The sequence below is a fragment of the Lynx canadensis genome, chromosome D1, assembly GCF_007474595.2.
Source record: "Lynx canadensis isolate LIC74 chromosome D1, mLynCan4.pri.v2, whole genome shotgun sequence".
NCBI lineage: Eukaryota > Metazoa > Chordata > Mammalia > Carnivora > Felidae > Lynx > Lynx canadensis.
The window spans coordinates 101,936,038-102,008,126 of NC_044312.2; the positions used below are offsets into that span (position 1 = coordinate 101,936,038).

Here is a 72,089-nt window from a genome sequence, read left to right on the forward strand (position 1 = left end):
AGCAAAGGTATGATGTGATCGGGACTCTTTCCAGCCTTAAACTAATGCAATTCAAGAGCAACCATTTCCTTCCCCTCAAAAAATTTTTAGGAAACACTTCAAGGATGGAATCCAGAAAGCTATGTAGATAATCTTTTTTCCCTTCTCTTTTCTTGGTTCCCAGTTTCAGAGACCTTGGTTTTAAAAAACATGAGAAGATGAAAGACAAGCAGCTAAGGAGAAGTAGTTAGATGAAGAATTTTAAGTAGTAAATGGGAGTGGTCAAAGGAAATATACGAGAGTTCTCTCCACGAATCTTCATCAGCCTTATGCAGTATTACGTGCTGGGCACCATGGCCTCTGACAGGTACATGGCCATCTGCCATCCCCTACAATACAACAGCAGAATGTCCAGGCCCCTTTGCATCTGCCTTGTCACTGCCCCCTACCTCTGGGTACCATGGTGGGCACAATGCAGGTACTATTGACCTACCGCTTATCCTTTTATGGACACAACATCATCAACCATTTCTACTGTGCTGACCCACCCCTCCTGATGCTGACAGGATCAGACACTTACAGAAAGCAGGCTGCTCTGTTTGTGTGTGGGGATTAACCTCACCGTTCCATCCTTATATCCTACTCATCATCCTTATCTCCTACATTTTCATTTTCACCACCATCATGAGGATCCCTTCCAGCAAAGGCCAATGCAAAGCCTTCTCCACCGGTGGCTCCCACCTGATCGCTGTCGCCATGTTTTTGGGGTCCCTATTCTGTATGTATCTGAGACCAGCCCCTGAGCAGTCTGTTGAACAGGGAAAATTGTGGCAGTGGTTTGTATCTTTGTGAGTCTCATGCTGAATCTATTTATCTACAGCCTGAGGAACAAAGATGTGAAGCAGGCTTTGAGAACAGGGTGTCGGAGGAACTTTGGCACAATGGAGAAAAGGTGTATTTTGACAGTCTCCCAATGAAAAAAAACAAAAACGTGTCAAAAACAATGAAAAAGCAACCCCTGTTGGTTGTACCTGAATGCAATTCTCTGGAGTAACACTAACATTGATTATATATGCACAGCTTCTGGCCAGGTGAGAATCCTAATGGCAGCCATGAAAAGGACAGTTGTTTGTAGATGATGACAGGTGGGAAACACAAGAGCAGAAGTCAGCTGCTTATAATTAAGCAGGGTCCCCTAGTCTCATTCAAGAACTCCCTTCCCCTTGATCAGTCTGCAGACAAGTCCTTCCTTTCAGCTCATAGGTCCACAATATTGACCATCACTGAGCTATTCTTATGAGCAAAGTGCAGGGCTTTGCAGTATGTTTCCTGAATATGAAAACAATTTACATTCACTTGATACACTACATAGTTTCCTTTAATGAAAGCTGATTATCTTCTCTAAAAAGGCTGAAAACTCTAATTCTGCATATTTGTTTCAATACGTTCGTTTTTGGTACATTCTTATGTCTACTTATCCAGAGTAGAAAACCATCTGTGCTTTATTATTTTCACAAAGAATCTGATAGTTGACGTCTTAATTAACCAACACATTTGTTTCGATAGTTTTCCTTAATCAAAGCAGATACCTATAGGAATGGGCGAAACCCATTCTGGATATAGAAATTTCATGGCCTCCATTAGAGGCTTTTATGATTCTGTTCCGACCTTATTGACAATTACTTGCTCTGTGATTCTGCATATTACCTTGCTGTTCCGTTCATGTGTACCCATAAACTATTTTTAAAATAGCAGCTATTCTAAGCATGGAAATTTGGGTTTTACTAAACCCAACTAACTCGTAGCACAGCCATATTCCAGATTGCTTGATACTTTTTGAACTTGGCTTTACTTAAGTGAATTAATATAGCTTACCATTGATATGACATATTTAGTACATCTTTTCCTTTTAATATTTCAGCAGTTTTTATTTTTCTCTCTTTAGGAAAATCTTTCTCCATGTAAGTTTCAGCTTCTGATCAGTTATTACATGAAGATAAGTTTCTACAGTTTTAATCTTCTTTCTTTCTTTCCTTTTGGACGTAGCGACGTGTACCGTCGCCACCACCAAATGGGTGCTCAAGTTTTCCTTTCTCCTCAAAAGCGTTGTGAGTGTTATTTCATTGTGTGTATGTGTGAATACAGTAGATATAAAACCATCACAGAGGACATTAGTGCATCAGATACAATTTATTGGAACCAAAATTTGTTTTACTTCATCTCCATGACACGGTACTTCTAGCTATTGTGATGATGATGTTACAGCACAAGAAGAATTCTTCATTTGGTGGAACTTTCTTTGGGTTGATAGAGTTTTGAGCGTCAAAGAAAAAATTGTTTTCCTGGGGCGCCTGGGTGGCGCAGTCGGTTAAGCGTCCGACTTCAGCCAGGTCACGATCTCTCGGTCCGTGAGTTCGAGCCCCGCATCAGGCTCTGGGCTGATGGCTCAGAGCCTGGAGCCTGTTTCTGATTCTGTGTCTCCCTCTCTCTCTGCCCCTCCCCCGTTCATGCTCTGTCTCTCTCTGTCCCAAAAATAAATAAACGTTGAAAAAAAAATTAAAAAAAAAAATAAAGAAAAGAAAAAATTGTTTTCCTGATTAAAAGTATGCAGATAAAGATACTGATATTTACTTTCCCCAAACCTCACCCCTACAATATACATAAGCATAGTCTGTTTCCTCAAATTAATTGGAAGAACAGTGTATTTTTTTATTTAGGTACAGTGGGAATTCAACGTTACATTCGTGTCAGGTGTACAACATAGTGATTCGCCATCTGTATATGTCATGTTGTGCTGACCATCGAGGTAGCTACCATCTGTCACCATGCTATGCTAGTACAATATCACTGATGATACTCCCTGTGTTGTGCCTTTTATTCCAAAGACTTATTCATTCCATAACTAAAAGCCTCTGTATCCCAGTCCCCTTCATCAATTTTTCCATCTCCCCACCAACATCTCCTCAGACAACCATGACTGTGTTCTTTCTGTCTACAGGTCTTTTTGTTCGTTTGTTTATTCATTTGTTTTATTTTTGAGATGCCACATAAATCTTTCTCAGTCTAAATGACTTCACTTAGCATAATGCCTTCTACCTCATTGATGTTGTCACTAAGAACATGAGCTTTTCCCACTTTATGGCTGCATAGCATTCCATTATGTGTGTGTGTGTGTGTGTGTGTGTGTATACCATATCTTCCTTATCTGTTTGTCTATTGATGGACACTTAGATTTCTGAAACACAGTATTTTTAAGGGGAAAAATAAGGGGAACTTGGATTGAAAGGAATCTGCATTACCATCAACTTCCATTACTATTAGGGAACTGTTTGGAGCCCTTGTTTTTCCCACTTTCCTATTTGAAATCTAACAGTAATAAAGATCTTTCAGTTTATATCTTAAGATCAGGACTGTACTGGTAACATACCTTTTTTTTGCCTTTTTTTTTGTACATATACAAGAAATTGTTGTTTCTTTTCGAAAATTAGTATATGCATATAAACAACAAATTTTACTTTTCCTTAATCTTAGTGTTTAACAAAGTTATATTGTAAACATCATTGTACCCTATTTCCTTCTAAAATTCTCTGTAAAATCTTTTGGCCTTTATTTAATTGGGTCCTTCTGTCATTTTAACGTCTAGAATCTGCCCATGCCTAAGGGTTACAAAAGGCAGGCAATCTTCACCTGGCACAGTGCTGAGGTGACTGTGACTGTTAGGAAGCAGGGCACATTTGCATTCTGCATAAGTTTCAGTGAACAGGGTAACCTGCAATGTGAGGGTGGCCTGTATTTCATAAGCCTTTGTTGCCTTTTTCTCAATTCCAAAGCAAACATTCTTATGAAAACACTCCCCTATGTCTTATTATGCCTTCACCATATTCTTAAATTGGAAGAGTTGAATAACAGTGGACATTTTTCTAAGTTTATTTATTTTGAAAGAGAGAGAGAAAGACGGAGACAGAGAGCATCAGTGGGGGAGGGCTAGCGAGTGGGGGAGAAAGAGAATCCCAAGCATTCTCTGCACCTTCAGAGCAGAGCCCAACGTAGAGCTGGATCTCATGAAGCATGAGATCATGACCGGAGCCAAAATTAAATGTCGGATGTTTAACCAACAGGGGCACCCGGGTGCCCCAAAGTGGACCAACATTTTTTAAGACTCTTAAAAACTTAATGGTAAATTGATTTACAGAAAAAGTGTATATTATTATTTTCCTTGACTCAACAATATGTGAACGTACCAGTCCTTTCGAACTCTTTTCAACATACGTACAAAAAAGTGTCTTATTTCAAGGTTTTTTTACCAACTTGTCACTCATCCATTTTTAGCATTTTAAATTTTTAGCAAATTTATATTCACAACTTGCAACATTTCTTTACATGTTGGGGATCAGTGCTCCAACTGATTTCTAGGAACTTATCAGACCTTAATGCTTTTGCCACTTTATTGTGTTTGTGGCAAAATCGTTGCTCAATTGTTGAGTGCTGCTTATTTTAAACATTTTATCATCAAAATAGAGTAACTTTTTATCTTGAATTTCTTACACTGCTACTAATCTCAGAGATATTGTCTTCTGCTTGTTGAATTGTCGATATGTATTATAATTGTAATCAACAAGAATTTTTTTCAGTGATTCAATGGCTCACCGTTGAGGAGTAGGTGTGGGCATGTCAGTCGTTGGGGGAACAGTTGTTGGCAAAAGGAAAATTCATCTAAGGATAAGGTTCTGTGTTTATGGATCTGTTGAAAAATATGCAGCATTTTGGACACTGGTACAGTACAAAAATTAAGGTTCATGTAAAAGTGTTAGTTAATGGGGATACCTGGGTAGCTCAGTTGGTTAAATATCTGACTTCAGCTCAGGTCACGATTTCGTGGTTGTGGATTCTCGTGCCTCTTGGGGCTCTGTGCTGACAGCTGGGAGCCTAGAGCCTGCTTCAGATTCTGGGTCGTTCTCCCTCTCTGCCCCCCACCCCTCATGCTCTCTCTTTCTCTCTGTCTCTCTCTCTCTGTCTTTCACAAATAAACATTTAAAAGTCATATTAATTAACGCACAGTGTTTATATATAAAACCACATTCTCGCTCCTCATTTATAGGCCACCAGCACCTCTCTGCCTTTCTGGCAAAAAAAACTTAACTCACCTTTTTACACCTCAGCAGACCTCTCTATGCTATAATTCCCTACATCTTCCGATCAGACACGGGGATCAGACTTTAACAAGGCTACTCACACCAACGTGTTTCCACATTATTCAAACAATTTAAAAAGGATATGTATTATATGTATAGCCACATTTGATTTTTATTTATATGTTCTCATATATTTCATAAATTAAATCAGCATATGCATAAATGCTAGGTTAAAAATATTGGCTATCTATGGGGACCTGGGTGGCTCAGTCGGTTAAGCACCCAGCTCTTGATTTTGGCTCATGTCATGGTCTCAGAGTTGATGGGATCCAGCACCACATCGGCTCTGCACTGACAACACTGAGCCTGCTTAGGATGCTCTCTCTCTCTCTCTCTCTTTGCCCTTCCCTTGCTCGCAGACATGCTCGCACTCTATATCTCAAATAAATAAATTATCTTTTAAAATATATATTGGATAACTAGAAGCATCTGATTTTCATTTCCTGTAATAATTTTTGAAGGGAAAAATAAAGATGGAATTTTATTTTATCAGGAATTAAAACATTTTAAACCTACATTAATTGTAAGAAGTTAAAATACATATACAGGTATGTCAAAGAAGAAATAGAAACAGATGCATCTAATTATATAAGGAAGATAAAATCACAAATTTCCTGGAAAATGAAGGGTTTCTTGGGGCGCCTGGGTGGCTCAGTCGGTTAAGCAACCGACTTCAGCTCAGGTCATGATCTCGCGGTCCATGAGTTCGAGCCCAGCGTCGGGCTCTGTGCTGACAGCTCAGAGCCTGGAGCCTGTTTCAGATTCTGTGTCTCCTTCTCTCTCTGACCCTCCCCCGTTCATGCTCTGTCTCTCTCTGTCTCAAAAAAATAAATAAACGTTAAAAAATAAAAAAAAAATAAAATAAATGAAGGGTTTCTTAAAAGTATTAAGAGGAAATGGGTTAAAATATGAAGGAAAAGGTTATACAATAGTACAGCATGCAACAAAATTGTATTTAGAATAATTTAAGATATTCCTATAATATATGGCCATGAAATACTATTAATAACACACAAGAGATGCTAACATTTAATATTAGGATGCAAAAAGCCACAAAGCAAAATAAAATTCAAAACTTTTTCTAAATAAAAAGGTAAATAATCTTCATTTAAGGAATCATCAGAAATAACACCAACAGCAATCATGTCCTTTTTTATTAGTTAAATGTGTATTTCAATTCTTCTTCTGTTCCAATTAAAACAGATCCTTTCCTAAGAGTTTCAGTTGCAACAATGAAGGAGCAAGGAATTTTAAATGATATACTCTAAGATTGTTTGGTGCATTTCATGCAGCAATTCTCCATTCTAAGAAAAAATCAGGTATGTTCGTAGAGATATGAGTCAGTCTTAACAATAATAGGATACAACAATATGATGGAATAATGGCTTGCAAAGCAAACTATATACAGATAAAGTGCACCAAATACATTTTTAGTAAGAGTTTATAAGTAAATTTTGCTTTTATTTCAAAATTGAAATTGAATTTTATTCCAAAATGGAAAAATCCTTTTGTATTTTTCAACTTTCTTTTCTACAATCGGTATGTAATATTTTTGTAACGAAGCTCAAGTATGATAGAACTTCGTGATTTATACTACTTTAAAAGTGATGTTCATTGAGAATCTTCAGTGTATATGAAAATACAAACGTTATACTATCAAGTGAAAATCAGTGTTCAAACTTGTATGTGGAACTATAAGAACATGTATGAATATCAATTCTTTGAGAAAAATATAACAAAATACAAACAGATGTCACCCATTGGCTTAGGACATCTCACCAATAAACGTTGCTCCCTAATATCTGTCTATATTTTTATTTAGGTACAGCAACCATGTTTGGTAATACCAGCCTTATTCACTCCAATGAGATGGAAGAAATGGAGTCTAACTTACTAAAACTGCAGGTCATTTAAATATGGTTCTGGAAAACCATTTGAGTACATTACCGTAAATACAGCAATTGTTTTATATAAACGTTTAGTGCGGTGGTCTTAGTTAAAACGAGAGTGCACAATATTAGAATACCAAACATTTAAGACAATTAATAACGCATAGGTTCATGTGTTAATCTGGATGAATTAGGTACCTCTTCATATAATCTCCTTTACTATTAATTTTCACAAGAGAAATTTTGAGAACCAGTGTAAAGAGGCTTCTCTGCCAAATAATCGGTCACAGACACTTTTACGAAGCAAAGTAAACATCAGGTGTTTTCCTCCAGAAATATATAGACATGCCACTCATCTTTAGACTGTTCCAAGGCATTCTGAGGTCTATAAAAGCCAATTGATAGATTCTATTAACTCTGAATAAATTATACCTAAGTCAGAATTACTACATGAAAAAATATACCTACATTGCTATTATACTATGATAGATTTGGATCCATAATTATGGAAACTTACAAGCAAGTATTCACAGTTTATTTTCAAGATTAAGGAGCATAAACAGTATTTACAATAAGACAAAAAGTTTCTCAGGATGTCTACAAAATTGGTTAGGAAAAATACATACAAAGCATAATACAATGAAGGATCCATATATTTAAAATTTCCCCAAGGTCAGTCCAGTGATTCCTCAGGCCTCAGAACCATTGCTCTATATCACTCATTGAAGAATAGATTATTTCACATTTTTTATTCTTTATTTCTTTATTTATTTATTTATTTAAGAGAGAGCTAGAACAAGAGTAGTGGAGGGACAGGGGGAGAGAGGGAGAGAGAAAATCTTAAGCAGGTTCCACACCCAGCACAGAGCCAGACACAGGTCTCAGCCTCACAACCATGAGATCATGACCTGGCCCAAATTCAAGAGTCAGACATTTAATGGACTGAGCCACCCAGACACCTCTCATATTCTTTTTAAGTATAAACCTAAACACTCCAGTTTGAACCTTACTATGCCTCTGTAGACCATATGATCAAAGAAGATGGATTTCCAGTGTTTCTATCAGACTGAATTAATTCTAATACTTACCCTAAAATAAGTAAAGACGTTGAAATATTTTATGTAATTATTGGAATAACACCAAATTATATTCTGATATTTTTTGCTAAGGAAAATGGTGTTTAATTTCAACATTACAGTTTCTATGAAAACAATTTGTCCTGAAGCTATTAATTTTGAGGAGAAATTTGCTAATGCCATTGACAGTTTATGAAGCTACATTATGACTGTAGAGTAGTAGGTTTGTACTGTGAAGGGACCACTATGTTATTATAGACACTCAGTAATTACAATGAAGAGATGCTACATTGCAGTTTTATGAAAGAGACTTCCCTGAATGATTTGCTGCATAGCATGAACCACATCCTTGTTTCGTAGACTATAAATCAATGGGTTCAACATTGGGCTCAAGAAAGTATAAAAGACTGCAATTATTTTGGACTCCTCCACAGACTTCTCAGATGGGGTCCTTAAGTACATGCAGAAGAGGGTTCCATAAAATAGGGTGACTGTTGTCAAGTGGGAACCACAAGTAGAAAAGGCCTTGTGCCTGCCTTCAGCAGAACGGATCCTCAAGATGGCTGCAATAATGAGAAGGTAGGAAAGGACAATGATGAAGAGAGAGCTTGACAGGGTCAAGCCAGCGACTACCAACATCGCCATCTTTTTGACATAAGTGTCAGAGCAGGCCAACATTAACAGAGGAGGATCTGCACAGTAGAAATGATTGATTTCAAGGGAGCCACAGAAGGACAAGTGAAAAGTCAGCAGTGTCTGGGAGAGACCATTAAGGAAGCCACAAGTATAAGACACCATGACTAGAGAGATACAAACGTTCTTAGACATTCTGCTAGTGTAATGGAGAGGGCTACAAATGGCTACATAGCGATCCAATGCCATCGAAGCAAGGATATAAAACTCAGTGATCACCAGGGCAATGAAGAGAAGACACTGTGTGAAGCATCCAGCATAGGAGATGGTCTTCTGGTCGGAGAGGAAGTTGTGCAGCATGTTTGGAGTGATATTGGAGGAATAGCCAATGTCCACGAAGGAGAGGTGGCTAAGGAAGAAGTACATGGGTGTTTGGAGGTGAGAATTGGTCCTGATCAGCATAATCATGCAGAGATTGCCTGCCAGCGTGATCAGGTAGATCACCAGAAACACCCCAAACAGGATCTTCTCCAGGACAGGGTCGTCTGTGAGTCCCAAGAGAATGAATTCTGTCACTGTAGTGTGGTTTGGGGAAGACATTCTCTTATCCCTTTAAACTGATAGTCTTAGAGAAAGTGAGGAGTTCCATCTGATCCAGATTCTGCATTTATTCCACCCATTTTATCATTTAGGCATTGGTATATTCATCTACTTGGAATTTTCCCTATTTAAAAAATACATTACATTATCTACATAAATATTTTTATTCTGTGTCTCTTGTTATCTCTTTGTCTTTGTAACTCAAACACACATGTACACACACACTGTCACCTTTGTTTGTGTGTGTGTATATATGTATATTCATATTTCATACTAATTAATACATAATAATGTAATAATATTACATATTTTTTGTATACATATTCATAAATTTATACCTGTTTTCTTGAAGAACTGCATATTTGATTTTTACATACTAAGAAAAAAACCCAAAGGAATGAAATTCAGATATGAAAAGCCACAGGCAATTGACATCATTCAAATGGACAAAAAGGGAATTTGGATATGTAGAGTCCCACCAACTCTCATACACTATTGTTTCAGATATATTCTAGAAGATAAATCTTTAGTATGGCACTTTACTTGAAAGTCGTTGCTATCTAGCTTAATTCCATTCAGAAAATTTATTGAGTGAAATAAATATTGTGTATTGATATTTAGCTAAGAGTTGGCGGAATAAAGAATGCTTCTTGCTGCTTTGAAAATTCACACATTCATTTATTCATTTACACTGTAAAGACTGGGTTTTTTTCTTTCTGTTCTAGGTTCTGGGATTATAGCAGTGACCAAACATCCCAACCTCATGGAGCATATATAGTAAGAGAATGGACAGATTTAAGTACATAGACAAAGATATCTGTCATTATGTTAGTTACAACCAAATGCTATGAAGAAAAATTAATATGGAATGCGTGTAGATGCAATTTTTTCCATATTGTTGGGATACTAATATCCATACAAAAGGACATAACATATTTTTAGTAAACAATGTATAAAACGATTTACCTGTAACAAGCTGATTTGCCACGTTTTGTAAAACAAGGTGGGAAGATTTATAATATATTTCTTAAGTATATTCTATAGAGTATTTAAAAAATAATTCCAAAAAGCCAATTAAAAGAGTCTTTGTTCCTCATGGGCATAACCTTAATTTAATGCTCTGGGAACTGAATTCTCCTTTGGGGTTAATATCCCTACATAACATATACATACACTGCTTAGTTCTGTGCATGAGATCTTTAGCACAATTAGAAAAATTAGCTATCTGTTTTAATACTGTGGAAGGTATAAAATAAGGATAGGTTAGTTTTGCTTTTTTAATATAGTAAAGTGAGAATTCCTATTAGAAAGCCTGTTTTCCCCTGTAAACACTGAGGTGTTACACATGAGGCATCATCTAACGAGAGTGAGGAAGAGGACGTTAAGATATATGAGAGATTTGAGGAGCACAAAGACCAGGGAAACCACAGACTAGGAAAAATGTTCACATCGAGTAATCCTGACAAATGACCTACATTCAGAACACATACACATCCTCTACAACTCAGGGAGAAAATATAACCGGCCCCATTTTCAAAAATATCCTGAAGTGAATAGGCACGTCATGGAAGATACATGAATGGCCAATAATGACAGAAAAAGAATGTCAACATCTATAATTGTCAAGACAATACAAGTTAATACTATAGCTGGATACCACTTCCCAGCCACCTCAATGGCAGGAATTAAAAAGATGACAGTGAGTCTCTGGGAAGACAGTGCATAGTAGGGTCCTAGGCTCTCCTCAACCCATGATACACCTAGATTATAGCCTCATCAGTGAAATAACCCAGAAAATGACCCAAAGACTGGCAGAATAAACTCTCCACAGCCAAATGTAGAGAAGAAGCCACATCAGAGAGGATAGGAAGGGTGGAAAATACAGTCCAGAGTCAAATGGACCAGTGGGACTGTCCACAGGATGGAGGGATGTGGCAGAAAGGGAGAGGTGAGAGGAACAGACCGCCCACACCAGACCCCTCAGACATGGGAAATCCACATGAGGAAGATGAATCCCCATAATATTTGGCTTTGAAAATCCAAAGGGCCTCACTTAGTGAGTTCTTATAATCAGGGGTGCTTAACATCTACAACTTTAAAAATCAGGGGACTCAGCTCTGGGTGGGGGGGTTGGAGGGAAGGAAAAAACTGAGTTTCTGCCTTTAAAAAGATATCATAACAAACATCCCTACTGAGAGACAGCATAGAAGCTGCAATCTGAAAAATGCATGGGGTATAAGGGAAGATTTATCTACTGATCTCAGCATGTGTTGGAGGAACAGCGATATTTGGGAGACTGCTCCAAAAACATAAGAGCTGGTGGAGATCACTGCCCTCCCCCCTCCCCCAACCCGAGTCTAGATACATGGGCACCTGTGGGAACCAGTACAGCAGGAACACTTGCCACCCAGCTTGCTAACAGTGTTCCACCCCCATGCTCTGCCACAGATGAGCACCTCCATTCTGGCCTGGGAAGAAGTTTTCCCAGGTGGCTTCAGGACTCCTCCTGCAGTGGACTGGCTCAGATATTGCTGGCTCTGGGCACCCTGCTCCCATGAACCTGCCCATTTCCAAAAAAAAATTTCTAAGGCTTTATTTTTGAGATAGAGACAGAGCGTGAGCAGGGGAGGGGCAGAGAGAGAGCAAGACACAGAATCCGAAGCAGGCTCCAGGCTCTGAGCTGTCAGCACAGAGCCCGACGCAGGGCTCGAACTCACAAACAGTGAGATCACGATCTGAGCCGAAGAAGGGGGCTTAACCGACTGAGCCACCCAGGAGCCCCTGAACCTGCCCACTTCACTATGCTCTAGGCCACAGTCCATCCAAAGCGGTGCCACAAGTCTAATAGTGTGCACGCAGCCTGATGGGAACCAGCCCCACACCAAAGTGACTCCTGCTCTGGGGAGAGGCCGAGATAAGCACACACACCAGTCTTACTGCAGCCCCAGCAGTGAGCTGGGGGCAGATATTGGGTCTAACCATAGGCCCTGCCTACCACCCAAAGCTTTTCAGGGAACAACCCAGAGAAAGTGCTGAGCAATTCGGTGCTACCCAAATACATAAAGCAGCTAATAACAAACATAAAGAAAGTATCAATAGTAACACAATAATAGCAGAGGACCTTAACACCCCACTTACGTCAATGGATAGATCATCCAAAGAGAAAATCAGCAGGGAAATGGCTTTGAATGACAGATGGGTTTAACAGATACATTCAGAACATTCCACCCCAGAACAGCAGAATACACATTCTTTCCAAGTGCACATGGAAAATTCTCCAGAATAGATCACATGTTAAGCCACAAAAGAAGCTTCAATTCAAAATTCAAAAATATTGAAGTTATACCACGCATATTTTCTGGTCACAACTCTATGAAGCTAGACATCAATCACAAGAAAAAATCTAGAGAAAACACAAACACGTGAAGATTAAATAACACGCTACTAAACAGTGAACGGACCAACCAAGAAATAGGAGAGGAAATAAAAATGACAATCAATCAATCAATAAATAAATAAATAAATAAATAAATAAAACAAATCACAGTGAGAACACGACAGTCCAGGGGTGCCTGAGTAGCTCAGTCAGTTGAACATCCAACTCTTGGTTTTGGCTCAGGTCATGATCTCACAGTCTGTGAGTTCAAGCCCTGCATTGGCCTCTGTTCTGACAGTGTAGAGTCTGCTTAGAATTCTTTCTCTCCCTCTCTCTCTCTCTGCCCCTCCCACATTCACTCTCTCTGTCAAAATAAGTAAATAAACTTAAAAAAAAAAAAACACAACAATCCAAAATCTCTGAGATGCGACAAATGTTGTTCTAAGGGAATTTTATAGTGATACAGGCTTATTGCAAGAAGGAAGAAAAATCTCAAATAAACAACCTAACCTTACACTTAAAGAAGCTAGAAAAAGAAGAACAAACAAAACCCAAAAACAGAGTTAGGAAGGAAATAATAAGGATTAAAGCAAAAATAAATGAAATAGAACCTAAAACAACAACAACAAAACAATAGAACAGATCACAATGAAACCAGGAGCTGATTCTTTGAAAAGATCAACAAAATTGAAAAACCTTTATTCAAACTCATCAAAAAAAAAAAAAAAAAAAGCAGGAGGGGATTCAAATAAACAAAATCATAAATGAAAGAGGAAAATAACAACTAATACAGAAATACAAAGGATTTTTAGAGAATATTATGAAAAACTATAGGCCAGTAAATTGGACATCTAGAAGAAATGGCTAAATTCCTAGAAACATGTAATCTCCCAAAACTGAATCAGGAGGAGATAGAAAATTTGAAAAGATCAATTACTAGCAATGATTTTGAGTTGATAATCAAAAACTCCCAACAAACAAAAGTCCAGGACAAGATGGTTTCACAGATGAGTTCTACTAAACAATTGAAGAAGAGTTTATACCTATTCTTTACAAAAACTATTCCAAAAAATAGAAGAGGAAGGAAAGCTTCCACATTCATTCTATGAGGTTAGTATTACTTTGATACCAAAACCTGATAAAGACACTGCAAAAAAAGACAGAACTACAGAATATCTCTGATAAACATAGATGCAAAAATACAATACATTAAAAAATTATTCACAGTGGTCATGTGGGATTTATTTCTGGATGCAAAGATTGTTCAATATTTGCAAGTCAATCAATGTAATATATCACATCAACAAGAGAAAGGATAAAAACCATATAATCATGTCAATATATGCAGAAAAAGCATTTAACAAAGTACAACATCCATTCATAATAAAAATCCTGAACAAAAAGGTTTAGAGGGAATACACATCAACATAATAAAGGCCATATATGAAAAACGCATAGCTAATATCATATTTAATGCTGAAAAATTGAGAGCTTTCCCCCTGAGATCAGGAATAAGACAAGGATGTCCACTCTCAGCACTGTTATTCAACATAATATTGGAAGTCTTAACCACAGCAATCAGACATGCAAAAGAAATAAAAGACATCCAAATTGGTAAGGAAGAACTGTCACCATTTGACAATGACATGATAGTGTATGTAGAAAACCCTAACGACTCCACCAAAAACTATTGGAACTGACAAATGAATTCAGTAAGGTCACAAGATACAAAATCAATATGCAGAAATGCATTGTATTTCTATGTACTAAGAATAAAGTAGCAGAAAGGGACTAAGTGAGTTCTAACGGAAACAACACCCATTTCCTGATTTAGAATTTTTATTGCTTACATAAGACACTTTTATCATTTTGTCCCTTCATTATTGACAGCAATTTGTTCTATAATTCTACATATTACCTTTCGGCTCTTGTCTAGCCACAAACTACTGTAAAATAACAGCTACCCTAATAAGCATGGTTTTAGTATTTTACAACTAAATTGTAGCATAGGATTATTCCAGATTATTTGATACTCTTTGAAATTGGTCTTTACTGAAGTGCATAATGTAGCGTGATATTAGTGTGACACATTTATTATCTCTTCCTTTTAATATTTTGGCAGTTTGTATTCTTCCTCTTACAGAAAGTTATTAGGGTAGAATTTCAGTTTTATTCCAACTTTTTTTTCCTTTTCTTTTAGATGTCTTGATGTGTACAGTAACTCTCAGCGAATGGGTACCCAAGTTTTCCTTCATCCCCAATAGCATTGGGAGTGTTCATTTCATTGTCTGTGTGTATAAATAAAGAAGGTATAAAAACATCAGAAAACACTGATCCATCAGTTACAATTTATTGGAACAGAAATGTGTTTCACTTAATCTCAATGTCACAGTATGTTATGATGATAACGTTACAGCTCAAGAAGAAAAAAAATCCTTTATTTCAAGAAATTGTCTTTTAAGAAGCAAACTTCAGAATTAAATACAAATTTTGTTTTGTTTCCACATTAAAACTCTGTAGACAGAGATTGATATTGACTTGCTTGCATCCCACTCCTAACAAATCAGCCTGGTTCTATTTACCCCTGAAGAATCTCAATATATTCAAAAGCACAATATTTTTAAGGAGAAAAATAATAAAATTTGAATTAAAAAGAACCTAGATGAACTTCCAATTCAATAAGTGATAGAACAGTCCGACTCGTACTTTTCCTACTTTTATTTCTAAATTCTGACATTAATAAATACAGGTCTTTTAATCTTATAAACTGAGATCTGAATCATACTGGAAATCTGTAGTTTTTTTTTGTTTGCTTGTTTTCTTATAAAAAAGATAGTTGTTCATCAAGGAAAACTGGTACATAGATACAAGGAACAAGATTTACTTTTCCTTAATTCTATGATAAAAAAGTCATCATAATGTATATATTAATGCACCCTTCTTTTCTCATAAAAAACTATAAAAAATCATTTTCCCCGTCCTTAACTGGTAATTTCTTTATTTTAATGTCTGTAGAACATTATAATTTAAAAATCAGTCACATGATACTCAAATTCTCCTTTATGATATAGCCAACACTCATGGAGTCTATGGTTACTTACAGCCAGTTTTCTCTCTGGCAACTGCTTATGCCTAACTGTTACAAAACGCAGGGCAGCTGTGATAACAGATTTTTTTGAGAACTGTGCAAAGCAGGTCGCATTTGAATTCAGCACGTTTTAGTTCACACAGTGCCACACAAAGTGAGGGCTGCCTGTATTTAATAGGCCATTCATTTCTTTTTCCTCAATTATAAAACAAACATTACCATCAAATTCTCCACCCAAGTGTTTTAGTATGCTTTTTGCACATTCCTAAAATTGGAATAGCTGAGTAAATGTATACATTTTTAAGACTCCTGAAAACATAATGTTCAATTGATTTTCAGAAAAACTGTATTATCGTTCTCTTGACACCCATAATGTAGAACGTGCCAGTCTTTTTTGAAATCAAAGATAAATCCACAAAAGTATCTTATTTCAATTATTTTGTTTGAAATTATCATCATTTCTTTATCGATGATTGATTAGTGCCTTAGGTTTATCTATAGACACAGTTAGGACCATGATCCCTTAAGCTACAAACTACATAAGATTAATCTGATAAATACTGAAAGCATAACCATTGGTATAATGATAAGGTGGGGGGTGGGGAGTCCTGATCGGTAGCATTAGCCAATTTTTTCATTGTTGTAAATACTCCCACTCCCCTGCCAATTCCAAGAGGATCCATTTAACAACTGGCTTTCAAATCTGAATATTTAAGAATTGGCTCTCTGGGGTCAGCTCCAACTCATCTGTAAAGAAAACCCCGTCTAAACTAAACTGATAAGTTCTCCAGTTCTGACATGTGATTTGAATGGGGGTGTGGGAGTTCCCACCAACGAAGGTGAACCCCAGTTCCAATATCTTAACATATTATTGTATTTTGGGTTTGAAGTTGGCAAATTGGCACTGGAGCATTTGTTTCATATTTTTAGTTACTAGTATTTTTACTCATTAATTTTTTAGCATTTTTGTATTTTTATCTATTTTCTGCATATAGCCTTCAACATTTATTTATATGATGATGTTTTAGTACTTTGAATCATGTGTTAATACCTTTACCACTTTATCTTACTTGGGGCAAATACTTCCCGAAATATAATATGCCTCTTGATTTTAGATAGTTCTACGGTCTTCCATTGTGAATTTCTCCACTGCAATTTGCCTCAGAAATGTTTTCTTCTGATTATTTAAAAGCTTAATGTTTATTTTTTTAAGGTTATTTATTTTAAGAGAGAGAGCAGGCGGGGGAGGGGCAGAGAGAAAGGGAGAGAGGATTCTAAGCAGGCTCCATGCTGTCAGCACAGAGCTCAAGGCAGAGCTTGAACTCACAAACTGTGAGATCATGACCAGACCTGAAGCCTGATGCTTCACTGACTGAGCCACCCAGGCTTCCCTAATACTTTAATTAAAATCAACGTAGGCTTTTTTTTTTTCCGCCGTGTTTGAAATGATGCACTGTTGAGAAGTATGTGTGGGCACATCAGTCTTTCAGGGGACAGTTACTGACAAAGGACAACCTAATTGTGAATAAGATTCTGTGTTTAGATATCTTTACTGAAAAATAATGTTGCATTATGGACACTGGTATGGTACAAAAATAAACGTTTGTGTAAAAATGTTAACAAATACACAATATTAATATGCCAAAGTTAAATGTTTTGCTTTTCATTTATAATCTCTTTGCTTTTCTGGCAAAAACAAAACAAAACAAAACAACAATCTTAACCAGTAACCTTTCATCCCAAAGTAGACCTCTCTACTGCTGAGATTCCATACATTTCCCCATCAGATGTGGGGACCAAACTATAACAATACTATGAAGACTAAAATATTTTTCCATGGTTTCCAATAATTTACAAGGAATATGTGTTGCATATATCACTATATTTGAAATCATGTGTATGGGTGCACCTGCTATCCAGATTGAGCCATCATATGCATAATTTCTTGGTTACAAAATGTTAGATAGGTAGAAGCATTTGATTTGCATTATCCTACCATGAATTTGAAAGACATGCATATAATGAAGATGAAATTTGTCTACCAGAAATTAACACTTTCTTAAATCTACATTAATTATATGAATTTAGTTCAAAATGTATGTACCAATTGATCAAAGGAATAGAATAGGGCAGAAATAGATTCACTTAGTGTGCAATAAATGTGATGTCACAAATCAATGGAAAAACAAAGGCTGCTTAATAGCTAGTAGGAGGAAATGGTTTTAAAATGTGAGGAAAAGAGGTACATATGATATTACAACATACAACAGAATTGTATCAAGAATAATTCGGGGCGCCTGGGTGGCGCAGTCGGTTAAGCGTCCGACTTCAGCCAGGTCACGATCTCGCGGTCCGTGAGTTCGAGCCCCGCGTCGGGCTCTGGGCTGATGGCTCAGAGCCTGGAGCCTGTTTCCGATTCTGTGTCTCCCTCTCTCTCTGCCCCTCCCCCGTTCATGCTCTGTCTCTCTCTGTCCCAAAAATAAATAAACGTTGAAAAAAAAAATTAAAAAAAAAAAAAAAAAAAAAAGAATAATTCAAAATAGTCCTATAAAATATGGCAACGAAAAATATAATAGAGATATAACCTTATTTAAATTTAGGGTGGAGAACAGTACAAAGCAAAAAAATATATATTTTTTCCAAATAATAATGCAAATATTCTTCATGTGAGGAATCATCAGAAGTAAAAGGGGAGCTGATGTAGTCTCTTTATTTGTTAAATATATACTTTACATTGAAGAGGGTACTTGCTGGAATGAGCACTGGGTGTTGTAGGTAAGTGATGAATCACTGAATTCTACTCCTGAAACGAATGCTGCACTATATATTAACTAACATGTATTTAAATTAAAAAAAAAAAAAGAAAGGGAAAGAAAAAATAATAATAATAAATGCATGCATATATGTGCTAAATTTATACTTATAGGACATAATTTGATAAAATTTTAATCATTTGGATTTTTTCCCAAGGTCCTAAAATGACATTATAGCAAGTTATAAGATTACGTGCCTATAAACATGCTGTGTGTAGATAACAACTCCATAACTCAACCAATGCTATCATTTTGATGTATTTCTATGTGGAGCTAGGTTTTATAGACTTAGCCCATCTCGGAAATCTGCATTTATTCCATCACTCAGAAAGATTATTCATGGATGTAATAATAGTTGTGTCTATAGCATTTATGTTTTAGAGAAATGAAGGTAAAAGTAAAGTAGAATATTTGGAAATATATATATATATATATATATATATATATATATATAATATTCTGTTAAAATAAAACAGACTTTCTTCCCAAGAATTGCTATGGAGACAACAAAGAAGTAAATACCCTCAGAGGATATTCCCTAATATTAATAACAATATAGTGAAATATTTACTCTCAAACATGACTACTCATAAGTATAAATGGTTGATGCTTTCTGGAGGAAAATCTAGACATCAAAAAATTTAGCAAGAGCTTGAAAACTGTTCAAAGCATGTCATTCAACAATCATACATCTAAGACCGATCCTAAAGAAACAATCAGAGACATATGTACATAGAGATATGAGTCAGTCTTAAAAACAAAAGGATGCATAGATATGAAATAATGGTTTGTAAGATAATCCAAATGGAAGAAAACACACCAGAATGTTGAAAGCAGCTGTCTTAGGTAAGAGATCAAAGGTAAATTTTGCTTTTATTCCTTAGAGGTTTCTATATTTTTCAATTTGCTTTTCTAGAATCAATGTGCTATGTTTGTAATTAAGTTCAAGTATAATTTAATTATGGAGTATTAAGCTACATTAAAAACTGTATTTACTTGGGGTGCTTGTGGGGCTCCTTCAGTTAAGTGCCTGACTTGATTTCAGCCCATGTCATAATCTCATGGTTTGCAAGTTAAGCCCCACATTGTTGGGCTCAGCACTGACAGCAAGGACCCTGCTCCAGATTCTCTCTCCATTTCTCTCTGCCCCTCCCCCACTCATCTCTTTTTCTCTCTCTCTCTCTCTCTCGCTCTCTCTCTCTCTCTCTCTCTCAAAATAAATAAATAAACTTAAAAAAAATGGGGGGTGGGGGCACCTGGGTGGCTCAAAGCCTTTGACTTCAGCTCAGGTCATGACATCACAGTTTATGAATTTGAGCCCAGTGTCAAGGCTCTGTGCTGACAACTACGAGCCGGGAGCCTGCTTCAGTTTCTGTGTCTCCCTCTCTCTGCCCCTCCACTGCTTATGCTCTGTGTCTCTCTCCCTCCCGCCAAAATAAATAAACATTAAAAAAATGCTTTTTAAATGGTATTCATCAAAAATATTTAGTCTGCAGGAAATGCAAACTTTACATTATCAAGTGAAAGTCAACATTCAAATTTGTATTTGGAATAGGATTCCAATTTTGTCTTATAAATTATCATAATATATATGCATCTAAAATTGCTGAGAAGAAACATGGAAAAACAGAAACCAGAAACACAAATTATCCATTGGTTTAGACATATCACTGATAAAAGTTATTTATTCACATCTGTCTTTATTTTATAGTTATTTATAATGCACATGTGTGCTTTTAGAATCTGGAAAACATATTCATAAAATATAGTCTAAATAGATCTACCATATATCAAAACTGCCTGATTTCCATGAAACACAAAGACAATTCTATTTTGATTGCACACAAATTATCATGTTTACCTGAATGTGAGAGGAATTGCATGTTAGCTATTATTAGCTATTACACCCTCATGATAATAACCATGACTTCATGTGGTGCAGTAACCTCATCCCTTTATTATCCCCAACATTCCCCCCAGCACTACAGCTTGCTGAATTTAACCACAATGAGAATAGGAAAGAGAGAATATTTGGAATCAAGGGGTTTGCCTTTCTGCGCTTTAGTGGCTGTAGAAAGCCATTTAATCTCTCTGTGCCTAAGACTCCAAATGGTATAAATGGAGAGCATAATTTTCTCACAGATTTGTTATCTGAAGATTAAAATAAATAGTGATATATAAATGCACAGTAAAATACAGCTGTATGACACATATGATTATTTTTGTGCATGTTGATTTTGTTGTATCCTATTTCTAAAGAACTTCTGAAGTGGCCTTCACCCAAGGAGTTAAACAATGAAAAAAATAAATCACAAATAGAAGTAAATAAATAGCATATAAAGAAAGACTAGAGAGGTCAACCATTTGGTTTAAGAGATTTGCCAAGACTGAGTTTATGGATTGGTTCCTGAAATTTACACATTGGTTCCTGGAAGCCATAGTGGTTCTCAGAACTAAAAAATAAAAGGAGGGGTGCCTGGGTTGCTCAGTAGGTTGAGAGTCTAACTTTGGCTCAGGTCATGATCTCCAGGTTCTTGAGTTCAAGCCCCATGTCGGGCTCTGTGCTGACAGCTGAGAGCCTGGAGCCTGCCTTGGATTCTTTGTCTCCCTTTCTCTCTGTCCCTCCCCCACTCATGCTTCTTTCTCTCTCTTAAAAATAAATAAACATTAAAAAAATTAGAAACAAAAAAAAAAGACTAGCTCAATTTGGGGGTACTTGGGTGGCTCAGTCAGTTAAGCATGTGACTTTGGCTCAGGTCATGATCTCATGGTTCGCGGGTTCGAGCCCCGCATCAGACTCCGTGCTGACAGCTCAGAGCCTGAAACCTGCTTTGGATTGTCTCTCTCCCTCTCTCTCTGCCCTTCCCCAATCTAGTCCTGTCCCTCTCTCTCTTTCTCTCTCTCAAAATAATAAATAAATATTAAAAAAATTTAAAAGGAAGCATACGATTATTTAGACAAAATAGAGAGTACTTTTGCAGTGATTCTCAAATACACTTTTTCAATTAGGATTCTAAATCTGGATATCAGCAACATTCTGATTCCTAGGAATGGGAACGTAAGTCCTTGCTTAAGAAAAAAGAGAGTTTGTTTTAAGTTAACCAAGTGTTCCACAGACTAAATGATGTTGGTCCTCAAAAAGAAATTAGAATGGGGACTCTATCACAGGAAGAACCCCTCTGTTACTCATTTCTAATCCCCATATTATCACAGACACTTATTTCAAATGAACAGATAACCAAATTTCAATTTTATGAAAGAGATTTCCCTGAATGATTTGCTGCATAGCATGGATCACATGCTTGTTTCTTAAACTGTAGATCAGTGGGTTCAACATTGGGCTCAAGAAAGTATAAAAGACTGCAATTATTTTGGACTCCTCCACAGACTTCTCAGATGGGGTCCTTAAGTACATGCAGAAGAGGGTTCCATAAAATAGGGTGACTGTTGTCAAGTGGGAACCACAAGTAGAAAAGGCTCTGTGCCTGCCTTCAGCAGAACGGATCCTCAAGATGGCTGAAATAATGAGAAGGTAGGAAAGGACAATGATGAAGAGAGAGCTTGACAGAGTCAAGCCAGCGACTACAAACATTGCCATCTTTTTGACATAAGTGTCAGAGCAGGCCAACAGTATAAGAGGAGGATCTGCACAGTAGAAATGATTGATCTCAAGGGAGCCACAGAAGGACAAGTGAAAAGTCAGCAGTGTCTGGGAGAGACCATTAAGGAAGCCACAAGTATAAGACACCATGACTAGAGAGATACAAACGTTCTTAGACATTCTGCTAGTGTAATGGAGAGGGCTACAAATGGCTACATAGCGATCCAATGCCATCGAAGCAAGGATATAAAACTCAGTGATCACCAGGGCAATGAAGAGAAGACACTGTGTGAAGCATCCAGCATAGGAGATGGTCTTCTGGTCGGAGAGGAAGTTGTGCAGCATGTTTGGAGTGATATTGGAGGAATAGCCAATGTCCACGAAGGAGAGGTGGCTAAGGAAGAAGTACATGGGTGTTTGGAGGTGAGAATTGGTCCTGATCAGCATAATCATGCAGAGATTGCCTGCCAGCGTGATCAGGTAGATCACCAGAAACACCCCAAACAGGATCTTCTCCAGGACAGGGTCGTCTGTGAGTCCCAAGAGAATGAATTCTGTCACTGTAGTGTGGTTTGGGGAAGACATTTTCTTCTCCCTTGAAAACTGATAGTCTTAGAGAAAGTGAGGAGTTCCATCTGATCCAGATTCTGCATTTATTCCACCCATTTTATCATTTACGCATTGATATATTCATCTACTGGGAAATTTCTCTTCTCTTTTAACAAACACATCAGAACATCTACAGAAATATTTTTGTCCTGTATCTCTCGTGTGATCTCTTTCACTTTTTCTCTCTTTCTCACTTTTGCTCTTGCTCTCCCTTGTGTGTGTGAAATCACATTTATACTTGCCTTCTTGCAAAAGAAAATTCCATATTGGGTATTTTTTTTTCAAATTTTATAAAAAGAAAAATACAAGAATTAAAAGCAGATATTAAAAACAGCCATTTATATCATTCAAATGGAAAATATAAAGGAAGTTGGGTTTCTAGGGTCTCCCCCGATCTGATAACCTATATTTTAGATACAAAATAGAAGAAATATTTAGTACACCATTTTCACCTGAAACCCATTGTGGTCTGTCTTCATTTTATTCAGAAAGCATTGAATTAGTAGGTTTATCTCTTGGTATATGGCAAGTCATGTCCTGAATGAAGAATCATTCCCTCTGCTTAATAAAGTTGCTCACTCATTTACATATACATGCACATGACTGAAAATATATTTTTTTTTCTGCTCTAAATTCTGGGTTTACAACATTGAACAAATTCCCCATCCTCATGAGGCCCATGTTGTAGGGAAGGAACAGATATTAAACATATAGACAAGCCTATAGAATGTGATTCCAGTTAGAAGCCAGGAGTATAAAGAAATATGAAGATGAGATGCTTTTAGATAAATACTCAGAGAAGTCTCTTCTGAGAAAGTAGAATTTAAACAGTAAATAAAACCCCAAGTATATGGAGAAGAATGTGGAATTTCTCTGCTTGTTTGTTTGTTTCCATTTTTTGAGCGACAAACACATATATGAACATATTTGTTTTGGAAAGCACAAATGATGTTTAAATGTGGCCTTCGCTTCCAGCTGGGGCCATTATATCTCAATGTTTTACAAAAATAAGGTATGACTGGAAAACAATGTGCCTCAAGAGCTGTTCCCTAAAACTATTTTTATATATTCAATAAAATAATTGATTTTTTAAGGGTGCCTGGGTGGCTCAGTCTGTTGAGCATCCAACTTCGGCTCAGGTCATGATCTCACAGCTCGTGAGTTCGAGCCCCACATCAGACTCTGTGCTGACAGCTCAGAGCCTGGAGCCTGCTTCAGATTCTGTGCCTCCCTCTCTCTCCGCCCCAACTCACTCACATTCTGTCTCTGTCTCTCTCAAAAATAAAAAAACATTAAAAAAATTTAAAACAAAAAAATAATTGAATTTTTAGACATATTACAAAATATTAGCATATGAATAGAAATATCAAGTACAATTGAGGAAATTAATTTTTTTGGTCCACACTGGCACTCATCTCCACACAAAAGAACAAACATATTTTTACTGAAGAAATGTAGAAAATGACCTACCTGTAAAAGCTGACTTTCTGTATTTTGTAAAAACAAGGTGGAAACATTTATAATGTATATCTCAGGTACATTCTCTAGAGTATTTCAGAAATAATTCTGAAGAACTAATTAAAATAGTTTTGTTCCTCAGGAGCACAGCCTTAATTTGGTGCTTTGAGATCCTACTTTCTCCTTTGAGGCCAAAATCTCTGCCTAACATCTATGTCCATCTTGGTACTGAGTACTGAGATCTTTAGCAGTGATAATGCAATCAGCCATCACCTTTAACACCATAGAAGAAGGAAAATACGAGTCTATGAGTTTTGTATTCTTTGTATAGTAAAGATGAGAGGACTCTCATCAGAAGACGTCAGTGTCTATAGACACTGAGTTTAAGTCATCTAATAGGAGCAAAGGGAAGGAAGGCAGGGTCAGTGAGAGAGATGAGAAGCAGAAAGAATATACAAGGCAGAAGAGTAACATAACCAAGGACAGGAAGTAGAAGCATCATTCAGGGGTGAGGACCCTTTAAAGGGCAGACACCATGGATTCATACAGGAACCAATCTGCCCCATTGAGTTAACTTCATCAACATGGTAAAAATCAAAGATGGGTCTCAGAGCCAGGATCATTCATAAAATTGATGATTCGTAAAACTGGTGATTTATACGAGGAGGGTTGAAAGTAGAATAAAGAATATTTGAACGTCGGCACTGCATTTGTTAAGGAATGAAAGAATCTAGAGATGTTTTCACTAGCCTGTATCTTGCAGTACACTCAGTTCCAGATCAACACAATCCAAGGAATCAAAGTTAATACAATCCAAGAAATCAAAGTCAATACAATCCAAGAAATCAAAGTCAATACAATCCAGGGAATCAAAGTGTAGGCTGTCCAAAGACAGGAGAGGCAGCTCCAATCTTCAGATGTCCAAACCATGGTGTGAATCTTAAAAATAGACATCGCCAGTTATTTTAGTAGCAAAAGGTGGGTTTATTCGGGAAACAAAGAGAATTGCAATCTGGGACAAGCAAACTGGCAAAATTTCAGCCAAGTCCAGTCCAGTCTCTGTCCCTTCCCTGCTTGTGCTCTCTCTCTGTCTCAAAAATAAATAATAAACGTTATTTTTTAAAAAAAGGAGAAAAATAAAAAGACATAGATACAAAAGTGTTACAATAGTCAGATGGTTGAAAACATCCTGCTGACATTATAAATTTGTTACTTGTGTTTTTGTGATTATTCCATTGGCTATCTTTTGACAAGTTATAGCAGATCCAACATTATGCTGGAAGTTTTAAATTTAACGTAATCAAGTTATACAGATTGGAAAGGAAAAAATAAAATTGTGCTATTCACAGATCACATGACAGTTTGCATCGAATCTCCATTGAAAAGGTGCAAAATAAATGTTAACTAGATTTATCGTGGTGATTGCTTGGCAATATATATTAATACTGAATCTTATGTTGTACGTCTGAACTAAATATATATGTATTTTGTACATATAAAGTCATATAATTATGTTTTATATATATTCAAAAACAGTTAAGAGTATATTTGGGAAAGTCACATGATTACAAGATCAATATACATAATCATTTATATTATGATGAGAAATCCAATTGTCACCAAAGTAACATGAATTATAGATAGAGATTACATCAGATGACATTCTCACACACACACACACAAAAACTATTTACCTCACATAAGGAGATCACAGAGACTCTGTGAGCAGGGTGAGCGGGTTATTTTTAATTAGGGTTTAGGATGACTATTCAAAAAGGGGAACTTGTCATTGTTTTACAGGACAGTGGTGAGACACCAGGCTTTGATAGGGTCAAAGAACGAATCTCAGGGGCCACAGAAAGTGAGCAAAGCTACAGAGTTTATTGAGAGAAAAGTATAAAATTCTCAAGAGTGAGCGGGGTCCGACTGGGTTGCCGCAAGGATTTTTGTCCCCGACTTTTTATTGGGACCTTATCAGAAAGTTTGTGAGCCTCCACGCATGCATGGCACCTAGCTCAGGTGGGTCTGGAATATCTTTATCATGTTTGTTTGTTTGTTTCCCCCAAACCCCTGCTACCCCTTCAGCCTCCAGCTTGCAGGTGCACACTGCCTCGCTGTGGGTCCCTTACCTCTCCCTGCCTAATACTCTTTCCCCACTCAATTGCATGTGAAAGCAGCTATAAGTTTGCACAGGGGTGTTTAGGAAACATGCCGAGACACATTGAATGCTGTGTTCGCGATGCTTGTGCTCCTCCTAGGGAAGAGATTTAACATTATGATGAAGCAGAGGCCAGGGTCTGACCAGGGTTAAGGGGCTACTCGCTGCTCTGAGAGCTGGTATAAACTGGATGGGCTTGTTATTTCAGCTAAGAAATGCAGCGTCCTGCTTGTTCATTGACTGGAACAGAAACTGCTACGGAAACATATAGATGGGGGCACTTGGGTGGCTCGGTTCGTTAAGCGTCAGACATCAGCTCAGGTCATGATCTCACGGTTCCTGAGTTTGAGCCCCACATTAGGCTGTCTGCTGTCAGCACAGAGCCCGCTTTGGATTTTCTGTCCCCCTCTCTCTCTGCCCCTCGCCACTTGCACTCTCTCTCTCTCTAAAATATAAACATTTTTTTTTATCTTAAAAGAAACATAAAGATGGAAAGATGGACAGACACATTTGGACTTCAGCAAGGCTTGGTTTTAAACTTTTCCCTTCCTCATTCTTGAAGCTTTGCCCTCCCCTTCACTTGCTTTTTTGTACAATCTTTTGTTCCAGGAACTGGGTATGGATATTGACACCTCGCTGGCTTCAATGTATACTTAGTAATAAGACTCAAGTGGCCTGTGTTTTCCTATAAAACCCTTTAGCCTTTAGCCCCCGGTGGGCTTGCAGTCCTGGAGGCATTAGCCTGCTGCAGCCCCTGTGCCTGGCAAAATAAAAAATTATCTTCCTTCTTTATCTCCAAACTGTCTTCGTGTTACATACTTTGGCTCTGGAGCACAGAGGGCAGTTTTTGACAACAGAACCAAATCAATTTCCTGAGAAAACAAGCTTTAAATTTTCTGCTAGTTTTGGGGCGCCTGGGTGGCTCAGTCGGTTAAGCATCCGACTTCAGCTCAGGTCATGATCTCATAGTTGGTGGGTTCGAACCCCGTGTCGGGCTCTGTGCTGATAGCTCAAGCCTGGAGACTGCTTCAGATTCTGTGTCTCCTCTATTCCTTCCCCACTCGCACTCTGTCTCTCTCTCAAAAAATAAAGATTAAAAAATAAATTAAATTTTCTGCTAGTTTCAACCTCATTAACCCTATGGGGCATGGTTTCAGTCCTGCAGAAAAAAAACTCAAGAATGTACTTCAGGTAGGGCGCCTGGGTGGCTCAGTGGGTTAAGCATCTGAAATGGGCTCAGGTCATGATCTTACAATTCATGAGTTCTAGCCTCACGGGTGAACATGAGCTCCACTTCCACATCTGGTGAGTCCTGCTTCTCTTTCTCTCTCCGCCCCTTAGGGTGAAAGGAACAATCCAAATGACAGCCCTGCCTTAGTTTAAAGCCAGGTTCTCTTTTCTGCTTATTATGGATCTTTGGTAAGAAATACAATTGCTGAGAAGTCTGTTTTGCTTGCGGTTTGCTACGAGCATTGTGAGGCCTTTCCTGAATGTAACCCGCTGTGTAGTAGAATGGGTTGTAAACCTTCCTAAATGTAGTCTGATATGTAATGGAATGAGTAATTGTACATAAACTAACCGGCATTTCTCGCTTCTGTAAACCTGCTTGCTCAACACATTCCTCCCCTTCCCCCTTTTTCCTCCCGCCACAAGTAATGGACAAAGCCTTCCCGCCAAAGGACAGACAAAGGACGCCCAATCAGAGAACAACAAATGTCCTTACTTTAAAATCAACTAATCAGGCCCCTCATAATTTGAAACCTCCCCTGTGCTATTTGTCTCTGTCTATAAAAACGCTGTACCAACCCTGATCGTGGCCTCTTGCGTCACCGGCGACTAGTGCGCAGAGGACCAGGTTCGAACCTGCAATTAACGACCCTTGACGCTTGGCTTTGACTTACGACTCTGGTGGACTTTTGTGGGAGGTTTTGGAACTTCGGGCATTACAAAGGGATTCTCTCTCTCTACCCCTCACTCACTTGTGCACTCTCGCGCTCTCTCTCTCTCTCTCTCTCTCTCTGTAAACAACAAAATGCACTTTATGTCGATCTGTACCTTTGAAACAGCACTGGGATTTTACCATGGATTTGCAGTGTCTCCTGTGGCCAGGCTGTTTCCTGGCCTGGTAGAGACTATTTCTGCATTCCCTTTCTTCCCTTAAAATCCTTAACTACTGGGGGTTTTGCATTTCTTTGTTATTCTATCACCTCCTTGGATATTCTAACAGAAGTATGCTTGGGTAAGTAGAGCTTGTAGGGCACAGATCATGGACCTAAAATGACTTCTCTTGTGTCAGGAAAGTTTTATTTTTCTGGGGACCCCTAACTCTCTGTTAACACAACCACAACTGAAAAACTTAAAAATAAATAAATAAATATTACTTATAATAACATCAGAAGCATACACTACTTAGAACTGAATATAATAAAAACTACGCAAGAGATTTAATCTGAAAATCACAAAACACTGCAAAGGGAATAAAGACTTAAATAATGGAAAGATATATATCACTTGTGGATTGGACAATTTGATGTTGTTAAGTTGTCAGTTTTTCCTGAATTGATCAATAGTTTGTTGTTGTTGTTGTTGTTGTTGTTGTTAGCATTTTTAAAATTTATTTTTGAGACAGAGAGAGACAGAGCATGAACGGGGGAGGGTCAGAGACAGAGGGAGACACAGAATCTGAAACCGGCTTCAGGCTCTGAGCCATCAGCACAGAGCCCAATGCGATGCGGGGCTCAAACTCACGGACTGTGAGATCATGACCTGAGCTGAAGTCAGAGGCTCAAACGACAAGGCTCATGCGCCCCTTGATCAATAGTTTTAATGCAAGTCTAGTCAACCTTGCAGCAAGCTTATCTTTTTGAAAAATTGATTCCAAAATATGTAGAGAGATAACTATAAAAAAATACTTAGATGAACCGAAGCTATTTTGAGAGTGAAGAAAAATTATCGAATGATCTAGCCTAACCAATCTTAAGACTTAATAAAAACTTACTGTACTGACAACAATGTATAGATCTAAAGATAACAAACAGATTAATTGTACAGAACAAAGGATCCAGAAATGTATCTGGTGAGAGAGCGTAAGGCAGGCTGAGGGCAAAATACAAGCTACATCACTCCCACCAGGAATAGGTTTGCTGCTGACTGACAGAAGGAAAGGACAAAAAACAACTGATTAAACCCATAAGAGTCTCCCCCGGTTTACAAGAAAAAAGCAATCCCATCAATGGCCTAAAGTCCAGGAACTCCCTTCTGTCTTAATGTTAATGCTCTGCTAGAGGGAAAAACAACCTTGGCTTGACAATAGCTAAGCCTTTGGTAATCTTTGAGTCTTTCTAGCATATGAAAGTCTCTTTGGAAATTCCTCTTGACTTTATCTCCCAGGACTCCATAAAACAGTCAACCCCCACGGTATGCTGTGCAGCTCTTCCTGCCCAAGGGTCCTGTCCCTTGCTTTGATAAAATCTTTTTGCACCAAAGATGTCAGTTAAGAATTCTTTCTTGGGGCGCCTGGGTGGCGCAGTCGGTTAAGCGTCCGACTTCAGCCAGGTCACGATCTCGCGGTCCGTGAGTTCGAGCCCCGCGTCGGGCTCTGGGCTGATGGCTCAGAGCCTGGAGCCTGTTTCCAATTCTGTGTCTCCCTCTCCCTCTGCCCCTCCCCCGTTCATGCTCTGTCTCTCTCTGTCGCAAAAATAAATAAACGTTGAAAAAAAAAAAATTTAAAATAAAAAAAAAAAAAAAGAATTCTTTCTTGGCCGTTGGCTCCAGACCCCACGAACCCCACCATCACCCCAAAATTTCATCATATCCACTCATATATAGTCGGTGGGTTTTTGAACAAAGGTATGAAGGTGTTTCAGTGGAAAATGCCACTGGAAAAATTAATCTGTAGAAAAATTTAACTTCAATTCCTATATCACATTATACTCCAATACTCCACTATTAATTTGTTACGGATCATAGAACCAAATGTAAACACCAAATCTACAAGTTCCCAGGAACAAAAATAAAAGAATGTCTTCATGATCTTAAAGGTTACCAAAGTTTTCTTAGGAAGGACAGAAAAATCACTAATTGTGAAACAAATATATAAATTTTATGCCATCCAATTTCAAAGTATGCACTCTTCAAAAGTAATGTTAAGATAATGAAAAGGTAAGCCACAAGCTAGAAAAAAATATTCGTATGAAATATTTTTCACAAGGACTTGTATTTAGAACACAAAAATATCCTCCACAACTCACTGATCAAAATAAACAACAAAATGTAGCAGGCACACTTCATAAATGAAGACACGTGAATAGTCAAAAACCACGAGAAAATAATTTCAGTTACCTATCATTTTCAAATAAATGCAGATTATAACTACAACTGGATAGTTGCCACCTCCATGGCAAGAACTAAAACGATTGAGTGTGACAAAAGGAAGCAACTAGAACTCTCATGATATGCCACTTGATGGAATGCAAAATAATTTCACTACATTAGAAAACTGGTTATTTCTCATAAAATTCACTGAGGAACTTATACCTTGTTACAAAACTGACCCAGCAATTCTACTCTGAAGTATTTATCCAAGAGAAAAGAAGACACATACCCTCAAAGAAACTCAAGTGTATACTGGCAGATGCATAGATAAACAAAGGGTCGTATGTCCATACAATGGAATGCTGCACAGAAATAAAAATGAACACACTGCGCATACACTGTAAATGAATCTCAAAAATATAGAGAGAGGGATCAACTGCCTGAAAGATAGAGCAATGAACTACCCAACCCTGCTCCTCTGCAAAAGAAACAAGAACACTGGCAAAAGATATCCAAATCAACGTTGACAGAACTCTGGGACTTAACCAAAGGCTTGCAGCAATCCCGGGAGTGTTTGTTCCAGAAAAATGGCAGGGGATCTTGATGAGAAGGATGAGCTCCCCAGTTGTACAGTAGCCTTGAAAACCGGAATTGCAACTTTCTGGCTGCACTCATTGGTCAGACTGCCTTGAACCTTCACTGCAAATTTCTACATTTCCTGGGGAATAAATTTACCTTTAAAAATATGGCTGAGCAATCAACTTGGCTTTCAAATCGAGCAGATCAAATTATCCATGTTTAATACCAGAGTATGATGTTATGAGATTCAGCTTATACTATAGATTATAAACATGAAGAGCAAAAAGCTTTAGTACTGAAAGCTAAGATTTTCCTCAAACCCATTCTCTACTAGAAATTTGTTTAACAATTACATCAACGAACCCAGGAGCTCCTGGGTGGCTGATGTGGTTAAGAATCCCACACTTGGTTTCAGCTTAGGTCATGATCTCACGGTTCCGGGTTCAAGCCCAGCATTGGGCTCTGAGTTGGCAGTGCTCTGAGTTGGCTCTGAGTTATACTGGGTTTTATGTCTCTGAACAGGGAGTTGCTTGGGATTCCCTCTTTCTCCTTCTCTCTCTGCCCCTCTCCTGCTCTCTCTCTCTCTCTCTCTCTATCACTTTCGCTCTCTTTCTCAAAATAAATAAATAAACTTACAAAAGAAAAGATGGAGCCCATTAAACTATCTGATTTATCTCTTAGCTCTTCTCTTGTCTTTGTTTCTATGGTCACTGAAGCCTGGGAGGAGCAAGGGGAGGAAAAAAAGAGAGAGAGAAGGAGAAGAAAGAGAAAGAAGAAGAGGAAGATGGGAAGTAGTTAAATAGAGAGTTCTCAGTAGCGAATAGGAACTGTCAAGGCAACTATTTATCGGCTTTCTCTCTGGAACAGGGGCCCAAAGAGTTTTTACCCAGCCGGATAGGACCATTTACTTTTCAAATTCCTATCATCACAAATTGCATATTCTTAGAGGATCAGGTACACTGAACCGAACAGGATAATAAAAGACGATGTTGTTTACGTTAGGCCATCTGACAAAAACAGAAGGAAGAAAACACATAAAACCCTCAAATCTAGGAACTATAGAAAAACAAAAGGAATAAGAGCAGCATCTTACAGGTTTTAGCCTAAAAGTCATACTTCTGTACTGCCTTGTGGCCAGATTTTTTTTTCTTGATCCTGTACCCCCTAAGGAAGGTCTGCCTGCTATTTTAATCCGAACATTTATTTGTAACTATCACAAACATACCAAGAAGCTTCTGGCTTCTGGTTTTGTTTTTCAGTATATTAGAGTAAGTAGCCAAAATGTAGTCACTTTAACATTGTTAGTTGGAGGGGGCCCTGATCATTTGAAATGTTTAATTTCAAACAAGATGACTTGTTTTAAAAAGAATAAAACGTCATCCAACAGATCATCCAACCATATATAAGAGAATAAATTTTCTTTTTTTTTTAAGTTTTATTTACTTATTGAGAGAGAGAGAGAGAGAGAGAGAGAGAGAGAGAGAGACAGCATGCATAAGCGGGGAGGGGCAGGGAGAGAAGAAGAGAGAGGACCCCAATCAGCCTCCATGCTGTCAGGGCAGAGCCCAAAGTGGAGTTCAATCTCACAACCGTGAGATCATGACGTGAGCCGAAACCAAGAGTCAGACACTTAACTGACCAAGCCACCCAGGTGCCCCATTAGTTTTCTTTCTTTGAGGAGGCTCTCAATCTACGTATGTGACATCATATTTTTATGATGTCATATTTTTATGATTTTTCCCAGTTCACTGGGGATAAAACGCAGTCTCTAAGCCCTCTTCGAGTCCTCTGGACAAATTCTGGCTCAGCCTACCCCTTATCACCTGTCCTCTGGAAGTTACATAAGTCACCATTCAATCATGGAGCTGTCGAGTAGGAAAAAAAGAGTCATTCCTTCTGCTATTCAGTCTTTATCTCATTTACTTTTATACTGGGTTTTAGGTCTCTGAACAGGGAGCTGTATTATGACAGCTGATTAGTTTCAAGCATAAAGGCTCTGTGGAGTTAGTGGGATTCATATAGAGGTTTAGCCATATTCCCCAGGATGTCGAGACATTTGGCCCAACTCTACTATCAAAAACAGCAACAACAAAACTCATGACAGAATGAAGTGGAACCGGGATGAATGGAGGTGGATTTAGTCATTTCTACGTTCCTTCAGAGTTCTAAAATCTCACACTTTGTTGATTCTAAGTACAGAAGAATAGGTTGTTTTAAAAATTTTACCTAAGGAAGCTTTGACGTCCTTAGTTCTCAGACTCTAGATGAAAGGATTTAACATGGGAATGATCACTGTATAAAACACAGATACCACTTTGTCTTGGTCCCTTGAGTAGCAGAAGCTGGAGCGCAGATACATGAACAGAATAGTGCCAAAGAAAATGGTGATCGCCATCAAGCAGGAAGCACAGGTGGAGAAAGCCTTGTGCCTCCTTTCAGCAGAATGGATCCTCAAGGCGGCAATGAGGATGTACAGATAAGAACTGAGAATAATCAGGAGGCAGCTCAGTTCATTAAAACTGGCAAAAGCAAAAATGACAACTTCATTGACACGTGTATCAGAACAAGAGAGTTTCAGGAGGGGTGGAGTGTCACAGAAAAAGTGGTTGATGACATTCAAGTGGCAGAAAGACAGCTGAAAGGTGAAGCCTGTGTGAATGGCAGCCTTCAGAAAGCCTGCAAGATATGCGGCCAATACCAGAAGGACATTAAGACGCAGGGACACGGTGACTGTGTAAAGAAGAGGCTTGCAGATGACCACGTAACGGTCATAGGCCGTCACAGCCAACAGAAAGCCCTCAATTCCAGCAAAGGAACCAAAAAAGAAGAACTGCGTGGCACATGCACTAAATGAAATGACTGGGTTCTCCACCCAGAAATTCATTAGCATATTAGGGGCAATGACAGAAGAATAACAGAAGTCAACAAGGGATAAATTACCGAAGAAAAAGCACATTGGGGTATGGAGATGTGAGTCACTCTTGATTAATAGGATCATGCCAAGATTTCCAAACACAGTTATCATATCGATGACTAGAATCACCATAAAAAGAAGCAACTGTAGTTCTGGATGATCCCTGAATCCCATGAGAATAAATTCAGCCACTGTTGTATGGTTGCTCATATCTTTGTCTCAGAATGGATGACTCGTTTGCTAAGATAAGAAAGAAACCGAGAAAATATTTTTTTTTTCAACGTTTATTTATTTTTGCGACAGAGAGAGACAGAGCATGAACGGGGGAGGGGCAGAGAGAGAGGGAGACACAGAATCGGAAACAGGCTCCAGGCTCTGAGCCATCAGCCCAGAGCCCGACGCGGGGCTCGAACTCACGGACCGCGAGATCGTGACCTGGCTAAAGTCGGACGCTTAACCGACTGCGCCACCCAGGCGCCCCAAGAAACCGAGAAAATAAATGGCACAAAGAAAAAAAAATACCAGGAAAATAAAATAGTTCATTCTCTGCTATAATTAAGATTAGTTCTTAAATGCCCAGAAGACCTGTGTATTAAACCTCTTTATTTGCTTATTACAGTGAAGAAAACTTCCTTAAGTAAACTCAGTAACCTATTTTCTTTTTAAAAGTAAAGTGTGTGTGTGTGTGTGTGTGTGTGAAGTCTTTGAAGATTGACCCTATTTATACATATCCTACACTAACTTCCAACTTTTCCCTCCTCCCCCCTTGCCCCTACTGCCTTCACTTCCTACGATCCAATTCCTTTGCATTGGCCTTGGCAATTAAACATACGATACAGTTGAATATCCTTGCTGTGTGCAAGACTGCATTTCCTGTTTTCTCTTAAGCCCATTCTGATTGGGCTTGCACCCTTTCACTCCACAGAAACACTTCTTGCCGAAGGCATCAGGGATGTTTACATTGTCAAACCCCATGGTCAATTCTCATTCCTCATCTTTTTGATCTATCAATAACATTTGAGTGAGCTGATTTCTTACTACTCCTCAGAAGACTTTTTTCTCTCATCTGCTAGGACACCAGACTCTGAGTTTTCCTCCTACCAAATGGATTGTTCCTTCTCAGTGTCTGCTTATTCCTCCTCTCCTTTCTTAGTCTTAAGGTTGGAGGAGCTCAGTCCTCAATCTTTCTCTCTTTCCAATTTACACTCTACCAGGGTGATTATTCAATTTTGCCAACGGAATTACCTTCTATATACTTAAAACTCCTGAATTTGTGTCTCCAGCCCTGACCTCTTTTCCAAACTCCAGACTTGTAGTTCAACTGCTTGCCCACATCTCCACATTAATATCAAAGAGCAGCTCAACATAACCCAAAGCTGAATTTCTCAGGCCCTTCCCTAAGTTGCTCCAAACATAGCATTCCTTATCTCAAATTAATGACAACTCTATACTTTCATTTGCTCAGATGCAATTAAATAAATATTGAAGAAACTGATCTCTTCTCTCTCTCACACGCTATATAACCAGTCCATCAGATAATTATGTTGGGTCTACCTTCAAAATATTTGTATTAACTACCTCCTACCACCTGCATTCCTACCAAGACCTCAGCCAACATTATCTTTCACCTGGATTATTACAACAGTCTTTTAACAGGTCTATCTCTATATTCAGATGAAATCCTACCCTATAAAATAACCAATTGAAAAATTTTGTAAAGCTCTACTTTATGCCTATATGTATATATACAAACATACTCACATTATATATGGCATTCTTGCTACAAAAAATTAATTTTCTCTGTTTTACACATACACAAGTATGTATACACACGGATATACATGTATTATACATCCATATATGTATGTGTCTGTATATACTGAAAATTCTATAAAATTCTGATTTGTTATTAGTGATCCTAAATCCCTGTCTTCTAAAAACAAAATCCAGGGGGCACCTGGGTGGCTCAGTAGGTTAAGTGTCCAACTTCGGCTCAGGTCATGCTCTCATGGTTTGTGAGTTTGAGCCCCGCAATGGGGTCTGTGCTCATAGCTCAGAGCCTGGAGGCTGCTTCAGATTCTGTCCCTGTCTCTCTCTCTCTCTCTCTCTCTCTCTCTCTCTCTCTCTCTGCCCCTCCCCTGCTTGTTCTTTCTCTCTCTCTCTCAAAAATAAATAAACATTAAAAACATTAACAGGGCCTCTGGGTGGCTCAGTCGGTTGAGCATTTGACTTCAGCTCAGGTCATAATCTCGCAGTTTGTGAGTTCAAGCCCTGCGTTGGGCTCTGTGCTGACCACTCAGAGCCTGGAGCCTGCTTCGGATTCTGTGTCTCCTTCTCTCTCTGCCCCTCCCCTGCTCATGCTCTGTCTCTCTCTGTCTCAAAAATAAATAAAACATTAAAAAAAAAGTAAAAACATTAACAAAGAAATAAATCAAAATAAAAACAAAATCCAAATTAATTTAGTTGAAACATTAAGTTTAATGTTTCAGACATATCATAATTGAGATGGTTAATCATTTGAATGTTTTTTGAGTTGTCTCAGAACCTTTCGATATCTGAACACTTTCAGATAAATTAAACCGTCTTACCTTTGGCCTTAAGAGATCTTCACTAAAAGTAATTGTTTTCACTTTTAGTTTTGTTTTCTTGCTTTGGGAGGAATACCAGTTTTCTGTCTCACAATGTGAAATTTGTAGCTGGGATGAAAATGCAAGCGGTGGAAGAGATCCAGCTATGACAGAATTAAGACACGGTTAATTCAAAGAAGAGTAGAAAATGCTGCTTTTGAATCTGACAGCAGACGGTCCACCTTATCAAGTCTGTGATGATTCTCTTGAGAGTTAGTCTCTGCAAAGCACTAAAAATTGAAAGCTTGAAAGGTGCCAATCCAAAATTAAGACACACATTTGCTCTTCACTGAAGTAATTAAACTACTTTCTCCCCAGTGAACAACTTATACCCTGGAGAGTAACTTAGGCACGTAGAGAAGTACAGAAGCTATTGCATGGTCTTGAGACTCCATGGAGCATAACACTAAATTAAACGGTACGAAATGGACCAGATCCAGCCTCTGCACTTCAGAATTCCACTTAAAATGGGATCGCTCTTCATTTCTACTAGAATATGGATCTCTCGGTGCATTAATTAATTAATTAATTAAACAAATATCTACCAGTATCCTTGGTACTGAGAGAGTAGCCAATAAAACCTATCTTGTTCAATCCTTTATTCAGCTTGCAGTCTGGAGTCGGGGTGTGGACGGTTATCACAGGGTGATCAGAAAAAGTGAAGTCCAAAGACACTTGGTGAACTACCGGGCTTGTTTGATCAATCACTTCTTCTCAAACACCTTCCTCATTGCATGTCTTTTCCTCCTTTCATTTGTTCATACTGGTCCACACATATGTGTCTCCTGCTATTCCTTTGGCAAACCGAGGAGAATTTTGCCTCAGGGCCTTTATAGTTACTGTAAGTATACCTGAAATGCTTTTCCACAGACATTCAGATAATATTACCTTTATTCAAGCCTTGATCAAATGTTATTTCCACAGAGAACTCTTCTCTGACACCACCATTCCCTACTCTAATACCTGGTTTACTATTCTTCAAAATACCACTCATACCCATGTCAAACACGTGCACATGTACACACACACACACACACACACACACACACACCTATGCACACATACATGCACATTTGGCATAGAAAATAAAGTCTTCCTCACTGGAATATAAGTTTGGGAAGATTAGAACCTTTAATTTTTTAACTGCTATATCTCCGGTACGTGTTACATGCTAGTTTTTCCATTAATAGCTTTTTGACTGTTTTATTGAAGTATACATGTGCCCAGACGCAACAAATTATATACATTAAATGTGGGCAGAGTTTTGTATATCTATGAACAATTTTTAATGGATTATGGCTCAAGATGTAAAGGGTGTGTATTTCCTTATTCTAAGCACAAACTATGGACAAGTAGCAGGAAACACAATTTATACCTTTATGTGGAAAAGGATATTTTAAGCTCAAAGATACATAGGTGTGAAGCTAAGATATAGACCCTCCTAGTAGTACAAAGTTGTAATCTCCTGAAATACCAAGTAAACGTAAGACAGAAGAACAATGTTTAGAGACAGTAATGTGAAGCTCTCACGTGTCCTTGACAAGACTGGGTTCAATGGAGAGGCAGTACAGAAATACAACTGGAACCTGCAGTGGGATTTGAGAAAGTAGAGACGAGGGGTACAGGTAGTTATTTTGAAAACATTCATTGTGAAGAGAGCAGAGAAATAAGTTGGTGACTGGATAAGACTTTCAGCCAAAGAAATTATTAAGAACGGTGATACTAGAAGATGCTTATAAACAAATGAGAACATTCCAGTAGAGTGTTTTGAAGTAAAGTTTACGGAAAGCTCCAAATGTGTGCCAGAACTGGGTTTAGGGACAAGCAAAGGATACAATATCCATTTGACAAGTGGGAATAAGAGTATATGTAAAGAGATTAGAGACGGCAAGATGGGGATGATCTTGTCTAAATGTTTTTGTTTTGAAGAAAGAAGTATGACACAAGATCGGCAGCGAGGAATGGCATGCTGAAAGGTGTTCTCTAATTGTACTAAGCAGCTTCAAGGGAGGACAGAACAAAGAAACAATTTAGTTTCACTAAGTTGGGATTTAGTCAGATGTGCAGAATGGAGAGAAAGTAGAGCATGGAATTGAGGGTGATTGAGGATGAGTCGTTGTTTGATGGACCATGGAATTTCAGCTGGGCACTGAGAGTAGCGATGAATATTGATCAAGGGCAACTCGTCTCAGGTTGTACTTATTCAAGAAGCAACAGAAGGACAGATATTATAGCATATGAGTCAGAATAAAAGGGAACAGGAAGGAGGATACCAAGCATGATACAGTTTTGAATATCTTTGAGAGAAACGTTGATTAACACTTGAAAGTGGAAGTTATAGGGGGATGGAACTATTCAGAGTGGACATGGTGAATTAACACATTCTTTGTGGTCTCTAACCAATTTGGGGGGTGGGGAGTGAGGTGATCTTACTTGGAGCATGAGAAGTACTGGTGTGCTCCCTCAAGGTCTCGAAGGGATAGTGAGATGGAGAGAAATAGGGAGTAGACATTTACCTGATTCCAAATCATCGGCCTCCTTTGACATGCCATCTCATGGAAGAAGGCAGTTCCCCCATTGTTCCTACATTGACAGTGCCCTGCCCCACTACCATGAACAAAAGATAGGTAATTTACTTTCAATACACATTTATTGAAAACTATACGAAACTCTGGGAGAAGTGAAGATTAAAAGTTAAAGTACGTTGAATCATTACCCTCAAAATATTCCAGTTAATTTACAAAATCAGGAAAATACTACTCTGTTATTGCAGTTGTACCCATATTATAGATATCAGATCAAGAAAAGCTAAATATTGACATTGGATCGTAAGCCCAAGTCAGCCAAATCTAAGTATTTTGATACTTTACCAAGCACCAACCTCCCCCCACTGTGTTTATTCATCCTATAGGCCCATGAATACACATTTAAAAAACCAGAAGATTTAGAAGTATACCCCCATTTTAAACAATCAACTTTAATATACACAAACACACAAAGCTTAAGCAACCAGACAATAAAATTAATGTGAAAATGTATTTTCTTCTGCATAACAGGATGATATATAACATGGCTTTACAGTATGTGTTTCTGTAAGATCTTCTTTAGGGCCCCTTTCACATCCTTATTTTTCAAACTGTAGATGAGGGGGTTTAACATAGGAATCACTACTGTATAAAAGACAGAGACAATCTTGTCCTGTTCCATTGAATAGCTAGATGTAGGGCGCAAGTACATGAAGAGAATTGTCCCAAAAAATATGGTGACAGCCATGAGGTGGGAGGCACAGGTGGAGAAGGCTTTGTGCCTGCCCTCTAAAGAGGGAATCCTCAAGATGGCAATGAGGATACACAGGTAAGAAATTAGAACAACCATAACACAAGTGATGACATTAAAACTGGAGAAAACCATGATCACAATGCCATTGATGCGAGTGTCAGAGCAAGACAGCTTGAGCAGGGGTGGGGTGTCACAGTAGAAATGGTTGATCCTATTAGAGCCACAAAAGGACAATCTGAAAGTCATTCCTGTGTGTATGGCTGCATTCCCAAAGCCTGCTAGGAAAGACATAGCTACTAGCAAGAAACAAATTCTCCCAGACATGAGAACTGAGTACAGCAGAGGGTTCCAAATGGCTGCATAGCGATCATATGCCATCATAGCCAACAGAAAGCATTCAGTCCCCAAAAAGGAGCCAAAGAAGTAGAACTGGGCAGCGCATCCATTAAAAGATATGGCTTTGTTCTCAGCCACAAGGTTCACCAGCATCTTAGGAGTGACAGAAGAAGAGTAAGAGGCATCAACAAAAGAGAGGCTGCTGAGAAAGAGGTACATTGGAGTGTGGAGACAAGGATCCATCTTAATTAACACCATCATCCCTAAATTACCCACCATGGTTGCCATATAGATGAACAGAAACAATCCAAAGAGGACACTCTGTAGATCTGAGTTGTCTGAGAGTCCTAAGAGGATAAATTCTGTCACTTCTGTTTGATTTCGTCCTTGGACCTCTTTCATATATCTTCTCATTTCAGCTGCAAGAAGATGAAGCATGGTGTTTGGTCAGATATAAACATGAAAGAGACATAAACATCGTTTTATTGACATGTATATACAGAAATTCCAAAAATGTGTTGGACTTGATGTCAAGTCAAAAGACATCAAAAGACTCTGCTAAGTTCTAGGTGTACTGCCTACTAACTAATGACCTTGAGTTGAGTGACTTAATATATACATTAACCTAGCTCACATCTAGCATTAACTGTTTATTGGATAATTATACGAACTTAACCTTAAGATGTATCTCTCTTCATTATTTATGATAAATAAATTAATTGATATATTAACACATAGTGTCTGGACACAACTTCTGGAGAAAGATGGCAAAATGAACTCAGACCACTTCCTACTTCTCAGTATTAATGGAATGAATTAAAAACAGTGAAAGCTAGTAAAATTAGTTAAAAGTACCAAATAAAAAGAAAAGAGTTGAATCTCCTGGGGATGGGACGAACTTTAAAAATTGATAGCTAAGGGGGAAAAAAAGAGGAAATCCCCATGCAACTAGCATGTTTGCAAACCTACTGGAATTTTCCAGTATCAGTATCTACAGAGGGGAAAAAAAGTATTTTCTAAGTACTGAGAACTTTGAATAATTCCCTCCAATATTTAGAGAATCAGATTGCAAGAATTAATAGACATCCCAGATGAAAGTAATAGAGCAAGCCACAGCAGTGAGACCCTCTACCTAACATTCAGATTCCCAGGATCACACCAGAACTGGAAAGCATGAGAAGCAGCAACACATGGAATGTTCCAGCTACAGTGTTGTATTGGGGGAATCATACACTGCCAGATAATTTAACTGGAAATAAGATTCGCTCCTGGAAAAGTGTAAAAAAGCCAAATACAGGGCAAAAGAAATAAAGAAGGTAAGAAGGAAGGAAAAGGAAGGGAAGAGGAAGGGGAGGAGGAAAAGAAGAGAGGAGGAGGGGAAAGAGGAAGCGCCCTCCTCTCCCCCTCCTCCCTCATCCCTCCCTCCCTCCCTCCCTCCCCCTTCTTCCTTTCTTCCTTCCTTTCTCCCTCCATCCTTCCTCTCCTCCATCCCTCCCTCCCTCCCTCCCTCCCTCCCTCCCCCCCTCCTTCCTCCCTTCCTTCCTTCCTTCCCTCCTTCCTTTCCTCCTTCTTTCTCCCTCCCTCTCTCTTTTCCTCCTTCCCTCCCTCCCTCCCTCCTCCCTCCCTCCCTCCCCCTTCCTTCCTCCTCTCAGGCCTTTCTTCCTTCTATTTTCTCCCTCCCTTCCTCCCGCTCACTCCTCCCTCCCTCACTCCCTCCCTCCCTCCCTCCCTCCCCCCTCCTTCTTCCTTTCGTCCTTCATTTCTCCCTCCATTCTTCACTCTCCCTCCCTACCCTCCCTCCCTCCCTACCTCGCCTCCCTCCCTCCCATCCTACTCCTGCCCCTCCCTCCTCCCCCTCCTCCTCTCTTTCCTTCCCCTTTGGGAAGGAAGGAAGAAAGAAAGAAAGGGAGAAAGGGAAAAGAGAAGGAAAAAGAAAACCCAGCCTGGAGATTCCAAGTAAAAGTTTAGGTAACAAACAGCTCCAGTGGAATTCTTCCCCACTACCAGTCCAATCCTCTACCCCTTCCATGACCTCAGAGTATTAAACAATAGATAAAACTGTGCTGGGCTGGCTGTAAAATCAAAGTGTTAAATCATTTCTCACTCACAGCAGGAAGTTATTTGATACTGTCTAAAATTAAAACATGGGACGAAAGTAACCCAGTATCTCTGCTAACACTGGAGACAATGGATCTCTTGAGCACAGTTGGGGAGAAGAGAGCACAGGAGCTGGTCCCATCCTCACAGATAGTGCGATACTCAGAAATGCCTATCCATGCTCTGCTCCAGCTAGTTTCCATTGGAATAGGAATAGGGGTTCAATGATAAACCTGGCATTGTCTGTCACAGTATTGTAATGGTTTCTAACTGTGATTGTACCCATTATCTTATCCTTGCATCACTACAAATCAGTGGAGATAAGCAGATATTACCCTAAGAGTGTTAATAAGATTATCTTTTGGGGCGCCTGGGTGGCGCAGTCGGTTAAGCGTCCGACTTCAGCCAGGTCACGATCTCGCGGTCCGTGAGTTCGAGCCCCGCGTCGGGCTCTGGGCTGATGGCTCAGAGCCTGGAGCCTGTTTCCGATTCTGTGTTTCCCTCTCTCTCTGCCCCTCCCCCGTTTATGCTCTGTCTCTCTCTGTCCCAAAAATAAATAAAAACGTTGGGAAAAAAAAATTAAAAAAAAAAATTATCTTTTGTTGGATGAGGTAATGAACTCAGCTAACTGGTGGTGAATTTGGAGCTTAGAATGACCCTGGGTTGATGCCAAATTACTTGCTGTTTCTCAACACTGCGTCGCCCCTCCCTATTTCATGGTACAGATGTCTAGCCCTGGTCCTCTTCCTTGAAATACTCTTACTATTTAAACTTCAAAGAATAGCATCTCCAGAAGGAATTAAAAAAGAGGAATGGGGGGCGCCTGGGTGGCTCAGTCGGTTCAGCGTCCGACTTTGTCTCAGGTTGTGATCTCGCAGTCCGTGAGTTCGAACCCGCATCGGGCTCTGTATGGACAGCTCAGAGCCTGGAGCCTGTTTCAGATTCTGTGTCTTCCTCTCTCTCTGACCCTCCCCTGTTCATGCTCTGTCTCTCTCTGTCTCAAAAATAAATAAACGTTAAAAAAAATTTTTTAAAAAGGAGGAATGGATCTTTTTCTCTTATCGCAATCAAAAAATTTCCCTGAGAGGATTATTATATCAGAAACAGTAAAAATAAGTAAATAAAATGTTATAGACATTGTGTGTGCATGCACATAGCAGAGACACAAAGAAAGGTAATGACGAGCAAAGTACTAAAATACTAAAACGTGTTGAGCATTCCCTATGCTTTACAGGCACTGTGTTAAGTATTTTTCCTGAAATATTTTATTTAAACCCTATGAGGAAGGCAGTATTATAATCTTCAGTTTACATGAGAAATGGGAGGTGCAAAAGATCTGTGACTCTCCCAGAGTCACAGATTTAAACCAATGGAGTCTAATTTATACCCAGCTAATGCGACTCTCATTCTCCTAACATTTGAGATCGTTGAGAATGACCTCCTCAATAACAGATGTGAGCATTAATACACAGAGGAATTGATATTGTAATTATCAGAGCTTCAGTAATATGCTAGAATATGTTTAGTTACATATAGAAAAAAAGTCTGTGTATCTCCTGAAGAGAAAATATAATTGCTAAAAATATAGTTGCTAAAAATTGTCTTTCTTAGAATTTACATTCATTAATTTGCTTTATTGATTAGCAAAATACCATTTGAACAGAGAATTTATTTAACATACCTTCTTAGCTTCTCAGTGCTCCTGGAGATTTGGGTATATGGTTAATTGGAGAAATGTACAAAGTTGTGGATTTTTCTTCAGGTCAGTAAGTTAAACAGTCAGAACCCTTTGTATCTTTTCCTGACCTTTGTGGACTGCTTGACTTCTATTTGGTCCTTTACTTGTTTCTAATGATTAGGTTCTCCAAAAACAAAACAAAACAAAAACAAAAACAAAAACAAAAAAAGAAACACACATCAAACCTTCTCAGAGAAGACATTCATCAATGCTCCCAGGTTAAGCAGTAGGCACAGTTAGAATAGACTTTCGGCATCATTCATTACAGATAAGAAAAAACCTTTATAACCTTCCCTGTCAAAAGAGAGTTACTTTGCATTCTTTCCTACTTTCCCTTAACAATAAGTACTGCAATTTGTTGTATCAAGGTAAAATACATTTTAAAATATAAAATATATTGCTGCACTGAGGCTGTAATATTGTTTGCAATTATTTCCAATTGTAGAGTCTCTGGATAAGACTGGAGTAAGCATTCTGAATTATTTTCAATAGGATATATTTCTTGTTCTTCAGTCTCTGGGGACTGCATCCCTTGTGTCGTGTCATCTCATGTTAATCTACTTGTTTTTCCCTCTGAAGCTAAAGAAATCATATGTTCTCTTCACAGTTCTCTCCTTTGCCCTAGGGATACCTAAGCCTAGTGGAGAATGAATTTCCAGTTCTGCATTTCTAACCCCCACTAAACATTCTTCTTCTGTCTCCCCCTACAGCTGGTGGTCTGATACCCTTAGGAGCATTGAAAGAATCCACAAAATAGTAGGTTAGCTCTACCTCTGCCTTCTGGAAGGACTTTGTGTACTTACAGGAATTTATGCTAGCTGGATCATGGTGAGGGGCTGATTGCAGGAAACACACAGAGGTAACTATGGAGCAGCAAATCTCAAAGAGCTTCAGAATAAGAACAGAACTCATTTCTAATCCTCACTTGACTGTCATTCAAAGAGGTACCAGATGATGCTCTATCTCTCTTCCACCATGATGGGGACCATCAGAAATTAGGCTGCAAAGTGATCTCCATGGAGCACTCAGCTTATTCTAACACTGGATACTGGAATGTGAAGTTGGTGCCATAAAAGATACCCATTGATAAGGTTGCAATGAACTTTTTATGAAGAACCATGGGGCTCTAAAGCCTAGTAAGCAGGCAACAAACATTTATTGATCAACTAACAGAGACCATACTAACCTGTAAAGATGTGACCTCCCCTTTAAAGGAGCTTACATATTAATATGGATTATGAACCAGCTGGTCATCTCCTGGGTCATAATCAGAAGACAGTAGAGCCAAGCAATAATAGCAACTAATATTAACTGAGTGTGTATTATTTGCCAAGGGTCCTGCTAAACACATGCATTTTTTTTATTTCTATTAAGCACCCCCACACAGATAAGTAAACTGGGGCCTTGAGAAGTGACTTGTCCAAATAGTTAATACACACCAGAACTGGGACTCAAACATGTTTTTTTATTACTCCAGAATGAGCACTGCTAACCATTTTGTGTCATCTCAGACCAAAAGTAGCAAAGAGTTTGTGAAAAATATCCTTCTGTGATAAATGTAAATAACATATAAACTACAATAATGACGATTGACTTATTTGATGTCCTCTGGACAAGATCGACTAATCGGGAATAATGCATATGGTACTTCTGATGGCTAATTTGACGAGCCAACTTGACAGAGTTAAGGGATGCCCAAGGCTGATAAAACATTATTTCTGGATGTGTCTGTGGGGAGGTCTTGGGAAGAGATTAGCATGGGAATCAGTAGAGTGAGTAAGGAAGATCACTCTCGCCATTGTGGGTGGGCATCATCTGATCCTTTGAGGGCCTGAACAGAACAAAAATGCAGAGGAGGAGGGAGTTTGTTCTCTCTGCTTGAGCTGAGACATCCATCTTCTCCTGCTGGAACATCAGCACTCCTGAATCTCAGGCTTTCAAACTCAGACCAGAACCTTCAGCTTACCCCACACCCCCATACCATTTTCAAGCTTTGGGCCTCAGACTGAATTACCCCACTGGCTTTCCTGGTTCTTCAGCTTGCAGACAACAGATCGTGGGACTTTTCAGCCTTCATATCCACATGAGCCTATTCCTACACTAAATCTCCTTTTATCTAGATTTACATATCCATCTCCTATTGGGTCTGCTTCTCTGGGGAACTCTGACCAGCACAGTAGTCTTGGCGGTGTTGTTTGCCAAAAGAAAGAATGCATCAGTTATTAGGGGAAGAGTAGAAAGCTAGATGTCTAATGTAGTAAACTATATCACCCCTTAATTGAGAATTATTATTTAATATCAGATGCTTGGAATCAAGAAGGTCTCAATGGAGGTGGTGTTTTTCCTCTGGGGACATTATGGGAATTTATGGTTATCACATGAAGGGGATAGAATCTAGTAGGTAAGGGGCAAAAATGCTAAAAGCCTGCAAAGTGCAAAACAGTCCCTAACAAAAAAGAACTCTCCATGTCCCAGGGTATTCAAGTTTATTTCAGGTATAAGATACTCAATACATAAATAAATACATGGCGAAATAAATGCTAAATTATTTATTGTAAATTGCAAATTCTCTTCTTTTTATTTCTCCTCTTTAAATTATGTGTGTAGGTAAATTATTTATGAATGTCATTTCAGGAACATAGAGGGGGCAACATAAGCTACTTGCTATAAAAATATGTCATTGGGGTCTGAGAGAATATATATATCCATTGTTCCAGAGGATACCTACATACTACTCACAAGCCACCAAAAGTTTCATCTAAATAGATCTTATATCATCTGGCAAAACCAAGAAGAATTCTCTTGTTAAGCTTTGGAGGCTCATTTCATTTTAACTAAATCTTTATTAGGACAGTGTTAGATGTAGCCACATTCTACCACACCATACACAAAAACTACTACTTCTACTCCTACTATCATATTATCAATTAAAAAAAAAAAACAGAGAGAGATAAAATTTAGTAAATTAGTAAAAAGTAAAATTAACCTAATAAGCTCATATAAACAAACAAACCTCCAGTTAGAAAGTTTATATGTAAGATAAGATATTCATTTTTTGATTGCTGAACCAAAGATCTAAGCATAAACCAAGTACAAAATGTTCAAAGCAGGGTAACGGAAAGGTACAGAGGTAGACTTGAACAAGTTATGAAGACATACACGCTATTTGATAATAAGATTTAATGGAATAAATGTGGCAATTCTCCCTAAGTTAATTTATTAATGTAATGTAGTCTCAAAAATATCCTCAGACTTTTTCCCTAAGTAAGTTGACTATAAAGTTTATGTAGAAAAATTTTTAAAAATTCTATTATAGTCATGGCAACCCTGGGAAAAAAAAAACAAAAGAAAACAAGTGGAAGTGGGACTAGATTTGCTGTTGTAAAATATATAAGGGAGTGTATAATTTAAAAAGGAATTATTGAAGAATGATTTGTATAGAATGGTGAAGAAACAAGGGAATAGAACAGAAAAATGCAAATATAGACTCTATGAAATGAAAATTCAATTCAAAAAATTGGGAAAAGATAATTTTTAAAATAAATGTTGGGGCACCTGGGTGGCTCCGTCAGTTGAGTGACAGAGTTCTGATTCCAGCTTAGGTCATGATCTCACAACTGTGAGATCTAACCCCACATCAGCCTCCACACTGATCATGGGGTCTGCTTGGGATTCTCTCTATGTCTCTCTCTCTCTCCCTCTGGCCCTCTTCCCTGCTTGTGCTCTTTCACTTTCAAAATAAATAAATAAACATTTCAAAAATAAAATAAAACAAAATGAAATGAAGGAAAAGAAAAGAAAAGAAAAGAAAAGAAAAGAAAAGAAAAGAAAAGAAAAATGTTATTGAGACAACTGGATATGCCCAAGGATATTGATTGCTGCATTTTTTTTCTTCTAATAGTAAAAGATCAGAACCAATTCAAATGTCCTTCAACAGGATACTTTAAATAAGCAATGTTACATCCATATAATGGATTATTATGAGTTGGAGAAATGAGAGAATATTTATTTCAAATCAAGCTTTGACTTATCAATAATTCTTATAAAAAAGTGAACATGTCAATGTTATTAGGAATTAAATTTTAATCATAAAATGAGATTTAAGAATACAGGTACAAAGCTGGATAAAACAACAATAACAATAACAACAACAAAAACAACAAAAACAAACCACACACACACACACACACACAAACACAAACAACATCCACCATCTCCTGGCTATAAGAGCTCACTTCAGGTTTAAGGACATATATGGGCTGAAAGTCAAAAAATGGAAAAAGATATTACAAAGGGTTTTTTTAATTCTTTTAAAAATTTTATTCTTGAATCTCTTCTTTTAGGATGAAACTTTATCTCAAGTCAAATAGCATTTCCAAATAAAGCAGATTTTTTGAAAATATCAGGTAGGCAGTGAGAATCTTACAACTGTTCATTTTCTTTTTCTTTATATAAATGGGAAACTGAAACAATTTGTGTGTGAACTCTCATATGCATCTTATGTACTTGTATGCCACCCTTATGCCAGACTGTCTTCATGTCCAGTTTAAAGATGGTCCATCCATATCACATGGAAGCTATCATCCTCTGTGAAAAGACTTTTAGGCATCAACAAACAGACCTCAGTTAGCATCAAAATCATACCCAGTAGGCAGCTTTGGGCTGGAAAAATAGTGCATGCATTTCTGCTTGAATCAGTCACCACACTGGAGCGGCAGAAAAGAAGTCCCTTGTGTTTCCTTCTTTTTATCATTACGATGGAAAGAGGAAGGAGTGAAATTCCTTAGGGGTGACGTTCATCAGAACTTCCAGTCTCCTGTGACTGCAGAAATCATGTCAGCTCTTTTCTTCTGAGGATAGTGTGTGACTCTGAAACTTGATAAAACCTCCTGCACACAGGAGCAAAGGTGGCTGAGCTAGGAGTTCAGGGACCGCTGCCAGCGTGAGTCACCACCTTTGGATTCTTTTCAGAATATTTGCTCATTGTACCCATCAAATGAAGAGGAGACTTTATCCCCAACTGGTAGAAAACAAATCAGGGCACAGGTCAGTATGGGGACCGATGGCCAAAAGACATGACCATTAGGGATGGGGCATGACCCTGCCCGTGCTCCTCTGAGCATGGCTTTACTTGGCATTGGGGCCATGCCATTTTAAATGTTCAAAAGTAGACATAAACTATGGGTTTGGCTTTTAGATACTTCACAATAAGTATGCACTCAGAAAATACTAGAGTAGAAAAGTCACGTAGAGTTTGGATTCTTCACCCCATTCCTTTCACAGATAAGGAAGCTGCATCTAATGCAACAATTCATCAAGTTTGAGCACCTAATTAGTGGAAAAAACAGGATAACAACCAGGATCCCAGACTCTTATTCTAGAATTCTTTTCATGTGAACATGCAAAAGGAGATGATACATAGAAATCTAAAATATATTTGACCTGTATTACCTTGCATAAGACAATACTTTTGCTGGTCTTTTTTGTTAATAGAGTTTAACTATGGAATATTCGTATTTATTCAATATTCCACCATTTCTTCAAGAGTCAGATCAGTTGAAGTTTAGCTACATGAGACTACATGAGACTATATATATACCAGTCTCACGTAGGCTATATATATATATATATAGAGAGAGAGAGAGAGAGAGAGAGAGACTGGTATATATATAGTCTCACGTATTCTCATGAGAGTATACATATATACATATGTATATATATATACATATGTATGAATATATAAAATTCAAAATCAGAGTAAAGATCAAAGAAAACCATTATATATATAATATATATACATATATATAATGGTTTTCTTTGATCTTTACTCTGATTTTGAATTTTATAGCCTCATCTGTCTCTGCTTGGTTTAGCACTTAATGGAAGTGTTGTGGAAAAATCACTCCTTCACTAGAAGTTAAAGCAGTCCATGGTACATCACCTGTGTGGATAAGGATTGGAACTCTTTTTCTGGGAGTTGTGAGCACAAAATTATCTACTGAATTAAATCCTCTTACACAATTAACTTAATTAACACTTACATAATTGCCAAATGCATTAAGCATGTAGCATATGACAGATACTGATCTTAGCACTAGATAGGTGATAGATAGGTAAGTAGGTAGGTAGGTAGATGGATGATAGATGATAGATAGATAGATAGATAGATGATAGAGAGAGAGAGAGATAGGTGATAGATGATGGATAGATAATAGAATATACATGCACTCTAACTGATGTGTTTTTCTTGCAGAAAGTTAATAAGATATTAATATAGCATTAATCTCATCAATAAATGAAAAACTGAGACTCTAAAAAAGATAAGTAATGTGCTAGAAATTAAAAAAAAAATGCAGGTAGCAAAGCCTGGACTTGTCTGTCCACTATAAGCAAGAACAGGCAGAGCACTTTATGACTGGTGAAACCCCTTCCCACACACTTCTCTTTTAACTGGAACCTTGACTCCGTAAGGGAGCGCAGAATGATTTTCTAATCCCATTCTTCAAGTGAGTGAAATGAATTGGTCTCCACATGCCCAACTGAAGATCAGCCAGCCCTGCCCCTTGTGCTGTGTTCTGAGCGGGCATCCCTCACCCCTGTAACTCCTGGTAACGTCCTGCACTTTCAAGCTTGATTTGCATCTGTTTCCTCTCTAAAATTATGAGGTTAGACTGAATGAGTCATCCCAGTATCAATAATAGGAATATTTTCCCTTTTGCCAAAGTAAAAGAATACACTGAGAAATGGGAGCACTCAGAGACCTCTTATATTCTTTTCCTGATGGGTTATTTTCACCTTCCAGTGTGAAGCAGAGAGGGAAAAAATGAACATGGCACTGTGTATGAAATTGGCAGTCCTAGACTCAATTGCCAGTTCTGCACCTAACTCACTGTGTGACTGCAGGTCCCTTCTGCCTGTTTTTGTTTCCTCATTAACAGAACCTATGAAGTGACATGCACATCCGCAGGTAATGAGAATGAGTATAATTGAGGTAAGGACAAGTACTTTTTTTTTTAACAGCTTTATTGAGCGATAGCTGGCATACAATGAATTGAATATATTTAAAGCCGAAATTTTAATGTTTTAGTATATGTATATACGCCATGAAACATCATCATAATCAACATAGTCAACTAATCTGTCACGCCAAAACGTTTCCTTATGCCCCTTGGTAATCCTTCCCTCCTGTCTCTCCCCACGCACACCTGTACCCAGGCAACCATTGATTGGCTGTCATTATCGATTAGCTGGCAGTCTCTAGACTTTTAGAAGTGGAATCATATAAGGTATATTCTTTTATCAAGTATGTTCTCTCACCCTAGTTCTTTTGAGATTCATCCATCATGTTTAATCTATCAATAGTTTGTTTCTTTTAATTGTTGAGTAGTATTCTCTTATGGAATACTAAAATGTGCTTATCCTTATTTCTTATTACTTATGGATGGGGCTTTGGGTTGCTCCCATGTGTTTTTTGGTTTTGTTTTGTTTTGTTTTGCAAGGGGAAGATGGCTGGATCATACAACAGATATGTGTATATTTAATTTTGTACTGCCATAGTGTTTTCCAAAGTGGTTGTACTATTTTTTGTTGTTGTTGTACTATTTTACCTTCCTACTAACAGTAATGAAATTTCCAGTTCCTCTACTTTCTTGTTTACACTTCATATGGTTCATCTCCTTAAATTTTAACCATTCTAATAGATGTGTAGAAAAATCTCATTGTGGTTTTAATTTGTGTATCCTTAATACAAGTGATTTGAGCATGTTCCATGCATTTATTTGCCCACCATGTATCTTGCTTGGTGAAGTGTCTATTCAAGTGTTTGGCCCATTACTTTTGGGTTGTTTGTTTTCTCATTAGTGAATTTTAAGTTTCCTTTTATATTATGGGAACAAGTTTGTTTTTAAGTTTATTTATTTATTTTGAGAGAAAGAGAGAGAGCACATGCATGAGTTGGGGGGGGTGCAGAGAGAGAGAGAGAGAGAGAGAGAGAGAGAGAGAGAATCCCAAGCAGGTTCCGGGCTGTCAACATAGAGTCCAACGTGGGGCTCCATCTCAGGAACCATAAGATGCTGACCTGAGCCAAAATCAAGATTTGGATGCTTAACTGACTGAGCCACCCAGGTGCCTTCTTAGGAAAAAGAAATTCTTTGTGAAAATATATTTTTCAAATAATTTCTCCAAGATTTATCTTTTCATTTTGTTTCCTAATTGGCTTAATGTATGAAACAATGCACACATTCAACAACATATTAAGAATGAATCAAAAAGTACTTGATAAACTATACACTTTTAGGAAAATATATGGTATTGATTATTCATTATTAGACCCCTTCTTTATTGTGACTGATTATATTCTATGCAGAAACTGAAAGGTGGAGGCATTACTTCCACCACCCTAGGATTTAAGATAACCTGTTCTGAATTTCCATGTTCCAATGAAAGACATTATACTATTCTGCTCTTGTCTTTCTTAAGCAGTAAACCAACTAAAGGAGATACACTCTGACTTCTCTCTCACATTCAGTAGAGAATCCTACTTATTTCTAAATTGCCTCATGTTTTGGCTTGATTTGGTTTGGATCGGTATGGTTTTGCTCACTTCCTTCTCAGAATTCTTCAATGGGCCAGATATAAATCCAACTACATACATACACAAAAAGTTCATACGTGCAGCTTTCTGACCACAGAGTTGGATAATGTTTTTTCCATTCCCCCTTAGTGAAGGATCCTTGAATCTCAACTCTGAACTGAGCTATGCAACAACCCATTTATTAGTCAATAGAATTGTCCACAGACACAGCTGTGTTTTCATCCTGATTACTCCCATGCCAAATCTCTGGATGCTTCTAAATATTAGGGAGACTAAAGGACTAATTCTGTGTCTGTGCATGGTATGCAAGACAGGAAAAAGAAATGCAGGTGCAAAAATAAAGAGATGTGACTTCATTATATCACATTATATCACATGTTCACAATAAAGTGAAGTGAACCCCAGAGTCAGACCCAGCTCTGCTACTTACTGGCTGCTGACTTTGCTGAAGTTCCTTAATATATAGCCTTATTCTTTTCAGGTATAAGATAGAGATGACAGAGGTACCTACTTCACAGAGCTGTTGTGAGAATGAAATTTTGTAATGTGTGGAAACACTCAACATTCTGGCATATGGTTAACACTCAGTAACTCCTGGCTTTTTAGAAAATATTATCCACTGCTTTTTTTTAATATTGCTAACCTTCTGCTCCAAGTATTTTACTCTCTCTCTCTCTCTCTCTCTCTCTGTGTGTGTGTGTGTGTGTGTGTGTGTGTGTGTCTGTGTGTGTCTGTGTGTATGTGTGTGTGATATGTTATACTTTGAGATCCCTCAGTTGTTCAGTTTCTTTTTGTGCCTATTTGTAATGAGTGTTAATGTTTATTCACTATCTGTGTCCATATTTGCTTTGTTTTAGGAAGAAGGAAGGGACATTCAAGACTTTTCTTCTTTACTAATTAATAACACAGATAACTGAACAGATTAGGTCAAACATTTGGTAGCATGTGATAAATGACCTCAGAACACCAAGGTCTTTGGGGAAGCAGAATTTTCCATCTTCTATTTTCACTGGGTACCTGGAGAGAGCACATATCCATCACTTTCATTAAAGTCATTTGAGTTACCCTATGGGTCATAGAACCTGATTACTGGGAAGATTTCTAAAAATCACTTCAAACAGTAAAGCAAATCCAAGCACACATAAAATATAAAAGATGGATAAAGAAAACCACTCAATGGTGACCGAGTTTATCTTTATGGGCATCACTCAAGACCCTCAGCTGCAGACCATCTTTTTTGTGGTCTTCCTCCTGATCTACCTGGTCAATGTCGTGGGGAACATTGGTATGATTATCTTGATCATAACAGACACTCAGCTTCACACCCCCATGTACTTTTTCCTGTGTAACCTCTCTTTCGTTGACCTGGGATACTCTTCAGCCATTGCCCCCAGGATGCTGGCTGACTTCTTAACAAAGCACAAAGTTATCTCCTTCTCCAGCTGTGCCACCCAGTTTGCTTTCTTCGTAGGTTTCGTGGATGCCGAGTGCTATGTCCTGGCCACCATGGCCTACGACCGTTTCGTGGCCATCTGTCGACCCCTCCACTATAGCACTCTCATGTCCAAGAGAGTTTGTGTGGCTCTCATGCTGGGCTCTTACCTGGCTGGCTTGGTGAGTTTAGTAGCCCACACTTCCCTCACCTTCAGTCTGAGTTACTGTGGTTCCAATATTATCAACCACTTCTTCTGTGAAATCCCACCTCTCTTAGCCCTCTCTTGCTCAGACACTTACATCAGCGAGATCTTGCTTTTTAGTCTGTGTGGCTTCATTGAATTCAGCACCATCCTCATCATCTTCATCTCTTATGCCTTCATCCTCGTAGCAATCATCAGAATGCGCTCAGCTGAAGGCCGCCATAAGGCTTTCTCCACCTGTGGGTCTCACCTCACTGGCGTCACCCTTTTCTATGGCACAGTCATGTTTATGTACCTGAGGCCAACATCCAGCTACTCCCTGGACCAAGACAAGTGGGCCTCTGTGTTCTACACTATTATCATCCCCATGCTGAATCCCTTGATCTACAGTTTACGGAACAAGGACGTGAAAGCTGCTTTCAAAAAACTAACTGGAAAGAAACCTCAGTAGTGACAAAACATGGAAAGTTGTTATTACCACAGGTAAATGGCAGTAGTAAAAGGGTGGCGACGGGAGATAGAAAATGCAAATGCCATTCCAACAGACTCCACTCAAGCTATCATCCACTCGCTGCATCAATCTTAAATTCTGTAGGGTTATCTGTAACCTTTAACGCTCTGATATGAAGGAAATATAAATTAATATTTTTTAAAAGCATGCTGAGCAAGATGTCTTTGTTTTTTATTTAAAATTATCTCACATGTTGCTTGGAAAGGGAGACAAAACTTGAAAGGGGAAATAAAGAGCCAATTGCACCAAAGCGTATTTTTTTCAAGGTCATGAGGAATGGCAGGTCCAAATGTTGCAAGCTTCTCTACTCTGAAGACAAGTTAGAGAAAATGTAGTTAAATATATAGGGAATGGGACTGGTATAAGGGATGACTTAACTCAGCCTGGGATCCATCCCTTCATATATTCAGCAAAAACTTGTAAGTGCTAGATGTTTGCCAGGTTCTGGAGGACACAAATATAAGACAGGCATCTGCCAATGAGGAGTGCATCATACATCCAGTTACTATATTATCTCTCTGAAACTGCCACCACCAATAACCAAATCAAGAGCTATGCAAAGCCCGAGAATAAGAGCTGTAGACCTAGGCTCTGCTGCTAACAGGGTATGTGAGTTTTGACAAGACCCCTCTCTTCAGTGTCTTCAGTTTGAAGACAATTTCCCCCCTTGTATACTTTCACTAAAACCAGTCCAATGCTTCCAAGGCCACTAACCCACCTAGAAAACACTGTTTTATGTCACAAATCAATCATCACTTCTGTAGGTTTTTCCTGGACTCACTTTTTCCTCATCTGCAAAATGGTGCCAATAATGTATCGGGTTGCAGTGAGAATTAAGAAGGATAGTGTTACGGGTGATGGGCATTAAGGAGGGCACTTGTTGGGATGAGCACTGGCTGTTATACGTAAGAGCTGAATCACTAAATTCTTCCCAGAAATCATTATTACACTATATGTTAACCGACTTAGATTTAAATTTCAAAATATTTCAAAAAACAAACAAATGAACGAACGAACAAAAGAATAGCATTCCTGTGGCCAGTTGTCCCTCTGGCACAAGGCAGTTTTGTTTTTATCTTGGAGTAAGTATCAATACGGTTACTTCTCACTCTTAAAAATGCCCTTGTTCAGATATTAAAATATAAGAAAAATCTAAGTAGGGTATTTAAGCACTTTGAGGCTTAATAAATGATAGCTTTCCTCCATGCTAGTGTGGTACTGTGTACATAGTCCTTTAATATAAAGGCTTCCTAGGGAGCCTGTGAAACTTTAAGGTAGTCTCATTTTTTTGTCCTCAAACGCTGGAAGGTAATAAGTAAGTAACACATGCTCATTGAACAAATGAATGACCACGCCCTCCCGGACTAGAGAACTGCCAAAACTGAGCCCCAACTCTGGGTCTCAGGAAACCTACTGAAACTATCTATAAGATCTTGAAATTCACAGGACTACTTTACTGACCTCATATTTTAAGATGATGAAACTGGAGTTATAAACGTTTAAATGGCGTGCCGATGTGCTCTTAGCGAGTAAGTAGTGGCTGAGATTGGAATTTTTTGTTTTTTTTTTTTATTCTTAGTCCAGGGTTTTATAAAATAGAGACACGTACAGCCCTGTAGAAAGTGACAGGCATAATTAGAACTGGAGAACCGGTATAAAGCTCTGGTTTTTGGTTACATGCAGTCTGATGAGTTGGTGAGATTGATTAGTTGGGATGTAGACAGGATTGTATTATGAAGCATTTGTTGAAAGACTCACATTTGCCTACGACCCCAGTGAGCTGAATCTTCAAGAGGTCAGATGGGCCGGAGGAGTCGCCGTATCACGAATAAGCAAGGGAAAGAGGCAAAATAAGAAATGGTGTCAAAGAAATAGTTTAGCTTTCGGAGGACACTGAGAGAATGGTATTAAGGAGGAATAATCAGTTTCACTGTGACCTTCTTCCCTTCCAGTGTTTCCCTTCCAGCCCTTTACCAACCAGAACACTAAATTAATGTTTTTCACTTAAAGAGAAAAGATACTCATTAAGAAAGCTGGTAACATGACGTAGGACAACAGGGTTTATTATATCCTCTGTTTTACCATGATGACCTTAAGTCTTTCAACATTACATTATTATCCTTAAAACAAATCAACCAAATCCAAAAAATGCAAATATAATGTCATCGCAGTAGAGATTCTGATAGGTTTATTATACATAAATTTGATGATAAATTTAGAATACATGTATTCCAGAGAGAAAGAGGTAGCTAGCTATAAGACGTGATTGATGGATGCTTAAAGATGATCCAATCCCACAACAATCTCATTTGGTAAATGAAGGAAATGAGGCTCACAGCCATGGAATAGCTTGTTCCTGTTAACGTAGCTAAATTAAAACCGTGCGATTGTAATTTCATTATTCTCGTTCCAAGTGTAGTCCCTTATAATACACAATAATACCTTAAGCACTGATTAATCAAGTACTGAGAGACTGTAGCTCATGATAACAGTACATTCTCTGATTATTTTGTTTACTCTAGGCTTTAATTTTATTTACATATGAACAAAGTGTTAGTTAGTATTTTTCTTAGCTATGCTGTCATCATGTTACCATCATGCCACACAAATGTAGGGAGGAAGTAATTCAATGGGACATTTGATGTTGTGAAGGACCAATAATTGGGTTCATGATTATTTGTGTTACTCTTTTTTTTAAATTTTTTAAATGTTTATTTATTTTTGAGAGAGAGCCAGCACAAGCAGGGGAGGGGCGGAGAGAGAGGGAGACAGAACCCGAAGCAGGCTCCAGGCTCTGAGCTGTCAGCACAGAGCCCCACACGGGGCTCGAACTCATGAGCCGTGAGATCATGACCTGAGCCCAAGTCAGGTGTTTAACCTACTGAGCCATCCAGGCGCCCCTATTTGTGTTAATCTTAAAATAAATTGTTGTTTGTTCTAGCAGTGAGGTAACCTATTGTACATAGAATTATCAGTTAAATGTCTTTAAGTGTTACATTTTCCTTTTCTGTCAAAAGAAGCAAACATAGGAAAGGAAGAAAGTTGGCTTGAAAAGGTCTGGATGGGAACTAAATTAGGCGTGGGCTGTGTGAACTGTTTACCACCCTTTGTCCGCCCAACTCCAAGCTACTGATCAAAACAAACTAATCAGACGACATTGATTAGATCTAAACAATTGGTCTAAAACAATTTTAGGAAAACTACACAAAAATACTCACTTCCATTTGTTTGCATGTTTCAGCTATGTGTTCCTTTGTGAGAATGGTTTTGCAAATGTTTTCTGCGTTTTTAACCTTGCCACTCATTTATGGAGCCGAAGAGTAAAATGGATGGGTAATTTTTGTGAAGCAAAAAATAAGCTTTCCATTTGATGTACCTTTGGGCATTTCGCGTTCCTTTATCAAAACGAATTTAATATTGTTTCTAACTCATAAATAGCCAACCAAGTATGTTGTTATATTTCTTATTTGGTAATATTTGAGAGAATTTCAAATTTTCTTTTGTTCAGAAGAAAGTTGATTAGAAGTAGATGTTTCTAATCCTTATTCATGTCTCAAGCAAACATATAAAGTTATATATATTAAGGCACATATAACACAAAAAAAGCGCCCTGCTTGTAATGAATTTGACTAGTTGGTTACTGATTTTGCCTTTTACTTTTTGAATCAATGTTAAACCAGTCCATCAAGAATGCTTCATTTACTGATTTTATATGACCTTCATATTTATGTAGACGAAATGGTTGCATTTTAGTTATTGAATATCTGAGAGTGGAATTACACTTTTATTTTCTTCTAAATTGTAAAAAAAAATAAGTGAGGAAATTTTTGAAATAGAGTAGCTAATTTAATGGCATGTTAATCAAAGGCCATATATATGGTTATTAAGCATAATAATGTTAAATTATATTCTATTCTCTTAATTCAAAGAATAATTATCTTAAAAAACAATTCTTTTTAGAGCTTCAAAATACAGGAAACATTTATTTCCACAAATGTGTGTGTGTGTGTGTGTGTGTGTGTGTGTCACATTTTACTAAGAATAAATCATTACTCCTTATTAGTCATCTCAGCCCTGCATGATCTGGCTGCCTCATGAACTTTAAATGAAGCAATATTTTGATATATTTGTTACAAAGCAAGCCTGTATGTATGTAAAGGAGTCAAAATTGGTCTAAACCACAAAGTAGATGCAAAGTCTTGTTTCCTTGTTCACTACCAAATTAACACAGATGTGAAATGTTATGTCCAAAATCCCTTATCTGAATTTCTCCACCTGAGTTAAAAATTCAGGATGTTTCTCTATATGAATATGCTTTAGATCCTCCAGCAGTAATAAGATGTTTCATCTTACTGTTATAATGTCAAGCAATTAATTCCAGATAGTCTATGATTTTAGAGAACTAAAATTTCATAGTGAGTAAGCAAATAGTCACCCAATGAAAGAAGTTACTTTGGCACATTAAAGCTGCAATTTGCCCTTGGAGAATATGTGTTCCTGCTGAGTTTGCAGCTGGCTTTATGTGTTCTTTATGAATGGCAGGACAAACATTGACGGTTCAAGGTCTTATTTATTGTCTTACTTCATATCCAGAAGTCAGCCATCTTAGATTAACAGTTAACTTTATGTCCCATTAAGACCCCTCCTGTCTTCTGTTTTGCAATAGCTCTCCTTAAAGCTCCTTTCACATCTTGGTTCCTTAGGCTATAGATCAAGGGGTTGAGCATAGGTGTGATCACAGTGTAGAACACTGCAATGATCTTGCCCCCAGCCCTGGAGGACTTCGACTGGGGTCTCATGTACATGAAGATGGCAGTTCCATAGAACAAGGCCACCACTGTCAGATGGGAGGCACAGGTGGACAGTGCCTTGTGCCTTCCAGAGGCTGACCGTATCCTGAGGACTGATAGAAGGATTCGGGCATAGGAAACAACAATCAGGAGAAAAGGAATGAAGACGATGATAATACTGAAGATGAAAACAACCAGCTCAGTAAATGAGGTGTCAGTGCAAGCCAACCTCAGGACAGAAGGGACCTCACAGAAAAAGTGATTCAGGACATTGGGCCCACAGTAGGGCAAACTCAAGGTGAGGACATTGATAACCATGGAGCTCACGAAGCTACTGGACCAAGAAATGGTTGCCAATTGGACACAGATACTTTGGTTCATAATGACAGTATAATGAAGAGGGTGACAAATGGCTACATATCTGTCATAAGCCATGACCCCAAGGAGAACACATTCAATCATTCCAAAGGAGAGGGAGAAGTACATCTGAGTAGCACAGCTAGAGAATGGGATGGTCTTTTTCCCCACCATGTTGGACAGCATTTGTGGGACATTGGTGGATGTATAGCAGATATCTAGAAAGGATAAATTAGTGAGGAAGAAGTACATGGGGGTTTGGAGACGAGGTTCTATCTGAATAACAGTGATAATTGTAATATTCCCCACTACTGTTAATAAATAGAAAAACAAGAACATAATAAAAAGAATGAGCTGCATCTTTGGCTGAGATGAGAGGCCCAGGAACACAAATTCAGTCACAGTGAAGTTTGTTTTTATCATATCCATTTTTCAAACCACCCCCTTTTTACAGAAGCATCCACTTGAAGACAAACATCAAATGTCCTATATCTAAGTGTTGGAAATTTAAGACATAAATAGGAAAGCAAAGAAAAGTCTTGTTCTGGAATCATATCTTGAGTATCTGAGTTGTACTACAAATGGAAAGCTTTTCTTCTACTTTTGGAGGCCATATTCTCTTGATGAGGTTAAGATTTCCAAACTCAACGACTCTTTTAAGTTAAGCAGATATACTTGAATTTTCTCCAAGAATATGCTCTTTGGTTGGTTTATAATCTGTTCAAAACCTACTCATTCTTCAAAGCCTTCCTCATGCCCTACCTTTTTAAAAAGGTGTAATTATGTCCTTGCTCCTCACCCAACAACAGAGCAGCATGACGTAGAACTTAAGTAAAACTCAAGGAAGGTCATAGCTTCCTGTGCTAACCTAAAAGTAATGGCAGGAACAGAATGGCAGATACATTCTTCTGTATCACTCTGAGGCAACCTTCTCCTGCTTAGACACCCAGACACCCGAAGAACAAAGACTGCACACACCAACAAAACCAGTCATGGATCACACAAATGGCCAATTCTACCAGCCTCACCACCTCCATATTGTGGGGTCTTGGATAGTTTCATTAGGTAAAAAAAATGGGAGAAGTGATTTTTTGCAGATTAAATTAAATGATGTGTATAAAGAATTTAAGACAATATCTACATGCGAGAGCCAATCCACAAATAACATCCAGTATTAATTGTTCTACTAATGTACAGTGAAGCTACATTTATCTAGAATTCACTTCTGTAATAAAAACTGTTTCAGAGAAGTCATATGAATGAAAAAGATCCAGACAAGTTAAAGTTACCAGGTCTACTCATTGAGAGCTCCTCATCTCCCACCCTGTGCCTACTTACTCTAAATTTATTTATGCACTAAGTTGGCGTGTTTGGCTAACTGAGTTGCAGCCGTGAGCAGATCAAAAGCAGTGACTTAAGGAAGATACATAGGGTAAGAAAGAGTCCCAGAGGCAGGCGCAGTTATAGCAGCCAGAAGAACTGACAATCATTCATTCACTCATTTGTTCATTCATTTTTGTCTTTCCTTTTTTTTTCGTTCTTTTTTTTTCAAAAATGCCTTTACAATAATCTAGTATGTACCAGATGCTGGGCATACACTGGTAAACCCAATAGACATTTTCGACAGTCTCAGAGCTCAGAGTCGAGTGGCAAGTTGTGATGAAGAAAACAGCGCCATCCCTGAGAGCATGGGGAATCTTACCAGGAAGACCTGTAAGAACCAAGTAGTTGTGGGTCATGAAAAAGACCACTTTATGCAATACATCCTTTCTCAAATAGTATCGAGGCACGTGTAATGTCTTTTAAAGGGCTTTCTTATATTTTGATTTGAATCAGGGCTTTTCAAATCAAATAATTCAGTGAACTGATACACTAAATTATCTAAAATCTGAAGTCTAGGGATACAGGAGGGGCGGGCCTGGAAAGAGGAGGGAGAAGTCAGGTCACAGTCCTGTGTTCACCTGGAGCAGCAGGAAACGGAGTGAGCAGGAGTTTCAGAGCTTCCTCCCAGGCCCTTCAAACAGCACTAAGAAAGTTCTGTTGCAAGGAAGAAACGTTTTGGTGATTCTAGACGTGACTATGACAGTAAATGACATCCACAGTGAGTTTCTCTGTTGACAAAGTGACACACACTCAGGAGATCACACCGTTAGTAGTGAGGTGGATGGGGTGTGCCACTGGAGAGCAGGATGACGCGTGTGGGTCCGCCACTTGCCCGTGCACAATTCATGACACCGACCTGTGCCCAACTGTCCTCATCCGTGGGACTGGGGCAGAGCACGCTCCTCAAAATTGACGGACGAGATAAATGAGATAATGCAAGTAAAACACCTAAAACAGAGTCAGACATATATAGTAAGAACTCAATATATGTTAACTATTATCATTATGATTCATGTGATTCTCACTAAAGAGTCTTGTCAAGTGCACAGATCATGAATTATTGGCATTCTTCACCTACTCCCCTAAATGGCAGAGAGACTAAGTCTTTAAGACGCTAAACAACTTGTCTTAAATCACTGAATTAATGAATATATATACAACACACATGTGTCTAATATAGCTGTGTCTACAGTGAGAAAACCACGGCAAATGTAACAGTCCTGGTTCCCTAGGCATGTATGCATATGTAGAATTGTTCACATAAAGGAACATAAGTATACTCGCTCCACATTTAGTTCCTTTACGTGCACACACAGCATTTTTAGTTACTTGATGGCTACAGCTGCTGAAAGAGAGTTAGAATCCATTCAATTGTCACTTTCCAGGATACAAATCTGTTTCTATTCCTATCGGAACACAGAGTTGCAAGTCCATTACAAGGAAAAGAGGAATAAAGACACTTTTGCAGATGAACGTACCTCCTATAAGACGAAGCAAGCTCACCCAATTAGATATAGGTTGAAAAGCCCTGGATAGTTGGTAATTACCTGTAGATTCTATACAGCCATCTCAAGCAAGCAACCAACCCCCTAGCTGACTGCGCAGGTCCGTCTTACCTCTCAAGGCAAAAAGCTACAGTTGCTAAATGCCTCCTTCCAACTTTTCTGCCTGGAAAACTCAGTCCTATTCAGCCCTTTAAATACTAGGCATGTATGACATTCTCTTGGAAACTGTCCCTAATCTAATTCATCCGAACAAAGTTAACGAGAGCACCCTCTGCTGAACCTTTTTCATCCTTTGAACATACTTGATTGTTGTCCTTATGTGAGTGAATACAAAGTTGTGAGTCTATCTCTCCAATTGACTTTGGGTTTCTAGGGATCCTGTTAGGTTTATTTATGTTTTGCCATTCCCTGGCACATAATAAGCACTCTCAAATGTTGATAAAACTCAAATAAACTCCTCTTATTTCTTATTTTTCTTAAGTCTGGAGCTCAGATGAAGAATAAATCTGAGCCGTAATTTTAGTGGAAGAATAGAGTCCGGCAAAATCATTTACTATCAAATCACTTATTTTTCTAAACAATACTGCCTAAGGCTCAAAAAGCCACCTAATTCAGTTTGGAGAAAAGGGAGAGGGAGAGAGAGAGAGAGAGAGAGAGAGAGAGAGAGAAATAGTTAATGTGACTTGTTACCAAGAAGGTACAACGTGTGCTAACTTATACTTTACTTAAGCTCAGGTTATTTTGTCTTCATATAGACACAGCATATCAGTCATGTTACATATTTCACAGAAAAATGGCTGCTCTTTCTGTTCTGCAAGTCACAGGAAGAAATCTACAATATATTTTACATCATGCTGGAGAAATCTACTGTTCCTTCATAAATTCAGGATTTTTAAAAGCTACATCTTTAATCTTTGCCATATAAATCATGTGTGCAACGGAAAACATTTTTTGCTGCAAATTGTTTATTAAGTTTGAAGGATAGATTTTGATGTGTAGCAATGATATTATCGGTCTTTCATAATCCATACCTCCTTTTCCAGGGATAATGTTGCAAGGCACCGTAGTGTTGGGGTAAAAATCAACTCTGGAAAAAGACCATCTGAATATGAATTCTGACTCTACCGGCTCTCTGGTGGGTCATTCAGGTAAGTTTCAAAACTTTTCTAAGCCTTTTTTTTTTTTCTCCTAGCTCAAGTGGGAACTATATTAGTATCTAATTCATAGGATTTTCTTAATGATTACATTACAAAGTCCATCTAGCAATTTTAGCATAGTATCTGACACATCGAACCTAAGAAATCATAGCTCACAATATAAACTCCAGGCTTGTAACCAATTTTCTATAAATAAATTTGTGCTCTGAAAGTGGAAAGACTATTAGACATAATTATATTGGAAGTTTTTGATACATCACTATAGGAAGGTTTAGAACCTACACAAACCTACATAGTCCCTTCATGTGTGTGGTATTGCCGAACTTTGTAATGTCTTTGCATCAATTATCAGCTCATCCATCAACAAAATTTATTGCTAAAGATTAAAGACTAAGAAGTTTAAAAAATTAAGAATAAAGATAGCATAGGGGCCCCAGTCAGTTAAGCATCCAACTTTGGCTCAGGTCATGATCTTGTGGTCTGTGAGTTCAAGCCCCACCATTGGGCTCTGTGCTGACAGCTCAGGCCTGGGGCCTGCTTCAGATTCTGTGTCCCTCTCTCTCTCTGCCCCTCCCCCACTCCCACTGTGTGTCTCTCTCTCTCAAAAAGAAACAAACATTAAAATTTTTAACCAAAAGAGTAAAGATAGCATCAAAATCCTGTTTCCCACCTAGTTAGGGAAAAACTTTAGGAAACGCTAACCAGGAAGACCTTAAATATTTTTGCCAGTGAATCCATTGGTGAGTTTTGAAAATTATACTAGAAAAAGAGTTAATCATATTTTTGCAAAAGCATTACTAAGATTGTTTATGAACTGCACTGTAGATGATAATTTACCACTTAGTGTAAATTAGCTACACAAAGTCTTTTTTTAAGTTTATTTATTCATTTATTTTGAGAGAGAGAAAGAACACAAGCAGGAGAGGGGCAGAAAGAGAGGGAGAGAGAGAATCCCAAACGTGTTCCATGCTGTCAGCACAGAGCCGACATGGGTCTCAATCTCACTAACCCAGAGATAATGACCGGAGCCGAAACCAAGAGTCGGACACTTAACTGACTGAACCACTCAGGCATCCATTTCAAAAAGTCTTTTAAACAAATAATGGGGGTTTGGGTTTGATGCAACATGGAGGAGAAGGAGGCAAATATGAAAATGTGAAAGCAAGGGGTCCAAGGAGGCCATGCTCTGAGAGGGAGCCAACCCCACACTCCAGCAAGAATACCATGTTAGTAAACATGAATAACACAAGCTAACAAATTGTGATATTCAGAACAGGCACCCCCGCCACCCCCACCTGCAAAACAAAACAAAACAAACAAACAAAAACTTCTTTATGGAAAAGGAAAAAATCACCCAAGAAGAAAATGATATTAATTCTGTGCATTATAATTCTCTATTTGCATGACAAATATTTTTGTAGGTACTTTGCTGGTATTAAATCGTATCTTTACAATAACTCCAAAATGTACTTAGATCCATTCTGAAGATGAGACAATTGAAGATGAGAGAAACTATGCCGTTTTCTCAGAGCATTTAGCTGAGCCATCATTTGTACTTTAGTCTGCCTAATTCCAAAATCTTCTAGTTAAATAACTGATAGCTTTATTTCACTCTTCCTTTTTTCTTTTACATCCAATAGACAATTGTAATCATAGGCACAACAGATAAAACCTACCCGAAGGCCATAACCAATGCAAAGCAATAACCTGCTTCATACCTCTCCGCACCACATACTCACGTACACAAAAACCGATGAGAGATGGTGCTATAATCACATTCAGCCCTTTTGTAAAGATGATGAATGCATGCAGAGTGCAGCCCCTAAGTCATCTGAGTATCCTTGCTCTGGGACCTTTGGCTGAATTTGAGATTCTTGAGGGATAATGTCCCAGATTGGTAATTAAAACTTATGTGTTCCGAGGTATTCCTGGTTGATGCATTTGTTGGTTGCTCCTCCTCCCCTCCCTGCTCTGCAGATGAACCTGTATCAAGGTTAAAGTGACCCTTCCAAGTGATCAGGGTGTCCTCATCCTTCAGTACTGCCTAATACCAGTCATCATAAATATGAGTGAGTGCATTCACTGCAAGAAGAGCAAAACGTAAAATCCAGGGTTCAGAGACCAAACACAGAGTCATTTCCTGGAACCTACTGGAATTTAGGGATGCTAATGATGCTAGTGTACTCTCAACCATCCGCATAGCAAATGTGAACCCTACGTTCCCCTTTCCATGATCATAGCAAACTCTGGAACCACGTACTATTGCATAGTGATGAAATCAAACTGTTTATAGGGAAACAGTAGGGCCAGCGTGGGGACTTCCTACATGTGACCTCAAACACATCACTTCACTTTCATGAGCCTCAGCTTATGCGTCTTTAAAACGGACACAAAAAGTCTAGACCACTATATTGCTCCCTTGTTATGGAACCAAAGGGAAGAAGTGAAAAAAAAAAAAGGGAAGAAAATAGGGAAGGAAGAGAGAAAGGGAGGGAAGTAAAAAGTTAACATTAGTTAAGTCCTTCCAATGTACAAAGAGCCAGCTGAGTCAAATCATGCCTTCACATAATGATATCACTTAATCTGGTAATTCTCAAATCCTGAATGGCTGTTGTAGTTTCTTTGGCTTTATTTATCAATTTATTCATCAATGCCCAGACCTACCCTGAATCAATTAAATCATAATCCTTGCAGATAGGACTCTGATATAGGTACTTTTAAAAGCTCTCCAGGTGAGCCCTTAACACCTGATTTTCCAACATTTTTAGTGGGAAAAAAAGATACATTTGTGGATTTACACAAAACAGCCCAAGATATTGAACCTCTTAGGGAGTTTCATACTGTTGCTTCCACTTTTTTCCCTACTGTATTCCAACTTTTAAGAACTACTGTTGAAAACAATATAAAAAGTACTGCATCCAAGATTTTTTGGAATGTCCATTTCTACTTTGAGAAAGCTGGAGACTCCCAGAGTAGATCCTTACCAGGTGTCAACCTCTCAGAGTGCATTGGCTTTGGAATTGCAATTGAAGCTGCTCAGTATACAAAGGAAAATCAATACATGGAACATATCTGTTATCGTATATTTGAGCCTCACAACTCTGAGAAACAGAGAGGACTCCACTAGACTGAAATCCAGAAGGAGCAATTACTTTCATAGGTTTGTGTAGTTTACAAGTGATATGAAAAGCGCTGAAAGTTTTCTCACATTAATATGTACATTGTCTGAGTCCATGGTCAGCACAAAGACCTATTATAAATTCCGGAGGTTTTTTTTCATATTTTTTTTACATTTATTTATTTTTGAGAAACAGAGTGAGACAAAGCGTGAACAGAGGAGGGGCAGAGAGAGAAGGAGGCACAGAATCTGAAGTGGTCTCCAGGATCTGAGCAAGCGGTCAGCACAGAGCCTGTTGCAGGGCTCGAACCCACAAACTGTGAGATCATGACCTAAGCCAAAGTCGTACGCTCAACCGACCAAGCCACCCAGGCGCCGCTAAATTCCGGAGGTTTTTTGAAGCAATATGGTATCCTATTGATGATAAGATGACATGATCTTATATAGAGAAAACCCAAAAGACTCCATCAGAAACATGTTAGAACTATTACAAAATTTTAATAAAGCATCAGGGTAAAAGAAATCAACATGCAAACATTAGTTGCATTTATATACCTTAACAACAAACTATCTGAAAGGAAAATTAAGACAAAAATCCCACTTACCCTAGCATCAAAACAAATAAAGTATTTAGGAATAAATTTAACCAAGGAGGTAAAAGATCTGTATGCAAAAAACTAAAAGACATTGATGAAAGAAATTGGAAAAAACATAAGTAAATGAAAAAGAAAGCCACTGTTTATGGGTCAGAAAGAAAAAGATTGTTAAAATTTCCATACTACTTTAAAATATCCATACTGCCCCAAAACAATCTACAGATTCGATCTATCAAAACCTCTATGGCATTTTCCCCAGATATATATATATATATAAATTAATGCATATGGAACCACAAAAGGCCATGAACAGCCAAAACAGTCTTGAATAAGAGCAGAGCTGGTGGCATCATATTTTCTGATTACAAAATTCTGTAATTAAAGTGTATGGTACTTGACTAAAAACAGACATGTACACCAATGGAATTGAATACAGAGCCCAGAAAAGGCTGATCATCGAAGGTCAACCTATCTTCAACAAAGGTGCAAAGGAACCCACAATGGGGAAAGATGGTCTCTTCAGTAAACATAGAGAAAACTGGATATACACATGCAAAAGAGTGGAACTGGACTCTTAATTACCCACTGTATACAAAACTCAATTCAAAATGGATTAAAAACTTACATGTAAGACTTAAAACTGTAAAGCTATGAGGAGAAAACATAGGGAAACAGGCTTCCAACATTCTCAGTGCAGATTTCCTTTTCTGCAATCAGTGCCCTGCAGTTCACATCTGTGATGGAGCATGAGAACTTTCACACTGTCCTTTCCAAGAGCTCCATCCATATACTCTCTCAGACCTCCTTGTCACTAACTTTCCAGTCTTATTCCCAGTCCCTGCTCAATTAGTCCATCCACTAGTCACTGTTAATAAAACAGTATAGAGATACACCTCAGACTACCACTCTTTCTATGCTCAGAGAAGACAATCCATTGTACTGCTTGATATTTTGCATGACTTTCACACACTTAAGATCTAAATTTGTATCCTTACTACTACTGCCCACTTAAGGATCAGTAATTCTTAGAGGACAGTCTATGTTTTAGAGTGAGAAAATAAATAACTTGTGCCTGAAATACTCTGTTGTGTCTAGAAAACATAGATGCTTCTAAAACAATAAGGACAGGAACAAAAGGAACCGACTTAAAGGGTCCCGTATGGTTGAAGTTGTGGCATTCTGAGTATCAAAGAAAAATCATGATAATAACCAGAATAGTATACTTTTTATTGCAATATATTGAACCAATGAAATCCAAGGAGTCCCGGATACTCATAAAAAGAGAAGTATATAGAGAGAGTGTAAGAATGCAGTGATATCGGGGCATCTGGGTGGCTCATTCGGTTAAGTGTCCAACTTCAGCTCAGGTCATGATCTCGTGGTTTGTGAGTTTGAGCCCCACGGTCGGTTCTGTGCTGACACTCAGAGCCTGGAGCTTGCTTTGAGTTCTGTGTCTCCCTCTCTCTGCCCCTCCCCGACTTTCTCTCTCTCTCCCTCTCTCTCTCTTTCTCAAAAACGAGTGAATGTTAAAAAAATTAAAAATAAAAAAGAAGGTAGCAATAAAACAAAAGAAAGGGAAATATTCATTTTGATTGGGTTTTAAAAAATAGCAATATGATTAAATATGAGAGAGAAATACATAGAAATATATAGAAATCCAAATAAATATCAATATGTCCATGTTTTATTGGTATAAGCAGCAAATAATAACTATAAAGATCTATGTTTTCCAAATAGTGCCAGTAAAACTGGGGGTTGTACAAAGATCAGAAAGAAATAGTCAGCACTGAGGAATACTACTACTAATAATAATCAGTAGCAGCTATAACACCAGAGAATAACCAATTGAAAAAGGGTAGTTCTGATATTCTGAATTAGATAATAATTCTTAAATGAAAAGCTAACTATGCAGATTCAATCTTTGATTTAACAGATGAAGATTGAATACACTCACTAACTAGAATAAAGTTATTATAAGATTAAATTTTTCTTAAATTATTCTCATGTATTAAATTAATGCAAAATAATAACATAAAACAGGTTATTTAATGTTGGCTGAGAATTGAAAAAATAATTTTAGGAGTATCATTTTTCAAAAAAAAAGACAAAAAAAAACCACTTCTGTTTGAAAAGTCATATTGACATTAAAAGTTTAATAATAAAAGAGGAGAATTAATCATTTGACATGTTTCTCCTGTTTTATTTACTTTAGGAAAACTGTTCTATTTTCCAAATAAGAAATGACTGCTGGCCTGAGAAGATATTTTTATTCATTTTTGTTTTGTAAATTTACCTTGAGGAGATTTCCAAATAAGTTTATTACAACATGAAAAGATTACAATAAGCATATAAGTAATCTTAGGAAGTTAGCACACTAAATATAAACATTATGAAGAAATTAACTAAACCTATGGTATTGATGTTAACCACATATTTTGTCATCACTGCATTGGGAATGTCTTATCTTCAGTAAGTAATCAGTGGGAAAAAAAGCAATTCTATTGAGTATTTAATTATACCATAAATTGCTAGGGTTCTTGAGGAAACACAATGAATTCCTGAATCCTTCATGGGTCCACTTGTGATAAGTTTGCCTTGATTAATCCTTACGTTTCAGTCTCCTTGGTTTATCACTTTTAGAACCCAATCTCCTACATGCTTCCTGAATTTGTGCCAATACAGATAGGGAGGATCTTATAAATTTCTTAGTGTAAATTTCCTCTAAGAGAAAGTCTTTGATTTCTTCATCTGGGCTAATGATATTTAATTTCATTGCAGAGTCAATGTGGTATGGTGAATTTGGGTGTTGAGAATTACATAAGTCCATAAGGAAACTTTTTTTTTAATTTTTTTAATTAATTAATTCATTTATTTATTTTTGAGGGAGAACGAGAGTGAACATGCAAGTGGGGGAGGGGCAGAGAGAGAGACAGAGAGAGAGAGAGGGAGAGACTCTGTAAGCACAGAGCCTGGCATGGGGCTCAAACCATGAGATCATGACTTCAGCCAAAGTCCAATGCTTAACCGATTGAGCTGCTCAGCTGCCCCCATGAGGCAACTTCTTAAGCACAGTCATTGGAAAACTTGACCAGAGAAAAGCTATTTCCCTCAAGTGGGCAAAGTTAGGGACTGTCTCTTCAAGCAAGGATTTTTGTTTTGGGATCTGTCCTTGTCTACCCAATATCACTATCCCATTGCTTAATGGTCGCAATTCTTCCCTCCATCAATTATTTTAGCTTACCATAAAATCTCTGGCAGTGTTTAGTATTTAGAGTTGACCCTTGAACCACACAGGGGTTAGTGGCACTGACCCACACATATTCAAAAATCAGTATATAAATTCTGACTCCCCAAAAACTTACCTACTAATGGCCTCCATTGACCGCAAGCCTTAGTGATAACATAAACACATATTTTGTATGTTCTATGTATTTGATACTGTATTTTTACAATAAAGTTAGAGAAAAAAATGTTATGAGGAAAATCACAAGGAAGGGAAAATATATTCACAACACTGTCCTGTATTCTTTGAAAAAAATCTGCATGTTAAGTGGATCCACACAGTTCAAACATGTGTTGTTCAAAGGTCAATGTCATTGGTATTGTTTCTCTGCAGTCCTCACAATCAGTCCCTGGCTTGGACCTCAACCATATCTTTCCTAAAGGACTAATGGAAATGGGAAACTCCCTGAAACCCACACTGGAAGCTTTCCAAATGCACTTTCATGTTTACCATCAGGTAATCACAGTTTGGGGTTCAAAAGAATCAGGTAATCACAGTCTGGGGTTCAAAAGACCCTATGATTTTTCCAATCAATGTTATTGTGGTTGTGATCAATCCTAACGCCAGTTGATTTTTCAGTGCTTTGCTCTTTTACTGCACTTCAAGCTGTGACATTGCTGGTAATGATTAACACAAGAAACGACAGGTGCTGGTGAGGATGTGGAGAAAGGGGAACACTCTTGTACTGTTGGTGGGAATGCAAACTGGCACAGCCACTCTGGATAATGATACGAAGGTTCTCAAAGAAACTAAAAATAGAACTAACTACCTTATAATTCAGCAATTGCACTACTAGGTATTTA

At 38.1% G+C, this 72,089-nt stretch overlaps 7 protein-coding genes across 8 annotated transcripts; 2 read left to right on the forward strand and 5 right to left on the reverse strand.

The window, feature by feature from the left end:
* Positions 1–251: 251 nt before the first annotated feature.
* Positions 252–956, forward strand: LOC115526401 (olfactory receptor 1030-like). Its single transcript, XM_030333803.1, is given in 4 exon segments — positions 252–429; positions 432–576; positions 615–796; positions 799–956. Coding segments are annotated over 4 exon segments (663 nt in total).
* Positions 957–8,421: 7,465 nt separating this feature from the next.
* On the reverse strand, positions 8,422–9,369 carry LOC115525877 (olfactory receptor 5M10). Its single transcript, XM_030333285.1, has one exon. It carries the CDS (start codon positions 9,367–9,369, stop codon positions 8,422–8,424), a length of 948 nt encoding a protein of 315 aa, XP_030189145.1.
* A 12,494-nt stretch (positions 9,370–21,863) lies between these two features.
* On the reverse strand, positions 21,864–22,832 carry LOC115526402 (olfactory receptor 5M10-like). The gene has a single exon (XM_030333804.1). The coding sequence runs from the start codon at positions 22,830–22,832 to the stop codon at positions 21,864–21,866; it is 969 nt and encodes a 322-aa protein (XP_030189664.1).
* A 10,793-nt stretch (positions 22,833–33,625) lies between these two features.
* On the reverse strand, positions 33,626–34,453 carry LOC115524613 (olfactory receptor 1020-like). Its single transcript, XM_030331056.1, has one exon. It carries the CDS (start codon positions 34,451–34,453, stop codon positions 33,626–33,628), a length of 828 nt encoding a protein of 275 aa, XP_030186916.1.
* A 5,528-nt stretch (positions 34,454–39,981) lies between these two features.
* Positions 39,982–40,935, reverse strand: LOC115526329 (olfactory receptor 5AP2). Its single transcript, XM_030333766.1, has one exon. The coding sequence runs from the start codon at positions 40,933–40,935 to the stop codon at positions 39,982–39,984; it is 954 nt and encodes a 317-aa protein (XP_030189626.1).
* A 5,835-nt stretch (positions 40,936–46,770) lies between these two features.
* LOC115526057 (olfactory receptor 1019) lies at positions 46,771–55,037 on the forward strand. 2 transcript variants are annotated; one of them, XM_030333525.1, is made up of 2 exons: positions 46,771–46,798; positions 54,115–55,037. In XM_030333525.1, exons 1-2 carry the CDS (start codon positions 46,771–46,773, stop codon positions 55,035–55,037), a joined length of 951 nt encoding a protein of 316 aa, XP_030189385.1. The 2 variants fall into 2 exon arrangements, with proteins under 2 accessions (XP_030189385.1, XP_030189386.1); XM_030333526.1 differs by lacking the exon at positions 46,771–46,798 and having other exon boundaries at positions 54,105–55,037.
* Positions 55,038–59,707: 4,670 nt separating this feature from the next.
* LOC115526403 (olfactory receptor 2G3-like) lies at positions 59,708–60,673 on the reverse strand. Its single transcript, XM_030333805.1, has one exon. The coding sequence runs from the start codon at positions 60,671–60,673 to the stop codon at positions 59,708–59,710; it is 966 nt and encodes a 321-aa protein (XP_030189665.1).
* Positions 60,674–72,089: the final 11,416 nt, after the last annotated feature.

Coding starts and splice junctions, on each gene's coding strand:
- LOC115526329 (XM_030333766.1), bottom strand. CDS start 40,935: ATGAGAAGATATATGAAAGAGGTCCAAGGACGAAATCAAACAGAAGTG.
- LOC115526057 (XM_030333525.1), top strand. CDS start 46,771: ATGCTAAAAGCCTGCAAAGTGCAAAACA. Junction 46,799..54,114: donor AGCCTGCAAAGTGCAAAACA/GTCCCTAACAAA, acceptor AGATGGATAAAG/AAAACCACTCAATGGTGACC.
- LOC115526403 (XM_030333805.1), bottom strand. CDS start 60,673: ATGGATATGATAAAAACAAACTTCACTGTGACTGAATTTGTGTTCCTG.
- LOC115524613 (XM_030331056.1), bottom strand. CDS start 34,453: ATGGGATTCAGGGATCATCCAGAACTACAGTTGCTTCTTTTTATGGTG.
- LOC115526402 (XM_030333804.1), bottom strand. CDS start 22,832: ATGTCTTCCCCAAACCACACTACAGTGACAGAATTCATTCTCTTGGGA.
- LOC115525877 (XM_030333285.1), bottom strand. CDS start 9,369: ATGTCTTCCCCAAACCACACTACAGTGACAGAATTCATTCTCTTGGGA.